This window comes from Aegilops tauschii, chromosome 7 (assembly GCF_002575655.3).
Source record: "Aegilops tauschii subsp. strangulata cultivar AL8/78 chromosome 7, Aet v6.0, whole genome shotgun sequence".
Lineage (NCBI taxonomy): Eukaryota > Viridiplantae > Streptophyta > Magnoliopsida > Poales > Poaceae > Aegilops > Aegilops tauschii.
In genome coordinates this window covers 648,923,926-648,996,014 of record NC_053041.3, presented here as the reverse complement: position 1 = coordinate 648,996,014, position 72,089 = coordinate 648,923,926, and the positions used below count along the sequence as shown (strand labels likewise).

Below are 72,089 nucleotides of genomic sequence, written 5' to 3'. Positions count from 1 at the left end.
GCATTATATTCAACATGCTTGTGCAAAGACGCCATCCATCCATAGAGCAGAATACTTCACTTGCTACCAGTTCGAACGGTTTTACACCCTAGTTCGACGTCTCTTTATTTTCCTGCTTCCTTTGCAAAATTGACCAAGACATAAGTCAAAACCACAACACGTTGATCGCAGTACATGGATAATCAATTTTCTATCATCAAAACAAGCACTATTTCTAATTCTCCAAATGGTCAAGAAAACATTAGCAATACCAACCATTACATGATATTTGACTTGCCTTGGCAATCAAGAAATCCAGGAACTGAACAGTTATTGGACTGAACCAGATATGTCTCTAAATGTAGAAGTCACACTTTATACTGTTCCACACTAATTTTGCAAGAGAACAATTAACGAACTGGTGGTCAACTGTTTCATCTAAACCACAAAATTGACATTTGATGTATTATTGCCAATTCCTCATGAGGATCAAAAATTAAGGGAAAAGGTGATAAACTTTTATTCCTCCCTCTGGCAGCTTTTTCGGGTGTCCCTCAGGTAACTCTCTGTAATATAAGATGAACATAAAGTAAAAAATTATGCAATGTTGACCAAATAATGAATGTATCAATGGTTAGTCATGGATGATTATTTCCATAGTAGCGACACCACGTATAATGCTTAATGCATACATGCAATGGTACAAGTGGTGATCCATCTTGTCCCTTGTAAACTAGCACGAACTGCAATGGAGAGCACAAGGCATGCTATGACCAGGCCATTATAGTCGTCAAACATGTATTACTCCCTCAGATCCATATAAATTTTCCATGATAGCTGTGCTAAAACAACTTAATATTAAATCAGTGACAATTAGTTGTGCTAAAACAATGACAATTAATATGGATCCGAGGCAGTAGTCAAATTCTATTTGAGATCAAGAGGCAGATAAATTTGAAGAAAGAATAGGAGTGTGACGTTAACACGCAAAAGCTATCTTCCTCGACCCTTCCTTTCTTAATTAATTTGGTCGTCTAGCTACTACTGCATCGCAATGGCCATTAGTATTAGATTAAGTTAATAACTATGTGAAACATACAACAACCTGCGTTGATTATATAGTCAGCCGTTGTGGGCATTGGATTCATCGGAGTCTTGCCACTGCTCTACCTTTAGCTAGGGCACTCAAACTCAGCCGGGCAAGGGACACTCTTGTCACCGAAATGCCAGCACAAACGCCACCTTGATCGCAAATGCAGGCTCTGACACCAAATGTCAGTTCATGCCTTATATCGCTGGTAATTCAATCGACAACTCCTTGGACTCTGATGTATGTCTCTCTTTCTGCTTATTCAATCGCCCAACAACAACCTTTTGCACGTATGGCTCGACAACACGAGGGAAAAAAAAACTTGACCGCAGCGTGAACCAGCACGCTTCTGGCATATACATGTAAACCAGCAATGGACACTAAGGACTCGACCGAACCGAGTTTAAAAATTAGATTATTGCAACATAACTAACCTACTTGACAGAAACATATACTTGGCTTCATCATGGCCGAAGACACCGGTTCGCCACGGGGCAGCTCTCACCCTTTTTGAGGCCTCTTAGGTCTGTGGCTTGTTCTTCTGACCAAGCAGCACCCCCTTCCCCTTCTTCTTAGGCTGCACAAATTTGAACTGTGTACTACTGCCTGACGCTGCATGGGCCTGTGGCACAGATTTGGACTGTGTACTGCCTGGCGTTGCATTTGCGGCTGTCACAGATTTCAACTGCGGACGGCCTGACGGTGTACTGCCTAACGACACAGGTGTTTTTTTGCTCATGGCGCGATCTGCTTCTCTTCTTCTTATTATCCTTCTTCTCCGGCGAAGTGGCAGAGGTGAGGAGGATGTGGTGCTCACTTGGCTACGGTTGGGTTGAGGAAGCATGTGCCAACGGCTGCATATGTATAGGAGGGACCGAGAAGGTCTTGGGAAAGCGCTCCGGCCAGACGACGAGCTTTCCCGGAGGAGCATGGTTTGGTGGCGTTGCAGGTGCTACTGGTAGTCAGTCTCTTTTTGTTTTGTTTTGCAGAGTAGATATGTATATTCGATGCACTTGCTATTGAGGGATGGGTATGCGGTTGGGTCAGTGGTGGTCGGCTCGTGGCTGCTGCCGCGTTGCTCTTCATATCATCTCCTCCTCCTTATACTACAACGTACATTAGAATTAGCGTTAGGTGAAGTTTAGGTAGCAGACGGCTGATATAGTATGCATGATGTCCTTGTCCTGTTTGTTAATATGCATCTCTGGCAGTCAGGCACATTCATACAAAGCTTGCCCCAGCACTGAATTACAATAAATCAGCTTAAGATATCATGCAATCACACCATAATCATACACACACATGTGACTTTTATGCAAATTCTTGTTTACCAAATTCTGAAAAAATACAAAGGGGGGGGGGGGGGGGGGTGTAAACGCGGTTACCAAGTTTACCGGAAAATACCGAGCGGTTACTGTGCAAAAAATTGAAATGAATTTCAAATTCAAATTTGTTTGAGCTACGTATACATATGTTTTGTAGTCCGTTCAGTCATTTATTAGCTTCTGTCGCGGTGGGCGTCTTCACGGACGTCATTCAAGGCTTGAGGTGCTGAGTTCGATCCATGCATTTGTCGCGGTGGGCGTCTTCACGGACGTCATTTAATACATGTATAGTACTCCCTCTGTTGCTAAATATAAGTCTTTGTAGAGATTTCATTATGCCTACATACGAAGCAAAATGAGTGAATATACACTCTAAAATGCATCTACATACATCCAAAATATGGTCCATAGTGAAAATCTCTACGAAGACTTATATTTAGAAACGGAGAGAGTATATGTTATGCCCAAATTTCAGTGCAAAAATATGCAACAGCGGGAGTCGAACTCGAGACCTTACTGGAGCGGGCTTAGTGGCAGCTGCGAAAAGACCACACCTACTTCCTTGGTATATAGCAGTTTCCACTTAGTTAACTGTACATGTAGCATCCAAATTCAAAATGTTCGAAACAATTTGATTTTTTTTGCTCGAAACGACCATTTACTGAGGGGCACAGAAATACTCGGTAACCGCTTGAAATCTCAAAATTTGGAGCGGTACCCAAAACCCTTGGCCACTTTACAGCATGGATCTAAGAAGAGAGTACATAACCAAGAACTGAGAATTGCATCTTAAAGAAAACAATTGCATCCTCTGTTCCAATATAAGTGTCTTGGTTTTTGTTCAAATTTGAACTAAAACTACGACACTTATTTTGGAACGGAGGGAGTACATGTCTCTAAGGAACAGAAGGAGAGATCAGGCAGAAAAGTAGAGAAATGAGTGAACGTGATGCCCCAATTGTGCAGCTGCTCTGGAGCATCGACTTGTGGCATATGCTGGCCCATAGCAGAATGTCATCTGCACAACTAGGAATAAGAACCGAGGAGTCTTCTCTCTACATTTTTGGTTAAATATTGGGGTTGTGGTGCTTTCAAATAGTGAAAAGAAAGCATATGCTCACGGAAGAGTACTCCTATTTGTTAGTAAACCGAGGCCGACGACAAGCAATCACAGCACAACATAGACATTTGTTAACGAGGTTTTCCAACCTCGAACCTCGCCTACTCTCCTAGGAAAAACCTTCAGTGCCAAGTATCCAAAATACTTGGCGAAGGCCCAAGCTAAATTGTAACAGGACACTTCATAGTCACACTAATTTTGTAAGAAAACAATTGAGGAAAAAGTAATCAACTATTTCATCTAAATCACATAACTGGCATTTAGTGTTGTCATTGCCAATCCCTCATCAGGATAAAATAAATTAAGGAAAAGATGATCCATATTTATTGCCCACTCTGGCAGCTTTTTCGTAAGTCTCTCCGGCGATTCTCTGCAATATAAGATGAACTTAAAGTAAAATGATGCAGAGATGATCAAATAAGCATCAAATCAGAGTACTTATCTTCTGAATTTGTGATGTAAAATACACGTATCATTGGTTAAACATGGATGATTGTTTCCATAGTAACGACACCAGGTATAATGCATGCATGCAATAGTACAAGGTGGTGTTCCACTTTGTCCCTTGTAGACCGGCACCAACTGAATCGGAGAGCACAAGGCATAACATATACTAGTGTATTAGTCAAATACAATAAGGCAGCTAACTTTCAAGAAAGAATAGGAGTCCGACGTTAACACGCACAAGCTACCTTCATCAGCGCTTCCTCTTAATTAATTTGGTCGTCCAACTACCAGTGCATCCCAGTGGCCACTAGTATTAGAGTGACTGAAGTATGTGAAACCTGCATCAACTAGCTAGCGTTGATTATATAGCCGGTCGTTGTCGGTATTGGATTCATGGGAGTCTTACCACTGCTCTACCTTTAGCTACGGTACTCAAACATGGCTGCCGAAATACTCTTCTAGTCGCTGAACCGCCATCAGGAACGCCACTGTGATCACAAATGCAGGCCCTTACACCAAATGTCGAATGCTGTTAAAAATATCCCAAGAACCCGGATGAACCTACGGAACATGTATGCCACTATTTCCTTTTATTCAGTTGCCCAACGACAACCTGCCCATGCACACTACATATTGCAACCTAAACTAGCGTACTTGACACAAACACACTTAACATCGTCATATCCGCCAAAAAAGAAAAAATCATCACCGTCGGACAACGCCGTAGAACAGCTGGACGGGAAGCTGCTCTCACCCTTTTGGAGGCTTCCTCTCACTTCTTATTCTTAGGCGGTGACTACTTCTTCTGAGTCAGCACCTGGTTCTTCCTGGACCGCACCATTGTTGATATTCTTGAGGACCCCTCACCTGGTGTCGGCGCCATCGACCGCATATGGCTTGAGGTCGCTGTTGCGTTAGTTGAGGCTATTGAGTCCCTGGACGGAATCACCATTGATGTCATTCTTGAGGAACAATTACTTGGCGTCGACGTCCTTGACCCTCTTGAGGCAGCCATTGCGCCAGTTGACTTTAGTGAGGCAACGGATGGAGCTACCATTGATGTCATTCTTGAGGACCCCGCACCTGGTGTCGGCGCCATCGACCGCATATGGCTTGAGGCAGTCGTTGCATTAATCGTGGCTATTGATTCTCTGGACGGAACCACCATTGATGTCATTCTTGAGGAACAATCAATTGGCGTCGACGTCCTCGACCCTCTTGAGGTAGCCATTGCGCCAGTTGACTTTACTGAGGCAACGGATGGAGTTACCATTGATGTCATTCTTGAGGACCCCTCACCTGGTGTCGGCGCCATCGACCGCATATGGCTTGAGGTCGCCATTGCGTTAGTCGAGGCTATTGAGTCCCTAGACGGAACCACCATTGATGTCATTCTTGAGGAACAATCACTTGGCGTCGACGTCCTCGACCCTCTTGAGGCAGCAATTGCGCCAGTTGACTTTATTGAGGTAGCGGATGGAGCTACCATTGATGTCATTCTTGAGGACCCCTCACCTGGTGTCGGCGCCATCGACCAGCTTGAGGCAGTCGTTGCATTAGTCGAGGCTATTGAGTCCCTGGACGGAACCACTGTTGATGTCATTCTTGAGGAACAATCACTTGGCGTCGACGTCCTCGACCCTCTTGAGGCAGCCATTGCGCCAGTTGACTTTACTAAGCCAGCGGATGGAGTTACCACTGATGTCATTCTTGAGGACCCCTCAGCTGGTGTCGGCGCCATCGACCGCATATGGCTTGAGGTCGCTGTTGCGTTAGTCGAGGCTATTGGGTCCCTGGACGGAACCACCATTGATGTCATTCTTGAGAAACAATCACTTGGCATCGACATCCTCGACCCTCTTGAGGCAGCCATTGCACCAGTTGACTTTACTGAGGCAGCAGATGGAGCTACCATTGATGTCATTCTTGAGGACCCCTCACCTGGTGTTGATGCCATCGACCGCATATGGCTTGAGGTCGCTGTTGCGTTAGTCGAGGCTATTGAGTCCCTGGACGGAACCACCATTGATGTCATTCTTGAGGAATAATCACTTGGCGTCGACGTTCTGGACCCTCTTGAGGCAGCCATTGCGCCAGTTGACTTTACCAAGGCAGCAGATGGAGTTACCATTGATGTCATTCTTGAAGACCCCTCACAAGGTGTCGGCGCCATCGACTGCATATGGCTTGAGGCAGTCGTTGCAATAGTCGATGCTATTGAGTCCCTGGACGGAACCACCGTTGATGTCATTCTTGAGGAACAATCACTTGGCGTCGACGTCCTCGACCCTCTTGAGGCAGCCATTGCGCCAATTGACTTTACCAAGGCAGCGGATGGAGTTACCATTGATGTCATTCTTGAGGACCCCTCACCTGGTGTCGGTGCCATCGACCGCATATGGCTTGAGGTCACTATTGTGTTAGTCGAGGCTATTGAGTCCCTGGACGGAACCACCATTGATGTCATTCTTGAGGAACAATCACTTGGCGTCAACGTCCTCGACCCTCTTGAGGCAGCAATTCCGCCAGTTGACTTTTATGAGGTAGCGGATGGAGCTACCATTGATGTCATTCTTGAGGACCCCTCACCTGGTGTCGGCGCCATCGACCGGCTTGAGGCAGTCGTTGCATTAGTCAAGGCTATTGAGTCCCTGGACGGAACCACCGTTGATGTCATTCTTGAGGAACAATCACTTGGTGTTGACGTCCTCGACCCTCTTGAGGCAGCCATTGCGCCAGTTGACTTTACTGAGGCAGCGGATGGAGTTACCATTGATGTCATTCTTGAGGACCCCTCACCTGGTGTCGGTGCCATCGACCGCATATGGCTTGAGGTCACTGTTGCGTTAGTTGAGGCTATTGAGTCCCTGGACGGAACCGCCATTGATGTCATTCTTGAGGAACAATCACTTGGCGTCGACGTCCTCGACCCTTTTGAGGCAGCCATTGCACCAGTTGACTTTACTGAGGCAGCAGATGGAGCTACCATTGATGTTGTTCTTTAGGACCCCTCACATGGTGACGATGCCATCGACCGCATATGGCTTGAGGTCGCTGTTGCGTTAGCCGAGGCTATTGAGTCCCTGGACGGAACCACCATTGATGTCATTCTTGAGGAATAATCACTTGGCGTCGATGTCCTCGACCCTCTTGAGGCAGCCGTTGCGCCGGTTGACTTTACTGAGGCAGCGGATGGAGTTACCATTGATGTCATTCTTGAGGACCCCTCACCAGGTGTCGGCGCCATCGACCGCATATGGCTTGAGGCAGTCGTTGCATTAGTCGATGCTATTGAGTCCCTAGACGAAACCACCGTTGATGTCATTCTTGAGGAACAATCACTTGGCGTCAACGTCCTCGACCCTCTTGAGGCAGCCATTGCGCCAGTTGACTTTACTGAGGCAGCGGATGGAGTTACCATTGATGTCATTCTTGAGGACCCCTCACCTGGTGTCGGCGCCATCGACCGCATATGGCTTGAGGTCGCTATTGCGTTAGTCGAGGCTATTGAGTCCCTGGACGGAACCACCATTGATGTCATTCTTGAGGAACAATCACTTGGCATCGACATCCTCGACCCTCTTGAGGCAGCCATTGCACCAGTTGACTTTACTGAGGCAGCAGATGGAGCTACCATTGATGTCATTCTTGAGGACCCCTCACCTGGTGTCGATGCCATCGACCGCATATGGCTTGAGGTCGCTTTTGCGTTAGTCGAGGCTATTGAGTCCCTGGACGGAACCACCATTGATGTCATTCTTGAGGAACAATCACTTGGCGTCGACGTCCTCGACCCTCTTGAGGCGGCCTTTGCACCAATTGACTTTACTGAGGCAGCGGATGGAGTTACCATTGATGTCATTCTTGAGGACCCCTCACACTAGTAGAAAAGGGGGCTTTGGTTCGGCCGGGTCAGCCCATTAGTCCCGGTTCAGTCCAGAACCGGGACCCATGGGTGCATTGGTCCCGGTTTGTGAGCCCAGGGGGCCGGCCGGGCCACGTGGGCCATTGGTCCTGGTTCGTCTGGACCTTTTGGTCCCGGTTGGTGGGACGAACCGGGACCAATGGGCCTGGCTCCTGGCCCACCACCATTGGTCCCGGTTGGTGGCTTGAGCCGGGACCAATGGCTGCCCTTTAGTCCCGGTTCATGCCTCGAACCAGGACCAATGGTGTGCCTATATATACCACTCGCCCGCGAGCAGAGCACTCCAGTGCTCTGTTTTTCTCTGGCCGGCGAGGGGAGGGCTTTGTGGTGCTCTAGCTCACCTCCTATGCACATGAGGTGTTCGATGAAATGCCCGAGCCACACTAGTTAAGCTTTCTCCTCTCGAAGCTCCATTTTCCTCGAGATTTGTCTAGGTTTAGCGGCCCGTCACGTCCCATTCCCGTCTTCACCGCCGTCGATTGCCCGCGCCGATCTCGTCGCCGGCACCACCGTGGTGAGCCTCTTGTTCTTATATTTTTTCTGAAAGAAAAAAATTCTTACTTTAGATAGATACTTGTCTAATTTTCTTACTATTTTATAATGCACGCAGATGAACCGGCAATGGATGTACGGTGACAGACACACCTCTGAGTACATTAAGGGCGTGCATGATTTTCTCGAAGTGGCTAAGGCAAACAAGCAGAATGGTTTTATGTGTTGTCCATGCCCTAAATGTGGGAATACGAAGTCTTACTCTGACCGGAAAATCCTTCACACCCACCTGCTTTACAAGGGTTTCATGCCACACTATAATGTTTGGACGAGGCATAGAGAAATAGGGGTTATGATGGAAGACGGCGAAGAAGAAGAGGACGATGACAACTATGTGCCCCCTGAATACGGTGATGCTGCAATGGGGGAAGCTGCTGAAGATCAAGAGGAACCAGACGATGTGCCCGATGATGATGATCTCCGCCGGGTCATTGTCGATGCAAGGACGCAATGCGAAAGTCAAAAGGAGAAGCTGAAGTTCGATCGCATGTTAGAGGATCACAAAAAAGGGTTGTACCCCAATTGCAAAGATGGCAACACAAAGCTCGGTACCATACTGGAATTGCTGCAGTGGAAGGCAGAGAATGCTGTGGCTGACAAAGGATTTGAGAAGCTACTGAAAATACTGAAGAAGAAGTTTCCAAAGGATAACGAATTGCCCGACAGTACATACGCATCAAAGAAGGTCGTATGCCCTCTAGGATTGGAGGTGCAGAAGATACATGCATGCCCTAATGACTGCATCCTCTACCGCGGTGCGTACAAGGATCTGAACGCATGCCCGGTATGCGGTGCATTGCGGTATAAGATCAGACGAGATGACCCTGGTGATGTTGACGGCGAGCCCCCCAGGAAGAGGGTTCCTGCGAAGGTGATGTGGTATGCTCCTATAATACCACGGTTGAAACGACTGTTCAGAAACAAAGAGCATGCGAAGTTGATGCGATGGCATAGTGAGGGCCGTAAGAAAGACGGGAAGTTGAGAGCACCTGCTGACGGGTCGCAGTGGAGAAAAATCGAGAGAAAGTACTGGGCTGAATTTGCAAGTGACCCAAGGAACGTGTGGTTTGCTTTAAGCGCGGATGACATTAATCCTTTCGGGGAGCAGAGCAGCAATCACAGCACCTGGCCCGTGACTCTATGTATGTATAACCTTCCTCCTTGGATGTGCATGAAGAGGAAGTTCATTATGATGCCAATTCTCATCCAAGGCCCTAAGCAACCCGGCAACGACATTGATGTGTACTTAAGGCCATTAGTTGAAGAACTTTTACAGCTGTGGAATGGAAACGGTGTACGTGCGTGGGATGAGCACAAACAGGAGGAATTTAACCTGCACGCGTTGCTGTTTGTAACCATCAACGATTGGCCCGCTCTCAGTAACCTGTCAGGACAGACAAACAAGGGATACCACGCATGCACACACTGTTTAGATGACACCGAAAGTATATACCTGTACAGATGCAGGAAGAATGTGTACCTGGGCCATCATCGATTTCTCCCGACCAACCATCAATGTCGAAAGAAAGGCAAGCATTTCAAAGGCGAGGCAGATCACCGGAAGAAGCCCGCCATGCGTACCGGTGATCACGTACTTGCTATGGTCAATGATTTACACATAATCTTTGGAAAGGGTCCCGGCGGACTAGCTGTTCCGAATGACGCTGACGGACGCGCACCCATGTGGAAGAAGAAATCTATATTCTTCGACCTACCGTATTGGAAAAACCTAGAGGTCCGCTCTTCAATTGACGTGATGCACGTGACGAAGAACCTTTGCGTGAACCTGATAGGCTTCTTGGGCGTGTATGGGAAGACAAAAGATACACCTGAGGCACGGGAGGACCTGCAACGTTTTCACGAAAAAGACGGCATGCCTCCGAAGCAGTATGAAGGTCCTGCCAGCTATGCTCTTACGAAAGAAGAGAAAGAAATTTTCTTTGAATGCCTGCTCAGTATGAAGGTCCCGACTGGCTTCTCGTCGAATATGAAGGGAATAATAAATATGCCAGAGAAAAAGTTCCAGAACCTAAAGTCTCATGACTGCCACGTGATTATGACGCAACTGCTTCCGGTTGCATTGAGGGGGCTTCTACCGGAAAACGTCCGATTAGCCATTGTGAAGCTATGTGCATTCCTCAATGCAATCTCTCAGAAGGTGATCGATCCAGAAATCATACCAAGGCTAAGGAGTGATGTGGCGCAATGTCTTGTTAGTTTCGAGCTGGTGTTCCCACCATCCTTCTTCAATATCATGACGCATGTCCTAGTTCAACTAGTCGACGAGATTGTCATTCTGGGGCCCGTATTTCTACACAATATGTTCCCCTTTGAGAGGTTCATGGGAGTCCTAAAGAAATATGTCCGTAACCGCGCTAGGCCAGAAGGAAGCATCTCCATGGGCCATCAAACAGAGGATGTTATTGGGTTTTGTGTTGACTTCATTCCTGGCCTTAAGAAGATGGGTCTCCCTAAATCGCGGTATGAGGGGAGACTGACTGGAAAAGGCACGCTTGGAGGGGACCCAGTAATATGCAGGGACGGATATTCTTGGTCTCAAGCACACTACACAGTTCTACAGAACTCTACCTTGGTGACCCCGTATGTCGATGAACACAAGAACAGTCTGCGCTCCAAACACCCGGAACAGTGCGACGACTGGATTACATGTGAACACATTAGGACTTTCAGCAGTTGGTTGGAAACACGTCTCAGAGGTGACAACACTGTTTGTGATGAGCTGTACTTGTTGTCCAGGGGACCATCTTTGACTGTATTGACTTACAAAGGATACGAGATAAATGGGAATACATTTTACACGATCTCCCAAGATCAAAAGAGCACCAACCAAAACAGCGGTGTCCATATTGATGCAGCAACCGAGAGGGGAAAGGACACATATTATGGTTACATAGTGGACATATGGGAACTTGACTACGGACATGATTTTAAGGTCCCTTTGTTTAAGTGCAAATGGGTCAATCTGTCAGGAGGCGGGGTACAGGTAGACCCACAGTACGGAATGACAATAGTGGATCTAAAAAATCTTGGGTACACCGACGAACCGTTCGTCCTAGCCAATGATGTGGCACAGGTTATCTATGTGAAGGACATGTCTACCAAACCGAGAAAAAGAAAAGATAAGGAAGCGAATACATCATACGATGAGCCAAAGCGCCACATAGTTCTTTCAGGAAAAAGGGACATCGTGGGAGTGGAGGGCAAGACAGACATGTCTGAAGATTATGAAAAGTTTCATGAAATTCCTCCCTTCAAAGTCAAGGCTGACCCAAGCATCCTGATAAAGGATGAAGATTATCCATGGTTACGGCGCAATAAGCAAATGACACAAGCGATGAAAAAGTGAAGACTTTCTCCCGCAACTATTATGATGATACCATGCCAACTTTGTAACAGACGAGTATGATACCATTGTCCGTTTTGTACATGCACATGGTATGTGGATGAAATTATGATACTTTGTAACAGACTTTCTCCACGCACGAACCGGGACCAATGCGCCTCGCCCCTGGACCATGACCATTAGTCCCGGTTTGTGCCACAAACCGGGACTAAAGGGTTGGTCCTCGTTGCGGTCAGAGTTTAGTCCTACCTTGCCAACCGAAGGGCGCTCACACCGGTTTATAAGCCCGTCCCTCTCTGCCTTGTTGAGCTCCTCTCAAAGTGAGAATAGATGCCCTTATACAGGGAATTTGACCTAAATTCATACTGAATTTCTCTGAAATTCATAGAAATTTATTATGAATTTAGGTTGAATTCTCTCTATAGGCGCATCTATGCTCATTTTTTTAGTAAAGTTAATCACAAACTTGTGATTCACACAAATTTCAAAGAATTCAAATTTTAACTATTTAAATTTGAAAACTAATGACACTAATAGAAAGTTTATATTTTTTCTAAAACTAATGGCACTAACAGAAAGTTTATAATTTTGCTGACTTAAAGCAAAAAGAATTAAAAAATAAAGCAAAAAACAAAAGAAAATAAATAATCCAAAAAACAAAACAAAAAAACTGAAAAAAACTATTTTTATACTAAAGTTAATCACAAACTTGTGATTCACACAAATTTCAAAGAATTCAAATTTTGACTATTCAAATTTGAAAACTAATGGCACTAATAGAAAGTTTATATTTTTTCTAAAACTAATGGCATTAACAGAAAGTTTATAATTTTGCTGACCTAAAAGCAAAAAGAATTAAAAAATAAAGCAAAAAACAAAAGAAAATAAATAATGCAAAAAACAAAACAAAAAAACTGAAAAAAACTATTTTTATAGTAAAGTTAATCACAAACTTGTGATTCACACAAATTTCATAGAATTCAAATTTTAACTATTCAAATTTGAAAACTAATGGCACTAACAGAAAGTTTATAAATTTTCAAACCTAAAAGCAAAAAGAATTAAAAAATAAAGCAAGAAACAAAAGAAAATAAATAATGCAAAAAACAAAACCAAAAAATGGATTTTTTTTATAAAAAAACTGCCACCTATTGGACCACCACGGCCTGAATACGACTAAAAACCCAACCTGGGCCAGGATTCAGGCCCGCAGAAGGCCCAATAGGCCCACAGACAGCACAGTGTGACATTAGGCCCGTAAGCCTGCATTTGAGAGGAGCTCGAGAGGGCAGCCGCAGTGGGGCTTATAAACCACTCCGAGCCCCTCTCAACTAGCGAGGTGGGACTAAACTTTTGGCCGCGGGCAGCGCAAGGCCTTTGGTCCCGGTTGGTGGCACCAACCGGGACTAAAGGGGGCATTGGTACCGGTTCGTGGCACCAACCGGGACCAATGCCCACCCTTTAGTCTCGGTTGGTGCCACCAACCGGGACCAAAGGCCGCCGCTTCCCGCCCTTTGGGCTGCTGAAAAGGGACTTTTGGTCCCGGTTGGTGGCACCAACCGGGACTAAAGGGTGGCATTGGTCCCGGTTGGTGCCACGAACCGGGACCAAAGCCTTTGCTATATAAGCAACACTTGTGAAATTTTCAGATTTCCCTCGCCAGTTGCCCCCGACGCCGCCAGGCTGCCCGTGCTCACCGTCGCCGCCCGCTCCTCGTCGCCGTCGCCCCGCGCCCTTGCCCCGACGGGTCGCCGCCCGGTGCTCGTCGCCCTGCCCCACGCGCCGCCCCGCCTCGTGCTCCCCTGCTCGCGCACGCCGCCCCGGCGCCCCGAGCCCCCTGCCCGGCCCGCGCGTGCTCGCCGGCGCCCTCGCCGCCCCCGCCCCGTCCCGCCCCCGCACGCCGGCGCCGTCGCCGCCCCCGCCGTCGCCATCGTCCTAGCCGCCCCCGCTGTGAGAGCCGCCGCCCCGGCTCTGTTTTTTTATTAGTTTAATTGTTTTGTTCATATATATATATAATGTATATGTGTATGTATGTGGCTATATGTTTTTGTTCATATGTGGCTATATGTTTTTTTATTTTTATTAGTTTAATTTTTTTGTTCATATGTGATGTATATGTGTATGTGGCTATAATGTATATGTGAACAAATTTTTTTTGTATGTATGTAGATGTTCAAAATGTATGAATATATATGTCAAAAATGTTTTTTGTTCATATATAGAAAGTTTTTATATATGACAATGGATATATATTCGATATATATGAGAAATGATGATCCATGGAAAAGTTTTATATATGCAAAAGTTACAATTTTAGAAAAGTTTTATAATCTAGCTAGGAAGGGAAGAAGAAGAAAAAGAAGGATAGGAAAGAAGAAAATAAGAAGAGGAAAGAAAGAAGAAGAGGAGAGGAAGAAGAGGAGAAATAAATAAGAAGAGGAAAAAAGAAGAAAAAGAAGAGGAGAAGAAGAAAGGAATAGAGGAGAATAGAAAATATTCTATTTTTCTTCTTCTCCTCTATTCCTTTCTTCTTGTCCTCTTTTTTTTTCTTCTTTTTTTTCTTCGATCCTCTCCTCTCTTACTTTCTTTTTCTCCTCTTTTTATTTCTTCTTCGTTTTCTTATGTTTTATCGGGTCTGTCGTCGTCGATATATACCCCTCCCGATAACTTCAACACGAGGGGGGGTCGATATACCCCCTCCCCGATAACATTATTTTCCCGTGTATGTATGTTGTCGTTGTCGATATAACCCCCTCCCGATAACTTCAACACGTGGGGGGGGGTCGATATACCCCCTCCCCGATAACATTATTTTCCCGTGTATGTATGTCGTCGTTGTCGATATTACCCCCTCTTGGATAACTTCGACATGAGGGGTGGTCGATATATATACCTCCTCTCGACTGTGATAACTTATACCACGGGAGCACCCCCCGACCCTCTCGCTCGACCAAAACTCTCGAGGACACCGAAACCCTAGAAAAAAACGATGTCGGTCTCCTATCCCCTCCCGCCGCGCCCCTACCCTTGAAGCGTTGCCGAGGCCACCCCAAACCCGGAATAAGCTAGGTCTACGTTTGCCACTAATATATCCACATGCTGTCATGTTTGTGTAATAATTGCCATGTTGTAATATTTGCAGAAACAATGGAGCACGGACGAGACGAGGAAGCAAAAGAGGTGTTGGGGGACATAATCTTAGCCGAAGGTGATGTCATGTCGTCGTATCTTAACGACAATGATGGTCTGGAAGAACAGGGTGAAGAAGCAGGTTACGATGATCGAAGAATGGAGGAGGAAAGACATGATTATGATGGTGCAAGAAGGAGCCCGTGTTGACGGCTTCGGTGACCGAACAGAGTCCGGCCAGGTAAATATATTAGTTAAGCCTGTGCTGACTAGCTAATTGATGCATTCATTGTTTTGGTATGTACACATATTAATTAACTCTCGTCTTTCTTCTTTTTTCTAGCCCTCCGGATCGAGCACAACTGCGGTAAAGATACGAGGCCCGAAGAAAAAGTTGCGCGCGGATGAAAGGTTTGAGATCACAGCAATCGCGCGCGACGGCCAGCCGATTGAACCCATCCGGACAAAGGAAGCCTTGTCTGCCCAGTGCGGGGTTCTTGTTAGGGTCAAGATCCCGATCAGCATCCACCAATGGTATAAGCCTAAGAACGAAGACCTGAGGTGTGTTATGTCAATGATATGCAGAAAGATGATCTTTGGACTGAGCTGAAGGCAAATTTCACCCTACCACCAGAGGAGGATCCGGAGAAGCCAGTTATAGAGCAATTAATCAAGTCTCATGCTCTTAAGAAGATGGCAGACCTATTCAGGAGGTGGAAGAATGAGCTAAAAAGGTTTGTCGACAAAGAAGAGACACCAGAATTCATCGGCAAATATGAGAAGATCAGAGATCAATGGCCCGCATTTGTGGCCCACAAGACATCTGAAAAGAGTAAGAAGATGTCGGCGACAAACAAGCAAAATGCTGCGAAGAAGAAGCTTCACCATCGCACGGGGTCAGGTGGCTACCTCAAAGCCCGGCCTAAGTGGGCCAAGGCTGAGAGGGATCTGCTTGATAAAGGGATCGAACCAGAGACAATGAACTGGCCAGACCGTTGCCGGACTTGGTTCTTCGGGGCTGGCGGAACCTTGGACCCTGTATCAGGGAAGTGTCGTTGGACGGACGAGCAACTTGCAATACCCGTCAAGAAGCTTAAGTACTATATCGATGCAGCGCAGCAAGAGACGTTCGTTCCAGACAGAAGAACGACGAGCTCACAATGGCCCTCGGGAATCCTGAGCACCCTGGACGGACACGGTGCACGCCAGGCTCCGTTCCATGGAAGGCTGGTTTTCCGGACGCAGGCGGTTACAAATGCCAGGAGAGGAGGAAAAAAGTGGAGCAGATCAAAATTCAGGCGCTGCACGCAAGGGTACAAGCGATTGAGGAACAAGAAGCAAATCGCAGCAAGCGACCTGCCGAAACTACCCCCGAAGCTACCCCGCCATCTCAGCGGAGAAGCAGCCAGGCTTCCACCGAGCTGGTTCAGCCTGTCTTCACGGCTCCTGCTAGCTACCCCGTAGATGCTATCACGGAGTCTCAGCATTGCCACCTTATGACGCAGTGGATGGAATGGAAAGTCAAGGCGGCTGTTGGCTCTGTTGCACCTCCTGAACCTGGCGCAACTTTTCACTGCCAGCCGATTCCAGAAGGATATGCTAGGGTGATGGTGGATGAAATCACCAAAGGATTTGAGGACCTCCAGCTTGACCACCCTATGGGTGAAGAGGAGACTCGGCTGGGTTCTTGTCTGAAGACTCCATGCCTATGGCAGAAGGAGCTCATCAACCTTCCGAACTGGATGCCTCCGCCTCCTCCTCCTCCTCCGGCGAGTCAGGGCACTCCGCCTCCTCCACCGCCTCCTCCTCCGGCGAGTGACGATCAGGGCACTCAGCCTCCTTCTCCGGCGCGTGGCGGCACTCCGCCTCCTTCTCCGCCTGCGCCGGCGCGCCCAAGCAGCCACCAGCCTCCTCCTTCTCCGCCTCGCCAGCAAGGGCGGAAGAGACCCGCCGCCGCCACGGCTGCTCCGGCGCGTCGTACTCCTTCTCCTCCGCCTCGTAAGCAAGCACGAAATAAGACAGCCGCAGCTGCCCCGTCTGCTCCGGCGTCTAGCAGTACAGCCAGAGGCGGGAGGCGATACAGATACGGTCCACCTCTCAATCCTCTAGAGAAGTTACCGTACGAGAGGACCCCGGAGGAAACCGCGAAGATCGTGCGGACCGAGGTGAAGGACTTCTTTGAATGGTTGAAAGCAAAGAGACATCCACCTCCGGAGGAGAAGGTAGATCCGGTGAAAGCAAAACGCACTATCGATGCCCTGAGGAAACCACCAAAGTCTCCGCCAAAAACCAACTATGAGCGCATTACTAAAAAGGCATATCTCGAAGTGGAGCGGTTGGGAAGTATTGTCAGTGATCAAAGGTTAAAAGAACGACGAGCTGGGAAAAAAATTGCCCAGCTCGGAGAACAAGCGAACCAATCGTTCCCCCCGCTCAAGGTGTCTAGCGATATCGTCGCTAATGATCCGAGGATTGTGCCCGGTTATACCAATCTTGGAGATTACCTGCCCGACGATGTACATTATAATTTGTTGGAGGTGGACGAATACAAATACGAGTACGGGAAGCCTCTTGTCAAAGATGAAAAATCTCTAACAACGATGATGCGAAGATTCCATAATTGGTACATGAAAACCTGCAGAGAGTCTGGGGGGACGAATACTTTGTATCTGAGAATTAAAGAGGAGCACGACCTCGTTGGAACTGATCTGTTGCCTGTTCCATTTGAGGAGTTCTTCGCGTTTTTCAATCAGAAGGCCCTCGATAAATTAATGGTCACTTGCTACTGTCTGTAAGTACTACTTCTGTCATTAAGTCTCTATATATAGCTCAGCTCTTTCATTGCATGTATTTATAATTATCCTCACTATTTATGCAGATTGAAGATCGTCGAGTGCAGAAAAGCAGAAAAGTATGATATTGGGTTCATTAACACAAATCTCATAGATCATTTTTAGGTTAAAAAGAACGCCGAAGAGGCCGAGGCCAACTTGCTCAAATCATTAGTAATAAATCAAAACAAAGATTTAATACTCTTTCCTTACAACTTCGAGTGAGTGTTACTGTCGTGTGCATATTCGGTTTCCCTTATTACTCGAGCGAGGTTATAGTAATGTAATTGATGAGTTATGCATGCGTGCACAGCTTCCACTACATTCTCCTGGAGATTAAGCTTGAGCGGGGAGTAGTAACCGTTTTAGACTCAAGACGAAAAGATCCCAAGACCTATGCGGACATGACTAAAATTCTCAACAAGTAAGTTCAATCGATCATTATCGCACCATATCGGCAACTTTTTGTTAATTTCCTGATATCTCAAGTAATAATTATTTTCTTTGTCTTGCAGGGTTTGAAAACAGTTCACCGCAGAAGCTCCGGGACTGCCGAAGGAGCTGCGATATACATACCCGAAAGTAAGTACTACTAGCTAGCTAGTTGCGCGCATCTCCCGTTGATTCTAGCTACTTTCATCAATGCCATTTATAATGCTTCATTATCAGTTTGATTGACCTCTATTTCTCGTAAAGTGCTTGTGGCAGGAACAAGGGAATGATTACTATGGATACTACGTGTGCGAGTTCATCTACAACGCGACTTGCAAAGATAAGCGGGGCTACTCTAAAAGACAATATGAAGTGCGTAAGCAATAATATTCACAATTTCATTTTATTACACCATCATTTCTGTTGAGTTTCATTCATATATATGTATTAACCCCCTTCTTCAAATTAGACGTGGGAGATGCGGAATGAACTCCTACCACAAGATAGCATGAAAGCAATTCAAGAGGAATTGGCGGGATTCTTTCTTGACCACGTCATCAATAAAGCCGGAGAATACCATGTGGAAGTTGAGTTCAAATGCTAGGGGATTGTAAGAGATCTTACATATTGTATATGTATGTAGCCAGTAGCGTCGGATAGATAATACGAAAACTTGTTGTTCGACCAATCTCTCGGAGAAGGAGAGGTCGATCACTTCTCTCGGTATGCACGACGAACTTCTATACTTAATGGTTTACTTCATTTTCTTACTAGCTAGCGTGTCGAGGGCCTCTCTATACGTATAGTACGTAGCGTCGACCAAGCACGGAGATAAGAGAGGACACTTTTCTCTCTATTAATTAATTAGCTACCTAACACAATATATAAAACACCTTAATTAACCATACAAAACCCCCAAATCCACCCCCCTTTCAGAAAAAAAACAAAAAACCCAGCCACTGAAATGCTGAGGCGTGGATGCCTATTGGTCCCGGTTGGTGCCACCAACCGGGACCAAAGGCCCTCCTGCCTGGACTCCCCGCACCGGCCACGTGGACGGCCTTTAGTCCCGGTTCGTGTAAGAACCGGGACTAAAGGGCTAGGGCATTAGTAACGACCCTCTAGTCCCGGTTCTGGAACCGGGACTAAAGGCCCTTATGAACCGGGACTAAAGGCCCTTTATCTACTAGTGTCACTAGGTGTCGGCGCCATCGACCGCATATGGCTTGAGGCAGTCGTTGCATTAGTTGATGCTATTGAGTCCCTGGACGGAACCACCGTTGATGTCATTCTTGAGGAACAATCATTTGGCGTCGACGTCCTCGACCCTCTTGAGGCAGCCATTGCGCCAGTTGACTTTACTGAGGCAGCGGATGGAGTTACCATTGATGTCATTCTTGAGGTCCCCTCACCTGGTGTCGGCGCCATCGACCGCATATGGCTTGAGGTCGCTGTTGCGTTAGTCGATGCTATTGAGTCCCTGGACGGTACCACCATTGATGTCATTCTTGAGGAACAATCACTTGGCATCGACATCCTCGACCCTCTTGAGGCAGCCATTGCACCAGTTGACTTTACTGAGGCAGCAAATGGAGCTATCATTGATGTCATTCTTGAGGACCCCTCACCTGGTGTCGACGCTATCGACCGCATATGGCTTGAGGTCGTTGTTGCGTTAGTTGAGGCTATTGAGTCCCTGGACGGAACCACCATTGATGTCATTCTTGAGGAACAATCATTTGGCGTCGACGTTCTCGACCCTCTTGAGGCAGGCTTTGCACCAATTGACTTTTCTGAAGCAGCGGATGGAGTTACCATTGATGTTATTCTTGAGGACCCCTCACCTGGTGTCGGCGCCATCGACCGCATATGGCTTGAGGCAGTCGTTGCGTTAGTCGAAGCTCTTGAATCCATGGACGGAACCACTATTGATGTCATGCTTGAGGAACAAACATTTGGCGTGGGCATCCTCGACTGAACATGGCTTGAGTCCGCCATTGCGTCAGTTGACGTTATAGAAGCCTCAGACGGAGCCACCACTGTCGTCATTCCCGTGGAACAGTCACAGTGTGTCGGCGTCCTCGACCGCACATGGCTTGAGGCCGCCACTGCACCAGTTGATGTTATTACAGTCGATGGTGGAGCCGCCGTTGTTGGCGTTCTTGAGGCTGCCGCCGTGGCCGCCCTTGTTGGCGTAGTTGAGGATGCGGGTGGAGCCTCCTGTGACCTCACCTTCTTACCAAGAAACTGTCTTGGCATGGCGTGATCTGCTTCTCTTCTTCGCCGTCGTCCTCCTCCTGCTCTTCCTCTTCTGCCTGGTGAGCTGAGCTGAGCTGGTGTGAGCTGGGTGAGATATTTGCTTTGTGTTGGTTGGGGTTGAGGAAGCGCTGCGGCAACTATATATATAACAGAGACAGAGGGATGTCATCTCTTTTGGTGTCCTTGCTTATTTCGCTCAAACTTACGTCTGTTCACACTCACAACGAAAGCCAGTTGTTCCTTATGTTTCCATGAACGTGTCCAGTATACACAATACACATATATTACTACTGACGGATGGATGCGATTGGGTCAAGTCAAAGGCCATGGTCGTCACGGCGTTCGTCTTCATTTTTCATACATTAGAATACGCGTTAGGTAAGTATAGGTAGCAAACGGCTAAGAATGAAATAAATAGCTGAAAGTACATTACTACACTCAGGAGCAAATGCTACTGGTGTGAACAGTAAAAACAAAATAATAGAAAATAAAATTCAAAACATTCTGAATTTTTTTGATGACATACTTTCACAAATGTTTGTTGTGCATGCAAAATTTCATCACGGAATCGTATTGGTGGAAGTCGTGCCAAAAAAACAAAATCAGAGCTCCAAAATGACCCTTGCTTGATCCCAAACACTGCTTGATGTGTCTTTGACAACCCCAGCTTCGCCATCATAGAATTCATCTTCGTGGGACAATACCTTACCATGACGCGGTATTCTTCGTTTTCTTCTTTGCCAAAGTGATGTGATGTGAGGTTTATACAGTGTTTGCTTTGCTCTGGATGGGTTGAGGAAACCTGAAGCACGGCAGCATAGCCTGAAGACGCGCTTCCACTGGGGAGAATGATTGGTGGCCGTTGCCGGTCAGTCTCTTCTGTTTTGGGTAGTATATATGTATATGCAATGCATTCTTATTGACGGATGGATGTGGTTGGGTCAGTGGTCGTGGTCGTCGCCGCGTTGGTCTTCATATCTCCTCCTCCTCCTTATACTACTAAGTACGTTAGAATTAGCATTCGGTAAAGTTTAGGTAGCAGACTGCTAATAGACAAGGATCATGTCCTTGTTTGTTAATTTGCAGTCAGGCCCATTCATACAAGGCTTGCACCAGCACTGAGTTAAAATAAATCAGCTTAAGATATCTTGCAACTACGACCATTTTTTATCATTCCAAAAAAAAAACGACCTATTGCACAACATGGAGATAAGATAATTACAAGGGGAAGAGATCTAAGAAGACAGTACAGAAGCAAGAACTGAAAATTACAGCTTACAGAAAACAATTACAAGCCACTAAGGAACAGAACGAGAGATCAGACAGAAAAGTAGAGAAATGAGTGAACAGCTTATGGCATATGCTTGCCCATAGCAGAAGGTTATGTGCACAACTAGGAATAAGAACCGAGGAGTCCTCTCAATTTTTTTTGTTAAATCCTCAGGTTGTGACACTTCAAAATTATCCAAACAAAGCAGATGGGCAACAAAGAGCGGACCTATTTGCTAGAAAATCGAGGCCGAGGACAAGCAATCACAAGCAAGACATTAACATTTGTTGACAAGGTTTTGCAAACTCACCTACTCACCAAGCCTGGTTACGAGCACTCCTCCATAGGTACACCCTCCATCCGAAAATACTTGTCATCAAAATGGACAAAAAAGGATGTATCTAACACTAATATACATCTAGATACATCTTCTTTTATTCATTTTGATGACAAGTATTTTTGGACGGAGGGAGTACTAAATTGAGACGACAAATTCCACTAGGGCAATCGACCAACATCTCTAGCCAATCACCACAACCGGTCAGGCCATCACTGCCACATCCCCCGCACCTTCCCTCAAGTGATCCATGTCTAGACTTCCAGTTTCGTCTAGTCTATTTTGGCGACCCCGTGCTGCCTTTATATGTTAGACCTTGGTCACACGTATTCGGTTCAAACACCTTACCTTTCGCTAATTACAAGTCCAACTATAGCACAACTCTAGCATGAAGAGCTCGTCGTAAAAGGTTACGTCGATGCTAGTTTTGACACTGATCCGGATGACTCTAAGTCACAAACCGGATACATATTTATATTGAATGGTGGAGCTGTCAGTTGGTGCAGTTAGAAGCAGAGCGTCGTGGCGGGATCTACGTGTCAAGCGGAGTATATAGCTGCTTCAGAAGCAGCACATGAAGAAGTCTGGATGAAGGAGTTCATATCCGATCTGGGTGTAATACCCAGTGCATCGGGTCCAATGAAAATCTTTTGTGACAACACTGGAGCAATTTCCTTAGTGAAGGAATCCAGATTACACAAGAGAACTAAACACCTCTTTCATGGACAAAACATGATCAGCACCAAGACTCCATGGGTGTTAGATTCTTTACTAAGTAATCTAGATGATTGACTTTGGTGCAAGTGGGAGACTGATGAAAATATGCCCTAGAGGCAATAATAAAGTTGTTATTATTATATTTCCTTATTCATATTAAAGGTTTATTATTCATTCTAGAATTATATTGATCGGAAACTTAAATACATATGTAGATACATAAACAAATACCGTGTCCCTAGTGAGCCTCTACTAGACTAGCTCATTGATCAAAGATGGAGCCGGCGATCCGTTTTTCTGGACATAGCCAAAAACTAGCCGCAGTCCAAAGTCCAAACCACCACTAGGCCTTGGGATTGATAGAGGACTAGATCGGGCCTGAATCCGCCATGTCTAGCCGAGCCGGAGGCCACCAGCCAGATCCAACCGAGCCGAAGGGCACCAACCGGATCCTCCACGCGGGTGAGCGCCGCATTACCAGGGCCGCGCATCGCAGCGCCAAGGGCCAGCATGCCGTGGACAAGCCACTACCAGGTCACCAGCCTCGGGAGTAGGCAGAGGACCCACCATCCAGCGTAGCCATGGCGTCCCCTACCGCCTCATACACACGCCAGATCCGGGCCAACCTCGGCTTCAAGTGCCAGCCGAAGAGTTTCAACACCCACCCACCCCCCCCCCCCCCCGAGTCGCCAGAGTTGATGGATCTAGCAGCTAGTAGTAGCTAGCTGACAGCCCCTGATGATTGAATCTTCGAATGTTTGATGTTTGGGTCGAATTTGCAATGATCAGGTTTAAGTTTGGTTGTTTTGGTGCCCTGTTTAGAGCATCTCCAACAGGCGTCGAACGCGTCGCGCCCAAAAAACAGCTTTAGCGCGCGCCCATCGCCTGGTTTGGCGCGGCGCGCCGCGCTGGCTCCAGCAGCGCGCGCAAAAAATGCAGCACGCGCACTCATTCTACAAACTAGATGTTTATACATCGGAAGTATAGATAGACAGATTGCATAGATTTTTTATACATCGGAAGAACGACTGCCCACCTGATCGGACTGCGCATTCGCCAATGCCTTCCGCTGACGCCTGTCCAACCGCTCCTCGCGGCGCCTTCGTGTGTCCTCCTCACGGCGCCTTGCCCAGTAGACTTGCTTGTAGGCGACGTCCTCCGGGTGGCGCCGGCGCCACTCCGCCATGACCCGCTGGTCCTCCTGGGCGACGAGGAGGCGGCGCTGCCGCTCAGCGTGCTCCGCACGGTCTTGTGCCGTGTTCAGACGAGGCGCCGGGGCGACGTCCAGCGCCTGCTAGAGCGTGTACACGTCTTGGAAATTCATCTGCCCGCGCGGCCGGCTTAGGCGCCACGTCGCCGCGTCGTACGCGCGGGCGGCCTCGCGCGCCGTCCTGTAGGTGCCGAGGCCGAGCCGGAGATCGCCGGAGCGTATCTCGGAGTAGTAGCCGCCGTTGGGGCGCAGGCAGACGCCGCGGTAGCCCGACGCTCCTCGGCGGCGCGGCGGCATGGTGGCGCGTCGGTGGTGGGGCGCTGGAGCGGTGGAGGGGCGCGTGGCAGAGAGGAAGAGGAAGAGGAGTCGTGGAAAAGGCGCATGGCGAGCGCCGCATTTTATAGGCGCGCCGTAAGCGGTGCGCCAAAAATGACGCGCGAGCTGGCGCCTTTTCGCGCGCGCGTAAACGGTTCCCGCGCGCGCGAGTTTCCCGCCACCGCTGGAGCGCGGCAAAGCATCCCCCGCGCGCCTTTTTGGCGCAGCCGTTGGAGTTGCTCTTAGGGCAGCTGTTGGAGCAATGGTGCCCTATTTTAGAATACAGTTCGACAAGAATTTTTTTCCCTCGCAATTTTTTTTCAATGACCTAAAAATTGTTTTCTGATGCCCTATTTTGATGGTCTAAGGCGGGATGCCTCCTCAAGTCCAAAAGCGTGTAATATCTAAAATCCTAAACTTATCAATCTTCATTGAAAAGGACAACGTAACCTCCATGGAAACAACGTAACCTCCATTGGAAATTAATTCATTCTTGCCGGGCTCCCTGTGTAACAAATCCATTAAAGAACCTAGGCTTGCATACGGAGGGTACCTAATCTAACCAGGACAGCTACGCCCCCGACTACAAGCAGGGTACCTAACCAGGGTAACTAATTTATTGTGTAGTCGTCTCTCGTCGGACGTCTTTACTTAATCTAGCCGGAGATGATTTAGAGGGTATAAGAAGAGGAAGAGAGGGAGAGAGTAGCATAAGAGGAGGGAGAGAGGGACAGAGTAACTGCTATCTAGCTTAGGTAGCAGATTCTTCGTCCATGGCGGAGACGGCAATAACTGCGGTGCTTTCCAAGCTTGGTGAGCTAGCGGTGAGCGAGGCCAAGATACTGCTTCAGGTCGGCGACGACATCATACTACTGCGCGACCGGCTGGAGTGGCTCCAAGCCTTCGTCCGTGACGCCGACCGGAAACGCCGGGCCGGCACCGACGGGTTAACCCGCGTGTGGGTGCGCCAGACTCGCGATGTTGCCTTCGACACCGAGGACGCGCTCGACGACTTCTTCCACGAGGAGGTGCGTCTGCCTTCCCCTGCTTATGTTTTTATTTTGTTCCCCTGCTTATTTTTGCGGCAAACTGTCGATCTATTCATCTTTAATCATGGCAGTACAATGAATACCAGAAATAATAAAAATTACATCCAGATTCATAGACCACCTAGCGACGACCACAAGCACTGAAGCGCGTCGAAGGCGCGCCGCCGTAATCGCCCCTCCCTCGCTGGAGCCGGGCACAACTTGTTGTGGTAGACAGTCGGGAAGTCGTCATGTTAAGATCCCATAAAACCAACGCCTCAGAACAACGACCGCCGCCGATGAAGAGAATTTTAGATCAGAAAGATCTTACGCTAACTAAGCAATTACTCCGTAGTTATTTTGTGTATATACACTGCACACTATCTTGTTGGCACTTTTTATGGACGCCAATAACTAGCGTACGTCGGCTTTAAGGAAGAGTTCCAACGAATGATATGTTCCTCTCGAGGGTATGGTCTGGCGAACGATTATGTTTTTTCTTTTTGGAGTGTGGCGAATGATTATGTTCACTGGAAGGAGCCCCAAGAGCGAACTCCCTCCTCTCTGTATGCTTAACGTTGCTCTCGTAATGCACCCTAGTTAGGCCAAAAAAAGTTCAAAAGTTGGTATAAACTACTACCAAAGTCAAAAAAACTCGTATTTGGACCTGACTTTAAATGGCAGAACAAAAATAAAAGAGGTTTGATACCGGTTCGCCGGATTGCAACAGATCAGAATGCCTCGATTGTTCTTTATATTTATTCCTTTGCTTTTAGTAGCATCTCCACTCGCCCCCCCACCCCCTCCCCAACAGGCTCCCCCACGGCCCTTTTTTATCACCGACGCTCAAAAACCGGCCTAGTCGCGTCACCAAAAGCCCAATTTTCGTCGGTTAGGCCCGAATTTGGCCGGCTGATCCAGGCCGGACCCGGTGTGTTGGGGGACGCCCGGGGGCACCGGGGGAAGCGTTTATGGTGTTTATAAGTTGTTAGTTTACTTAGCAACACGTAATTATCATGCATGGAGAAAAAATAGTAGTGGTGCCATTCTAAATCTTTTTAAAACTGAAAATTCATAATGTTTTGTTGCTCAAACCGTAGGCCCAAGTGACAAAATATTTTCACATACAAGACACGTCCTGACAAGACCTTTCAAACTTGATCCCATGTTGTTATCTTACAACGAATTTTTCGAATAAAAAATTACCATGTCTATGCTACGTAAGTTACCATGTAAGCAATATATAAGTTATCATGTTGTTTACACAAAAATTACCAGGGCATAAAAATTGATTCCTCCAAGTTTCTCCCCAATGCATTAGAGGATAAAAATCTTGATGCCATTCTAGATTCTCTTATTATGAAAGTTCAAAATATTTTGTAGCTCAAATTATTTGTGTGACCGAGAAATCATTTTAACATACAAATTTTGTCGCGACAACACCTTATAAACTATTCCTTGTGGGTATGGTCCGACGACTTTTTTTTGGCTCAAAAAGTTACCAAGCATGGGCTAATTATGTTACCAACTCAGTTGTGCGTATATTATTGTGTTATTTACACATGAGTTATCAATGATATTGTTTAGTAATTTTTTCATCCGGGTCAAAAAGTTATCACATATGGGCTAAGTAAGTTATTAGCTATGTCGTGTGTATATTACCATGCTATTTAAGCAGAAATTATCGCGGGTATATTTTTAATAACTTTTATCCGGCGGTTAAAAGTTACCACGATGTTTGTACGTGAGTTATCAACCTTTCTGTGCGTACATAACAATGTTATTTACAGATGAGTTATCCACGGTATATTTTTCAACATATTTTTATTCATGAGTCAAAATTTAACACTTTCGGGCTAAGTAAATTATTAGATCTGTTGTATATTGTCATGCTATTTATGTAGAAGACTATCGCGGGCATGTTTTTCAACAATATTTCTCTCCGGATTAAAAATCACCCGATGTTTGTACATAGGTTATGAACTCTGTTATGATTGTTTTACCATGCTATTTACACATAATTAACCGGGGTACATTTTCAACAATGTTCCCCGGGTTAAAAAGTTACCGCGATGTATGTACATAGGTTATCAGGTCTATAGTGCATATGTTACCCGAAAAGTGCTTGCAGCCACCGGGCTCCAGGGCGCTTGATATTTGAATTTTTTTTTAAATAAACTTCGGTTGCTAAAAAAAAATCTTAAATTAACTACGTGAATACATACACACATTCCTAAGGCCCGGTAAAAGTCTGAAAAAAGATACTTTGTATTTTGAGAACTACAAACAGGAGAAAGTTTTGACCAAAATGGCACCCCATTTCTCTTAATTTTTGTTTTCGAAAAGGGGAGTTACCTCAGCCTCTGCATCAGAAAGATGCATACGGCTCAAATTATTAAAAATGAAACCAGTATCAAAGTCTCTAGTACCTCAAAGTACGAAAAGAAAACAGAACGCTCATACGAGCCTAATCAAAAAGTCACAACCGGCAGGCAAACAAAATAGGAGCACTACATGCCTATCCTATTACATGACCGCCATCCAAACCGGTTGAAAATAACCCGAGCTACCATCTCTCATCGGGTAGACGCAGTAGCCAAACGCCCCCTGGCCTCCGTCGGAGTGAGTAGCGACCACATACGGATCAATGCTGTGGCCCTGAAGATAACCTGCAAAAAGTGAAAGTTCGTTGTTGTGTTAAAAACCAAATCATTTCTGCAGTTCCAGACTACCCATAACAAGGGACAAACTCCAACACGAATGTGCCTCGCTATATCCGAATTAACCCCATCAAGCCACGTTCCAAATAACATGTTGATAGAGGTAGGTGGAGTAATATTAAAAGCAATATGAATCGAACGCCAAAGAATCTTAGCCAGCGGACAATCTAGAAAGATGTGCCTGATAGTTTCATTATGATCACAAAAACTACACCTAGCAGAACCCATCCAATTGCGTTTTGCCAGATTATCCTTTGTCAAAATGACTTGTTTATGCACAAACCACATAAACACTTTGATTCGCAAAGGTACCTTAACTTTCCAGACGTGCTTCGAGCAAGGAATGACACTAGTGTTTATGACATCCAGATACATGGATTTGACCGAGAACACACCGTCCTTAGTCAGTTTCCAAAACAATCTATCTGGCTGCTGAGACAGCTGGACATCCATCAGCCTTCATACAAGATGAAGCCAGGCCTCCCAACGATCGCCTACCAGCGTCCTCCGAAAGCTAATATTGAGAGGCGTGGACTGTAAGACGGTTGCAACGTAAGCTTCTCGACGTTGAACAATGTTGTACAAAGTAGGATATTGAAGTGCCAGGGGCGTCTCCCCAAGCCACGTATCCTCCCAGAACCTCGTATTAGCCCCATCACCGACTAAGATCTTTGCCCTGTTAAAGAAGAGGGGCTTGACTCTCGTCAACCCTTTCCAAAACGGTGAGTCAGTCGGTCGCACAGTCACCTGAGCCAATGTTTTAGACTGAAGATACTTATTTCGCAAAATCTGAGCCCAAGTAGCCTCTGTCTCGGATGAAAGTTGAAATAGCCACTTGCTAAGGAGACATCTATTCTTGATCTCTAGATTTTCAATGCCTAGACCGCCTTGGTCCATCGGCCTACAGATGATGTCCCATTTTGCAAGCCTATACTTTCGTTTCAACTCATCATTCTGCCAAAAGAAACAAGATCGATAAAACTCTAACCTCTTCCTGACCCCCACCGGGACCTCAAAAAAGGATAAAAGAAACATAGGCATACTGGTGAGGACCGAATTAATCAGAATTAATCGCCCTCCATATGACATGAGCTTCCCTTTCCAACAGCTCAGTTTCTTTTCAAAACGATCCTCGATGCACTTCCACTCCTTGTTCGTCAGCTTACGATGATGAATGGGTATACCTAAGTACGTGAACGGTAGCGAACCCAACTCACATCCGAACAATTGCTTATACGCCTCCTGGTCATCATTAGCTCTTCCAAAGCAAAACAATTCGCTCTTATGGAAGTTAATCTTGAGCCCAGACAATTGTTCAAATAAGCACAACATAAGCTTCATGTTTCTCGCTTTCGCCAAGTCATGCTCCATAAAGATGATAGTATCATCAGCATACTGCAATATGGATATACCACCATCAACTAGGTGCGGAACCAAGCCAGTAACCTGCCCCGCATCCTTAGCCCGACCTATTAAAATAGATAGCATATCAACCACTATGTTGAATAGAATCGGTGACATGGGATCTCCTTGCCTTAGTCCTTTGTGTGTCTGGAAATAGTGACCTATATCATCATTCACTTTAATCCCTACACTCCCTTTTTGCGTAAAGGATTCAATCTGGTCTCGCCAGGCCTTGTCAAATCCTTTCATACGCAAAGCTTGTTGAAGGAATGGCGATTTAACTTTATCGTATGCTTTTTCAAAATCCACTTTAAAAACCACACCATCTAGTTTTTTTGAGTGGATCTCATGGAGCGTTTCATGCAAGACGACCACCCCTTCAAGGATATTTCTATCTGGCATGAAAGCGGTCTGGGACGGTTGCACAACTGAATGCGCAATCTGCGTGAGTCGGTTCGTCCCAACCTTGGTGAATATTTTGAAACTGACATTAAGCAAATAGATAGGCCTGAACTGCTCAATGCGAATAGCCTCTGTCTTCTTAGGAAGAAGAGTTATCGTTCCAAAATTGAGCTTGAACAAATGAAGCTGACCAATGAACAATTCATGAAACATCGGCAACAGGTCACCCTTAATGAAGTGCCAGCACTTTTTGTAAAACTCCGCCGGAAACCCATCCGGTCCTGGCGCTTTATTGTTTTTCATTTGTGCAATGGCCTCAAACACCTCCTTCTCCGTAAAAGGAGCAGTCAAAATCTCATTCTCTTCCGTCTCAAGTTGAGGAACATCCTCAACCCTTGACTCATCCAAGGACACAAAACTCTCTTCCGAAGGTCCAAACAACTGCTTATAATAGTATAATGTAAACTTTCAGGTTTTCCTGACCAACAATCATCCCTTCATCTTGCCAAAACTTGCTCTTATACATTGTCAGAAATTTGTTTTCCTTCTATAGCCCAAAACGAATCGAGATTTCTACCAAAACTTGCCACGGGTATTTGGAATGTGTATATGTATCCCTAGATAAAATATCATATGTTTTTAAACTTCCAAAACACAAATTTCAAAATGTTTAAATATAGAGAGCGGTGGAGCTCGGGTGCTGCAATCCCTGTCTCATATGTTACCATTCTATATACACATAATTTACCGGGGGTATTTTTTCAATCACTTTTTTCCTCTGTCAAAAGTGACCTGGTGTTTGTAAATACGTTATGAAGTCTACGATGCGTATACTGTCAAGCTATTTATGCATGAATTACTTGGGGGGGGGGGGGGTATGTTTTTTAATAACTTTCTTCTACCACTTAAATTTTACCACGGTATTTTACATAGGATATCAGGTCTTCAGTATGTATATTACCATGCTATACATATATATAAGTTGCCACGGTATATTTTTGAACAATCTTTACCCCTCAGGTAAAAAATATAGTGTGGTGTTTGTACATATGTTATCATGTATGTGGTACATATATTATCATTCTATTTGTACATAAATTATCAATGTGTCTTTTTCAACCCGAATAGTAGATATAGAAATAAAAAAATAGATGTGAAAAATAGCTATTCCAGAATTAGATCAGCATATGGTCTTCCGAAATTTCGGAAGGACAGAGTCACCCATGTATCCAACGTCCAACCCTAACAAGTCAATTGTTAACTCTCACCAAAAACACACCTACTCCTAAATCAGGTTAACTCCATTTTGTTGTTACTATGTTTAGATCATTGGTCAATGTGGGATATGAGGCTATAGATGTCGTCGAAACCGGCAATGTGAAGCAAAAGCATGGAAATGTATGAAATGCCTGACTCCACGAGCCCTAGGGTGAGCGGACACATGGGGGCAACAACCCACGCCCATCTCCTTGCTGATTTCATCGTCGGGCAGTGGCGGCGTATGGGTTCCATCGGATGGGGAACGTTGCATGGAAAACAAAAAAATCATACGAAACACCCAAGATCTATTCTATGAAGATGCTTGCAATGAGAGAGGAGTGTGTCTACACACCCTTGTAGACCAAAAACTTTAGCGATGTAAAGATCGTGGTTGGCGTAGTCGTACACCTTCGCGGTCCAATCCGATCCAAACACCGCACGAGTGGCACCTCCGAGATGTTCACACGTATGGCTCGGTGAAGTCTCTGCCTTCTTGATCCAGCAAGCGAGAGTGGAGAGGTAGATGAGTTATAAGCTAGCACGACATGGTGGTGGTGGTGGCGGCCGCAGAACTCCGGCAACGCTTCGCCAAGCGCTACACGGAGGAGGAGGAGATGCGAGAGAGGGGTGGCAGCCAGGCTTAGGGATAACTTCCCTTGTGCCTCCCCTCTCTTTATATAGGCTAGGGACAGGGGGCGGCCAAAATCTCCTAAGGACAACCACAAGGGAGAAATCCCTTTAAATTTAGAGATAACATCTTTTGTCTAGATTTAACCCTTTAAATTTAGAGATAATACCTTATATCTAGATCTGAACGACATGGGCCTTAGGGGATGGTACGGGTAGCCCATGTGGGCTGTTGGCCCACCCCTTGGTCCATGTGGTCCCTTCCCGAGTCATTGTATCCCATGGTGGAACCCCTGGAACCTTCTAGAACCTTCTGGGTAATCTACCGAAAATATCAGAACTTTTCCAGAACCCTAAAATAAAAATTCTCTTAAACAAATCTTTACCTCCAGACCGTTCGGGAGCTCCTCGTGATGTCCTAGATCTCATCTGAGACTCCGAACAATATTCGGCCTTGCCATTATGAATATCCCAATACTGCCCTAGCATTACTGAACGTTAAGTGGGTGACCCTACGGGTTTGAGAACACGCAAACATGACCGAGACACATCTCCAATCAATAATCAATGGTGGGACCTAGATGCCCATAGGGACAACCACATATTGAACTAAGATATTTATCAGTTTGAACCACGATGTCAAGGATCTAGTTAATTCTGTATACAATTAGCTTTGTCCGTGATATGTTACTTGGCCAAGATTAGATCGTCGGTATCGCCATATGTAGTTCAATCTCATTACCGACAAGTCTCTATAACTAAAATGGCTACATATGGCGACTAAAATCTCATTACCGTTTGGACACAATGCTTGTTTAGGTATCCGCACATGTATTTAGTTTCCGGTCAATACAATTTTAGCATGGATAATAAACATTTATTATGATCAAGGAAACATGGTAATAACAATTTTATTATTGCCTCTAGGGCATATTTCCAGTAGTCTCCCACTTGCACTAGAGTCAATAATCCAGTTTGCATCATAATGATTCTAACACCCATCGATTCTGGTGTTGATCATGTTTTGCACGTTGGAGATGTTTAGTCAACGTCCTGCCACATTTAGATTTGTATGTACTTTGTAAATCTCTATGTATCCTTCCTTGATGTAATCACATATGGAGTTGAAGATGTTTGATATGTATAGTTTTCTTGTGAAACCATGACTCATTGGCAATGAAAATGGTGCCAGTGTTGTGACAATAGATAGTCATGGGATCCGATCCACAAGGAACCACTCCCAGATCTGACATGACCTCCTTCATCCAGACTCCTTCCTGCATGGCTTGTTGGGGAACGTTGCATGGAAAACAAAAAAATTCTACGCGCACGTAACATCTATCCATGGAGATGCATAGCTACGAGAGGGGAAGAGCATCTACATACCCTTGTAGATCGGTAAGCTGAAGCATTTATCAATGCGGTTGATGTAGTTGTACACCTTCACGACCCGTCCCGATCAAGTACCGAAGGTACGACACCTCCGCGTTCACCACACGTTCAACTCGATAACGTCCTCACCTTCTTGATACAGCAAGAGTGACGAAGTAGTAAATGAGTTCCGGCAGCATGACGGCGTGGAGACATTGGTGGTGAAGAACAATCTCCGCAGGGCTTTGCCAAGCACAATAGAAGCTAGGACGGAGGATAAACTAGAGGGGGTGGGGTTGCTGGCACACGGCTTGGTGAATCTTGATGTCCCCCAGGGGCTAGCTCTGCTCCTCTATTTATATGTTGAGCCATGTGGTCGTTTCTTGGAGAAAGAGCCTCCTCAAAGTCGGTTTGGAACACAAGGAAGCGTGCTTCTCTGTTTCCAATACCAGATGCCACGGTCCTCGGTATCTAGCCCAGACGCCATGGGCCTCGGTGACTGGCCCAGGGCCAGATGCCAGGGTCCCTGGCGTCTGGTCCCTGAGCTCCGCAAAACTTCCTTTTGCACCGACCTATAGCCCCGTGGGCCTTGCCCATGGCCCAACCATATCATTCTATATATCAATCGTTACCTCTGGACCATTCCAGAGCTCCTTGTCATGTCCATGGTCTCATCCAAGAGTCTGTACAACATTCGGTCACCAACATACATAAGTCATATAATACTATATCATCAACGAATGTTAAGCGTACGGACCCTACGGGTTTGAGAATGATGTAGACATGACTGAGACGCTTCTCCGGTCAATAACTAATAGCAGGACCTGGATGCCCATATTGGTTCCTACATATTCTACAAAGATCTTTATCGGTCGAACCTTTATGAGAACATATGTAGTTCCCTTTTTACGTCGGTATGTTACTTGCCCGAGGTTCGATTGTCGTTATCTCCAAACCTAGTTCAATCTCATTAACAACAAGTATCTTTACTCGTTCCATAATACATCATTTCGTAACTAACTCCTTAGTCACTTTGCTTGCAATCTTCTTGTGATGCTATATTACCGAGAGGGCCCAGAGATACCTCTCCGTCATACGGAGTGACAAATCCCAATCTTGATTCACACCAACTCAATGGACACCTTCGGAGATACCTGTAGAGCATCTTTATGATCACCCAATTACATTGTGACATTTGATAGCACACAAGGTATTCCTCCAGTATCCGAGAGTTTCATGATCTCATGGTCGAAGGAATATGTATTTGACATTAAGAAAGCAGTAGAAATAAACTAAACAATAACCTAACGGATAGGTCTTGTACATCACATCATTCTTCTAATGATGTGATCCCATTATCAAATGACAACTCATGTCTATGGTCAGGAAACCTTAACCATCTTTTGATCAAGAAGCTAGTCTAGTAGAAGCTTACTGGGGACTTGGTATTTTCTTATGTATTCCCACATGTATTTAAGTTTTCGTTCAATACAATTCTAGCATGAATAATAATCCTTTATCATGATTAAGGAAATATAATAATAACCACTTTATTATTGCCTCTAGAGCATATTTCCAATAGTCTCCCACTTGCACTTGAGTCAATAATCTAGATTACAGAGTAATGAATCTAACACCCATAGAGTCTTGGTGCTGATCATGTTTTGCTGACGGAAGAGGTTTAGTCAACGGGTCTGCCACATTCAGATCCGTATGTATTTTGCAAATTTCTATGTCTCCGTCCTTGACCTTTTCACAAATGGAGTTCAAGCATCTCTTGATGTGTTTGGTTCTCTTGTGAAACCTGGATTCCTTCTCTAAGGCAATTGCTCCAGTGTTGTCACAAAAGATTGTCATTGGACCCGATGCACTGGGTATTACACCCAGATCAGATATGAACTCCTTCATCCAGACTCCTTCATGCGCTGCTTCCGGAGAACCTATGTACTCTGCTTCACACGTAGATCCTGCCACGACGCTCTGCTTGGAACTGCACCAATTGACAGGTCCACCATTCAATATAAATACATATCCGGTTTGTGACTTAGAGTCATCAAGATCTGTGTCAAAGCTAGCATCGACGTAACCCTTTACGACGAGCTCTTCGCCACCTCCATAAACGAGAAACATATCCTTGGGCCTTTTCAGGTACTTCAGGATATTCTTGACCGCTGTCAAGTGATCCACTCCAGGATTACTTTGGTATCTCCCTGCCAAACTTATGGAAAGGCACACATCAGGTCTGGTACACAACATTGCATACATAATAGAAACTATGGCTGAGGCATAGGGAATGACTTTCATTTTCTCTCTATCTTCTGCCGTGGTCGGACTTTAAGTCTGACTTAACTTCACACCTTGCAACACAGGCAAGAACCGTTTCTTTGGCTGGTCCATTTTGAAATTCTTCAGAACTTTTTCAAGGTATGTGCTTTGTGAAAGTCCTATTAAGCGTCTTGATCTATCCCTATAGATCTTGATGCCCAATATATAAGGAGCTTCACCGAGGCCTTTCATTGAAAAATTCTTATTCAAGTATCCTTTTATGCTACCCAGAAATTCTATGTCATTTCCAATCAGCAATATGTCATCCACATATAATATCAGAAATGCTACAGAGCTCCCACTCACTTTCTTGTAAATACATGCTTCACCGTAAGTCTGTATAAAACCAAATGCTTTAATCACATCATCAAAGCGTATATTCCAACTCCGAGATGCTTGCACCATTCCATAGATGGATCGCTGGAGCTTGCACACTTTGTTAGAACCTTTAGGATCGACAAAACCTTCTGGTTACATCATATACAACTCTTCTTTAAGAAACCCATTAAGGAATGCAGTTTTGATGTCCATTTGCCAAATTTCATAATCATAAAATGAAGAAATTGCTAACATGATTATGGAAGACTTAAGCATCGCTATGGGTGAGAAAGTCTCATCGTAGTCAACCCCTTGAACTTGTCGAAAACCTTTTGCAACAAGTCGAGCTTTGTAGATAGTGATATCACCATCAGTGTCCGTCTTTCTCTTGAAGATCCATTTATTCTCAATGGCATGCTGATCATCGGGCAAGTCCACCAAAGTCCATACTTTGTTCTCATACATGGATCCTATCTTATATTTCATGGCCTCAAGCCATTTGTCGGAATTTGGGCTTGTCATAGCTTCTTCATAGTTCATAGGTCCACCGTTGTCAAACAACATGACTTCCAGGACAGGATTACCGTACCACTCTGGTGTGAAACGTGTTCTGGTCGACCTACGAGGTTCAGTAGTAACTTGATGAAGTTTCATGATCAACATCATTGGCTTCCCCTCTAGTTGGTGTAGGCATCACGAGAATGTTTTCCTCTGATGTGCTACTTTCCAATTCAAGAGAAGGTACAACTACCTCATCAAGTTCTTCTTCCTTCCCACTCACTTCTTTCGAGAGAAACTCCTTATCTAGAAATGACCCATTCATACCAACAAAGATCTTGCCTTCGGATCTGTGGTAGAAGGTATACCCAGTAGTTTCTTTAGGGTATCCTATGAAGAGGCAATTCTCCACTTTGGGTTCGAGCTTATCAGGCTGAAGCGTTTTGGTTGCATCCTCAAACTTTAAGAAACGATAGCTTAGGTTTCTTGCCAAACCATAGTTCATGCGGTGTCGTCTCAACGGATTTAGATGGTGCCCTATTTAAGGTGAATGCAGTTGTCTCTAATGCATAACACCCAAATGATAAAGGCAAATCGGTAAGAGACATCATAGAACTCACCATATCTAATAAAGTCCGGTTACGACGTTCGGACACACCATAATGCAGTGGTGTTCTAGGTGGCGTGAGTTGTGAAACAATTCCACATTGTCTTAAATGAATGCCAAACTCGGAACTCAAATATTCGCCTTCGCGATCAGATCATAGAAACTTTATTTCTTGTTACGATGATTCTCCACTTCACTCTTAAATTCTTTCAACTTTTCAAATGTTTCAGACTTGTGTTTCATTAAATAGGTATACCCATACATACTTAAATCATCTGTGAAGGTTAGAAAATATCGATACCCGCCATGTGCTTCAACACTCATTGGACCGCATACATCGGTATGTATTATTTTCAGTAAGTGATTAGCTCGCTCCATTGTTCCGAAGAACGGAGTTGTAGTCATCTTACCCATGAGGCATGGTTCGCAAGTATCAAATGATTCATAATAAAGTGATTCCAAAAGTCCATTCGCATGGAGTTTCTTCATGCGCTTTACACCAATATGACCTAAACGACAGTGCCACAAGTATGTTACACTATCATTATCAACTTTGCATCTTTTGGCATCAATATTGTGAATATGTGTATCACTATGATCGAGATTCAACAAGAATAGACTATTCATTAAAGGTGCATGACCATAAAATATATTACTCATATAAGTAGAACAACCATTATTATTTGACTTAAATGAATAACCATCTCGCAACAAACAAGATCCAGATATAATGTTCATGCTCAACGCTGTCACCAAATAACAATTATTGAGGTCTAAAACTAATCCCGAAGGTAGATGTAGAGGTAGCGTGCCGACCACGATCAAATCGACCTTGGAACCATTCCCGACGCGCATCGTCACCTCTTCCTTAGCCAATCTTCGTTTATTCCCTAGCTCATTTTTTGAGTTACAAATATGAGCAGCCAAACTAGTATCAAATACACAGGCGCTACTATGAGCATTAGTAAGGTACACATCAATAACATGTATATCGAATATACCTTTGTTCACTTTGCCATCCTTCTTATCTGCCAGGTATTTGGGGCAGTTCCGCTTCCATTGACCATTTCCTTTGCAGTAGAATCACTCAATTTTAGGCTTGGGTCCAGCTTTGGCCTTCTTCATGGGAGCGGCAACTTGCTTGCCATTCTTCTGGAAGTTCCCTTTCTTTTCCTTGCCCTTTTTCTTGAAACTAGTGGTCTTGTTAACCATCAACACTTGAATCTCCTTCTTGATTTCTACCTCCTCCGACTTCAGCCTCGCGAAGAGCTCGGGAATCGTTTTTGTCATCCCTTGCATATTATAGTTCATCACGAAGTATTTGTAGCTCGATGGAAGTGACTGAAGAACTCTGTCTATAACACTTTCAACTGGAAGATTAATTCCCAGCTGAGCCAAGTGGTTATGATACCCAGACATTTTGAGTATGTGTTCACTGACATAATTGTTCTCCTCCATCTTATATCTATAGAACTTGTTGAAGACTTCATATCTCTCAACCCGAGCATTAGGTTGAAATATCAACTTCAGCTCTTGGAACATCTCATATGCTCATTGGTGTTCAAAACACTTCTAGAGTCCCGGTTCCAAGCCGTAAAGCATAGCACACTGAACTATCGAGTAGTCATCCGATCGAGCCTGTCAGGCGTTCATAACGTCTGCATTAGCTCCTGCTTCAGGTCTGTCACCTAGCTGTGCATCAAGGTCATAATTCTTCTGTGCAGCAATGAGGATAATCCTCAAGTTACGGACTGTCACCTAGCTGTGCATCAAGGTCATAATTCTTCTGTGCAGCAATGAGGATAATCCTCAAGTTACGGACCAATCCGTGTAGTTGCTACCATCATCTTTCAACTTAGCTTTTTCTAGGAACACATTAAAACTAAACAGAATAGTAGCACCGGCCATTTATCTACAACATAGATTTGGAAATACTATCAGGACTAAGTTCATGATAAATTAATTTGAATTAATCAAATTACTTATAAACTCCAACTTAAATTAACATCCCTCAAGTTATCTAAGTGATACATGATCCAGATCAACTAACCCATATCCGATCATCATGTGAGATGGGGTAGTCATCAATGGTGAATATCTCCATGTTGATCACATCTACTATATGACTCATGTTCAACCTTTCGGTCTCTAGTGTTTTGAGACCATGTACTAGGCTCATCAAGTTTAACCCAAGTATTCTGCTTGTGCAAAACTGGCTTACACCCATTGTATGTGAACGTAGAGTCTATGACACCCTATCATCATGAGGTGCTTCGAAACGACGAACTTTAGCAACGGTGCAAACTCGGGTAGAACACTTTTATCTTGAAATTATGTGAAGGGATCATCTTATAATGCTACCGTCGTTCTAAGCAAAATAATATGCATAAAGGATAAACATCACATGCAATCAAAAATATGTGACATGATATGGCCATCATCATCTTCTTCTTAAGGATCCATTTGTTCTCAATGGCCTCTCGGTCATCGGGTAGGTCTTCCAAAGTCCATACTTGTTTTAGTACATGGATCCTATCATGGATTTCATGGCCTCTAAACATTTGTCAGAATCTGGGCCCATCATTGCTTCCTCATAGTGCATAGGTTCATTGTTTTTTTGACTATATATTGTAAGGCAACAGCCTCACAGTCTTTTATTAAAACAATGAACCAGATAGTTTACAAAGTTACAAGTTAAAGGCATGGAAAGAGAGGAGAGATTACTTACAAAGAGAGTTTAAGGTAAGGCGGCTATCCAAGAAGTTAGGCTATTCCTATATTTACAATTGATTCTATGAGCTAAAAGAGAAATGTCACGAAGAAAATTTCTCCTCCAGGATCTGAAAGAAGGCAACTCATTTCTGAAAATCTTCCCATTTCTTTGTGTCCAAATATTCCAAGTAGAAGTGAAGACAACCTCTGAGAAGAAAGGGAAACCAAAATCATTCCTAGTAGTTGAAGCCATCTCATAAGTAGTCTGGTTAGGTTGAACAATCCATGAAATGCCCAGGTAATTCCAGACCCGTTGACTGAAGTTGCAAGTGAAGAAAAGATGGGCTCTGTCCTCATGAGAGGCAGAGTGACACAGAACACACGTGTCATCCTGGATAATCCAATGCCGCCGCTGCATCATGTCCCTAGTGTTAAGGCGATCCATCAAGAGGATCCAGCCAAACACCTTAAACTTGAGGGTGCAATAACTTTTCCAGATCCACCTGAAAATGGGATCAACCACAATGTCCGAAAAGCAAGACATGTAATAAATCCTTGAATGGTAATCTCCAGACTTTGATGGCCATTTCCAGACATCCTTTTCCCCCTCCTGAAGGATAACCAAAGGCAGCAAAGCTTGAAGCTGATTAAATTCCTCAAAGGCCTCAGCAGATAATGGCAGATGAAAATTGTCGGTTGGGTCTGACAGTTCCATCATATCCTTCATGGTGAGAGTGTCATCAATCACAAAAGAGTGAAGCCTCGGAAACCGGTGTTGCATGAAAACCGCATTGTTACCAAGCTACCATCGATCCAGCCAGAAAATCACCATATCCCCCGCCCGCACGTGAGGGACCTCAAACTTGCAAAACCTATCATTCAGCTTCAGCACATCCCTCCACCAGAAAGATCTGCAGCTTTGAGTGACTTGGGGTGGTGCTGCGGCATAATATGTGTCCCAAATGAGAGATACCCAGGGCACATCCATCTTATTAAAGAACTTGAAGAGATGCTTGATCAACAAGGCATCGTTCTGTATACTCAGGTCAAGAACGCCAAGGCCTCCCAGTTTCTTAGGCTGACAGACCAAATCCCAAGCTGCCAATGATTGTCGTGGCGTATCCGTGTTCCCTCTCCACAAACACTGCCGCATGATTCGTTCAATCTTCTTCAAAATGCCCTGTGGCAGCGAAAGAGTGCACAAGAAGTATATTGGCATAGAACTAAGAACAGATTGCAAGAGTTGTAGTCGGCTCCCTTGATTCAACAGGCAAGAAGACGCAGATAATCGTCTCTCAATGCGATCCACCAAAGGCAACAAATCATAAATTGTTGGCCGAGAGGTACCCATGGGCAATCCAAGGTAAGTGAATGGCATGGAACCAACACCACACCCAAGCAAAGTAGCAACACGCTTTCCCTCATCATCGCTCATAGTGATAGGTATCAAAGAGGACTTACTGAAATTGACCCTCAGTCCGGTTGATTTAGCAAAGACCTCAAGCATTTCCTTGAAAGCAATGAGCTGGCTGTCAATAGCAGGAAGAACAATAAGATTATCGTCCGCGTACTGAACAATCGGATAATCCATCAAAGATGTTGGGATAGGTAAGGTGAGAATGTTCCTTGAGCACATTTCATTAACGACCGATTGAAGTAAATCAACAGCAATCACAAAGAGTAAAGGAGATAATGGATCTCCTTGACGAACACCCGATCGACAGACGAAATGATTACCAGGCACTCCATTTAATAGGACCGAAGAGGAGCCCGTGGACAAAATGCTCTCAATCCAACTTGTCCAACGATTGTCAAAACCCTTACATTTCAAGAACCTGAGAATCAGTTCATGCTCGATGGTGTCAAACGCCTCCGTGAAATCAAGCTTAAGAAGGCTGATAGGCCTCTTGGAAGCTTTGCATTGGTGAATGTATTCAAAACACTACGCCAGGCAATCCTGAATGGATCGACACCGAAGAAAGCCATATTGGTTGCGGTGAATACATTTCAAAATCACACCCTGGAGACGATTAGCCAAAAGTTCAGTTAAAAACTTCAAGCAAGTATTTGTCAATGATATGGGCCGGAAATCACCAACATATTCAGGGCTCAACTTCTTGGGAATGAGGGTGATAAGAGATGTATTCAGACACTCCAAATTGCACTTCCCATCATAAAGCTCTTGGACAAGCTTCATAAAATCCTCCTTTAAAATAGACCAACAATTCTTTTAAAAAAAGGCCAGTAAACCCGTCTGGTCCCGGAGCACGATCAGAAGGCATGTTCTTAATTACCGCATCCACCTCGGAGTCCGTGAACGGTACAGATAACTCCTCTAGACCATCAACCCGAGAAATTAATGTGTCTAGATCAAAACCCATTTGAATGCCTTTCGATTGGCCCATGCGTTGATTGAAGTCAGTCCAAAACATCCCAGCCAACTGCTGATGGTCAGTGACCACATCACCGTCAACTGACTTGATCGAGGAAATGGTGTTCCTCCGATATCTTTCCATTGCCATAGCATGGAATTTTTTTGAATTTTCCTTGCCAACTTCGATGTTTCTGATCGTGCAACGTTGTTTCCAATAGATAAACTATAACAATTCTACGGAAATTGAACTCCGGCCAACTCAAATGCCTAATTTTCTCAAGATCATCAAGAAAAATAACCACTTTATTGCAATCAGCAATGAGAGCTTTGACTGTGGACAGGTTGAGATGCCATTTCTTTAGAGCATATTAGAGGGATTTAAACTTAGCAGAAATGGTTAAGGCAATAGACGATTTGCCCACTGGCCTGTTCCGCATAGTGCATAGGTTCATTGTTGTCTACAACATGATGCCCAAGACATTATTATCGTAGAACTCATGTACAGTACGTGTCCTTGTCGACCTGCGAAGTTCGGTAGAAGCCTGATTCGAAGTTTGTTGATCATCATTAGTAGCTTCCTCTTTAGCTAGTGTAGTCACCACGGGACCATCTTTCTGTGTTGCACTACTGTCCAATTCAAGAGAAGGTTCAATAACCTCATCAAGACCTACCTTCCTCCCACTCACTTCTTTCGAGAGAAACTCTTTCTGTAGAAAGGATCCATTCTTGGTAACAAAGATCTTGTCTTCGAATCTGTGATAGAAGTTATAATGAGTCTTTACAGTATCCTATGAATACACACTTCTCCACTTTGGGTTTGAGCTTATCAGGCTGAAGCCTTTTGAGTTAATCATCGCACCCCCAAACTTTATGCAATGATAGCTTATGTTTCTTGCCATACCATAATTTATACGATGTCGTTTCAATAGATTTAGATGGTGCCTAATTTACAGTGAATGAAGTTGTCTCTAATGCATAAATCCAAAATGATAGTGGCACATTGGTAATAGACATCATAGAATGCATCATACCCAATAGAGTATGATTACGGCATTCGGACACACCATACACATTGTCTTAAATGTATACCAAACTTGTAACTTAGATACTCACCTCCACGATCAGATCACAAAAAAATTATCTTCTTGTTACGATGATCCTCGACTTCATTTTGAAACTCCTTGAACTTTTCAAATGTTTAAGACTTGTGTTTCATTAAGGAAATTTACCCCTATCTACTCAAATAATCTGTGAAAGTCGGGAAATGATATCCACCTTGTGCTGAAATAGTCATTGGACCGCATACATCGGTATGTATTATTTCCAACAAGTCGATTGCCCGATCCATTATACCGGAAAACGGGGTTTTACTCATCTTGCTTGTGGGGCCTGGTTCACATGTTTCAAATGATTCAAAGTCAACTGATTCTAGAAGTCCGTCAATTTGGAGTTCCTTCATGCGCTTTACACCAATATGACATAAGCGGGAGTGCCACAAGTATGCGGTGAAGGCGGCTTGAACTACATTGGTATTTCCCCAAAGAGGAAGGGATGATGCAGCATAGCTACGGTAGGTATTTCCCTCAGTGATGAGACCAAGGTTATCGAACCAGTAGGAGAACCACGCAACACTATGTAAACGGTACCTGCACACAAAAACAAATAATTGCAACCCGACGTGTAAGAGGGGTTCTCAATCCCTCCCGTGTAAAAAGATAGATAAATTTGTGGTAGATTGGATAAATAGAGCTCGCGGAAATGCGAAATAAAATAAATAACAAAAATTTGCAGCAAGGTATTTTTGGGTTTTTAGATTAATAAATCTGACAATAAAAGTGAATAAAATTGATCTCAAAGCAAATATGATAAAGAATAGACCCGGGGGCCGTATATTTCACTAGTGGCTTCTCTCGAGAAAAATAGCATACGGTGGGCAACAAATTACTGTTGGGCAATTGATAGAGCTTCAAATAATTATGACAATATCCAGGCAATGATCATTATATAGGCATCACGTCCAAGATTAGTAGACCGAATCCTTCCTGCATCTACTACTATTACTCCACAATCGACTGCTATCCAGCATGCATCTAGTGTATTAAGTTCATGGAGAAACAGAGTAATGCAATAAGAACGATGACATGATGTAGACAAGATCTATTCATGTAGGAATAGACACCATATTGTTATCTTTAATAGCAACGATACATATGTGTCATGTCCCCTTCTGTCACTGGGATTGAGCACCGTAAGATCGAACTCATCACAAAGCACCTCTTCCCATGGCAAGAAAAATTGATCTAGTTAGCATAACTAAACCAAAGATTCGAAGAAGAAATACGAGGCTATAAGAAATCACGCATATAAGAGATCAAAACTCAAATAACTTTCATGGATAATATAGAACTGATCACAAACTCAAAGTTCAGCGGATCCCAACAAACACACCACAAAAAGAGTTACATCAAATAGATCTCCAAGAGACCATTGTATTGAGAATCAAAAGAGAGAGAGGAAGCTATCTAGCTACTAACTACGGACCCGAAGGTCTACAATGAACTACTCATGCATCATTAGAGAGGCACCAATGAGGATGATGAACCACTCCGTGATGGTGTCTAGATTGGATCTGTGGTTTTTTGGAACTTGCGGCGGCTCGAATTGTGTTTCATCGACTCCCCTAGGGTTTTTTGATTTTTGGGGTATTTATAGAGCAAACGGGCGGTGCGGGAGCCGCTAAGGTGGGCACAACCCACCAGGGCGCGCCTGGGCCCCCAGGCGCGCCCAGGTGGGTTGTGCTCCCCTCGAAGCCCCCTCTAGTACTTCTTTGGCGCGCAACGTGTGTCTTCTGGTCCAGAAAAAATCTCCAAATAGTTTCGCTGTGTTTGGACTCCGTTTGGTATTGATTTTCTGCGAAGTAAAAAACAAGCAACTGGCACTGGGCACTATGTCAATAGGTTAGTCCAAAAAAATGATATAAAGTTGCTACAAAATGATTGTGAAACATCCAAGAATGATAGTATAACAGCATGGAACAATAGAAAATTATAGATACGTTGGAGATGTATCTGTGGTACTATCATCATTTACTTTCCATCTTTTGGCATTAATAATATGAACATATGTATCATTGCTATCGAGATTCAACAAGAATAAACCATTCACATTGGGTGCATGATCATAAAAGATAGTGTCTATTCATATAAATAGAACAACTATTATTCTCGGATTAAATGAATAACTATATCACAATAAACAAGATCCTGATATGATGTTCGTGCTCAACGCAGGCACCAAATAATAAATATTGAGTTTTAAATCTAATGCCTAACGTAGACATAGAGGGAGTGTGCCGACGATGATCACATCAACATGGGAGCCATTTGAACATGCATCGTCACCTCGTCCTTAAATACTCTCCACTTATTTCGCAGCTCCAGTTTAGAGTTATAAATATTTGCAACTGAATACCCAGGCGCTACGACGAGCACAGTAAGGTACACATCAATAACATGTATATCAAATATACCTTTGTTGACGTTGCCAGCTTTCTTATCTACCTTTCCATCTTTCTTAGGGAAGTTTTGCTTCCAATTGCCATTCCCCTTGTAGTAGAAACACTCGGTCTCAGGATTTGGTCCAGCCTTGGGTTTCTTGACGGGAGCGACAACTGGCTTGCCTTTTTTTCTTGAAGTTTTCTTTTTTCCCTTACCCTTCTTGAAACTGGGGGTGTTTTTAACCATCAACACTTGATGTTGTTTCTGGATTTTTACTTCCGCGGTTTTAAGCATCGCGAAAAGTTCAGAGAGCGTCTTCTCCATCTCTTGCATATTATAGTTCATCACAAAGCCCTTGTAGCTTGGTGGCAGTGACTGAAAAAACCATGTCAATTGCTACTTCCTCGGGAATAGTAACCCCAATGTAATTGAGGCGATTCGCGTACCCAGACATTTGAATACATGCTCGCTAACGAAGTTGTTCTTGTCCATCTTACAGCTAAAAAACTTCTAAGGCTTCATTCCTCTCCACGCTGGCGATCTTGAAACACCATTTTCAGCTCCTGAATCATCTCATTAATTTTCCCCGTGGTGCTCAAAACATTTTTGGAGCCTAGGTTCTAAGCCATAAAGCATGGGTATCGAGTACTCATCAACTCAAGTCTACCAAATGTTCATAGCATTTATAGTTGAGGGAGCAGGTGGCACACCTAGCAATGCATCAAGAACATCAACCTTCTGTGTAGTACTGAAGATAACCCTCAGATTACGGACCCAGTCCGTATAGTTATATGACTCATGTTATATGACTCATGTTTAACCTTCTATTTTTTTTCTTACGGACCTCAGATTACAAGTTTCCATAAAAAAATTGATGATCATTCCCATAAAGTTTCAGATTTTTTTAAATCTTTTGCTATGTTTTTATTCGTGGGTGCACCGAGCCGGGGTGTATAAAAACCAATCTCTATCATCTATATGACTCATGTTTAACCTTTTGGTTCTCCGTGTTCCGAGTTCATGTTTGTACATATTAGGCTCCTCAATTTAACAAAGTATTTCTTCATGTGTAAAACTGGATTACACCCATTATATGTGAAAAAAGAGTCTATCACACCCGATCATCACGAGGTGCTTCAAAACGATGAACTTTCTCAACGGTGCATACAAAGGGAAAACACTTTTATCTTGATATTCAGTGGATCGATCATCTTATAATGCCACCGTTGTTCTAAGCAAAATAAGATGCATAAAAGACAAACATCACATGCAATCAAATATGTGACATGATATGGCATTTGCCTTCCTTCGCTTTTGATCTCCATCTTTAAAGAGCCAAATGATCACTATCAACTCCGGCATAGCACCATGAACTTCATCATCTCCGAGGTGTCGTCATGTAGTTTTCTTCGCCAACTATTCTTTTACAACCATTGCTAACTCATATCGATAAAGTAAACAATTACATGGTCATTAATGATTGACACATAGGTAATACAACAATATTATGACAACCCTATGGCTCCTGGCGGTTGTCGTACTCATCGACATACAAGTCATGAACTATTAAAAAACATGATCATCTCATACATCACATATATCAAATCACATCTTGATCATACCACATCACAACATGCCCTGCAAAAACAAGTTAGACGTCCTCTACTTTGTTCTTGCAAATTTTACGTGGCTTCTATGGGCAACATAATAGAACCGTTCTACAACAACCGCCGTTGTCAAATCAGTTTATTAACATAGTACAGACGCAAACGCTCATACATACGCGCATACACTCACCCCTATGAACACACAGACGCACACCCTACCCCTATGAGCACCTTCTAGAGACTGAGCCGGCATATCATCTTGAGTTTTACGAAGTCACCGTAGGCGTCTCGTCGTCGACGGGAACGTCTCCTCCCACTGAAAACGCATAGCCGAAAATCCTAAAATAAACCCAGGAATAATGCGGGCACCAGGATTTGAACCCTGGTGGGCTGAGAATATCACTGTCCCTCTAACCATCCAACCACAGTAACTAAAGTGGGAGATTGTTCCCACGCTGTGGCTTCCGTTGTCTATGCACACGTAACTTCCTAGGTCATTTTCATTCTTTCTTACTTGCTGCTTCGTGTTACAGCCAAGTAGCCAACCTTTTTAGCCAACTTGACAGACTGAACTTAATTGCAGAAAGATAATACACAACATTCTAATTATTTCGATAATTAGATTTCTAATTTACGTCTAGAATTGAACTAGAAAACAGAACTCATATGAAGGAAATCCAGTTTGATAAGGTACGTATTTATGCACTCCATTTATGTGGAAATAGGATATGCCCATCCGATTGATAAAGATTGTTTCCATCTGAGACATGCATGTCAAGACTAACGACGACGGCTAACTGTGTACTGGACTTAGTCAAGGAAACACGTGGGTACGATATATAATCTGATTTATACATGTACATGAATATGTATTCTAAAGACACCTATATTTCTAATTAGAATGCAAAACAAAATATAGGTAACATTTTGGAAGTTTTTTAATGCTTCCATTGTGTCTTCATTTTGAAAGTCTATAGGCCTGCAAGATTTCACGTTTTTAATCATTTGTGTTTATTCAGCTCCTTTTGTAAGTGATACATGATTTTTCTGGTTAAAAACAGGTCGTTGGTCTAAAAGGTCATGGTTGTCGCCGACGGTGGAAAACATTGCGCAGATACTTTACTGGTTTCTTTACAAATATCGTGGTCCGACATGGGTTGTCCGATCGAATGAAAATTATCAGCAATAGACTGGAGAATATCTCACTGAACCAAAAGGAATACCAGATTGTGCATACACCGTCGGTGGTATTGTCATCTTCCACCACGGCCATTGCAGCTTGGTAAGCTAGACTCATACAATTTCAAATTTACTGTGACTGCATGTACTCATGTGTTGAAGAATATCTTATATCTTAAGAATATCTTATATCTTATATCTTATATATTTACTAATTGGACGCACCATACGAGCCTCCACATTAATCCACATCAGCAAGATTAAATTAGCCATTATATTTAAAATTTAATGGTCTAGATCTATTAATAGAAGATACCTTAATTGTTTTTAGAAAAGAAACACCACGTACAAAAAGTATATAGAAAGGAAGTCCTCGCACTAACAAAAAGGAAGAAAAGAAGTCCTGACCACCCACGATATACCCTTCGTGAAAGTGTGAAGATAAAAAAAAATTAAGCCCACATGTACAGTATGAAAAAAGAAGTCCACATCCTCAAAAAAAAAAGTCTCAAAAAACACCTATGTACGCACACCCTAAAAAACACCTATGTACGCACTGTCTCAAAAAGATCACCCATCCCAAAAGCATGCACGTAAAAAAATCACCGTGTCTTTCTTCTCTCTTTTTTTTAGTTGGCCGTGACTTCTATCATCTTTGGCAAAAAATGACACGTAAAAAGAAGTGTGCGAGCCCCATTGAAAGAAAGTCCACATCGCATATTCTAAAAATAAATAAAAAACACTCGCATGTTTCCTTGAAAAAAATAAAGACACATAGAAATAAAGAATTGTACCCAATAAAGAATCTTCAAGCCTCACGTTAAAAAAACAGAGTCCATATATAACTTTTTTCTGTACATTACAAATGCAGAATGTATAAGTCAAAAGTTCTGTAATGGTCATCATAAAAGATGATCAATTAAGATAAAATAAACAAGAGACAAACAAACAAATATCTGTATAATGGATCAGGAATATCTTTATTATTTAGATAAGTGCTACCATGTGGATCCAATTCACAAATATTATTTTCTATATCAGAAAGATGTGTATCTGGCCATAAAGGATCAAATTAATACATACTTTCTCCTTACATGCCAAATAGATGTACTTGACACAATGATAGGAAGGATTCATTCATAAAAATAATGGCTATGCAACATAAAGGAAAAATGGATGCACTATTTATAATCTTAAATCTTATAAATATGTGTATATCTTTATTATTATGATTATTTGAATAATAAAGCATTTGTCAATTTGTATGATACGAAGAATGTTCACTCCAGCATTTTAAATGCTAAAATAATTGTGAAGGTAATTATACATCCCTATAATATCTAGACCATGCGAACGCATAGGATGATGACTAGTATATCATAGTTTTAAATAGCGGGCTATGTCTAGTGGCGGACCTTTCTAAACACTATATCACACTATTTAAAACTTTAATTCATGTAGCACAGGACCTCTCTAAACACTAGAGTGCGCTATTTAAAACAATGATATATATATATAATATATATATATATATATATATATATATATAACTCCAATTATTCTAAATTGGATTACACAGCGATATATGTAAAGTTTTTTAGTTACAAATGTGTCACACAACCTAAATTTTCTCTTCATAGAAAAAAAGGAAAAACTGACAGTGCCGACCAGGCAATTACACAGCGATAAAATGTTTGGGGCACCTAGGTGCCTGGGCACCTAGCTGGTTTTCATTAATGCCTCGTGGATTCAAACCCATTAAATTTTGCATGCAAGATTTTCCATATGTGATACTAGCACGCATGCATTTGTTTCCAAACAATGCATACATCCATAACTTCCCTTCCATGCACGATCATCCTTTATTCTTTCCAAAATAAAAATATATACCTTAGTACGGACGACATGCTTGATGTATCGAAGGTACGGTAGATGGAAATGATATATCAAAGAAATATACAAAATCAAAGGACATACGTATGGAGAACTGATGAAGATATATGCATGGTACCTTGGGGTCAAAGGATATACGTAGGTATCACATACTCTCCACTATGTATGAAGAACTGATGGAGATACACGATGTTGCGCTGGATGAAAAAAATATACACACCTACATATGGTCTCATACTGTGGGTATATAGCACCTTGTAAAAAAATACCTTGTAATTTTCTTAAACGTCTTAAACATGTGTGGGTATATGATACCTTCCATTCTTAAAATATTTACATTGAGTCGCAAGTTTTTGCATGGACGTTATATTCTATTCCTGCAAAAAAATGGACGTTATATCCTAATTACTGGATAGCCATTTTTTTATGATATATTCATCATACGTATCACATACTCTCTACTGTGTATAAAGAACGGATGGTTATATCATTTTTTATTTATTGTGTTGTTTAATAATTCCTAGGCATGTCGACAGTTTTGCTAGTTTTCTTGTTATATCAACTTTTATATATTTTAAATATGGCAACTGTTTATTTTTTTGTGGTATAATAGCTAGCTATGTCACATATCATGGGTATATTTTTTTTTCTGAATATGGTTTATGGGTATGTCAGACTTATTTACTTTTGTAATGTAAAATGCATTGGATATGACATACCCACAATATTTAAAAATATTTGTGGGTATTCGATTCCTTGGAATGCTTTTCTAAAGTGACAAAAGAACGCGTTGAATTTTTGTACAATAGTTTTCTAATAGGTATCTGATAATAAAAGCGGAAATGTTTCTGCCACGAGACAACTGTGGGTATGTGAAATTTATGGATATGCATGAGATATTTGGTCTAATATGTGAACTATGAATTATTCTTCTTCAACACATTACTACCATTTGTTTAAATTAAACAATATTGAAAAAATACGTCCCACATAACAGTACCATATACCTCCTTTTAATACACGCATGAAAAAATATCTCCATATACCTAAGAACATGAATTTATACAAATCATGAGGCATTTATTTCTGATTTCTCTCTCCTATTTCTATTAATGACTCCAAACATGCAACATGGCCATGCATGTTATTCTCCTTCCTTTTTTCTACTACTCCCTCTGTCACGGTTTAGAAGGCGTACATGAGAAATCTCTGGGACCAAGGTGTTCCACGATTGGCTCTAGTTTCCCTTGCATGCGACTGAAAAATAGCAGGGTAGTTAATAGCACAGCGCCTAATTCCTTGAAAAATCAATGCGCAGTAACCCCCACGTCCTCTAAACGAGCAGCCCTCACGCATGCATTGGTGGAGACCGCATGCGTGAGGGCTGCTTGTTTAGAGGACGTGGGGGTTACTGCGCATTGATTTTTCAAGGAATTAGGCGCTGTGCTATTAACTACCCTGCTATTTTTCAGTCGCATGCAAAGGAAACTAGAGCCAATCGTGGAACACCTTGGTCCCAGAGATTTCTCATGTACGCCTTCTAAACCGTGACGGAGGGAGTAGGAGTAATTGCATTGGCGCTTTAAATCTTGTCTATTTTGGAAACGCACGTAAATCTAACTGTGCCTTCTAAACCGTGACCGAGGGAGTTCAGAAATTGTTCCCATGCATGATGTGCATGAGCCTTATTTATGGTATGCAATTAGCAATTAATGCATTAATACACATAACCGTTGCAATAGCACACATCTAAATGCAATCGAACGGTGGAAAGGCAACGAGCCTGAGCACCTAGGTGTCCCAAACTGCCGTCCTATATATAAATTATATATATATATATACTGCAATTATTCTAAATTGGATTACACAGCGATATATGTAAAGTTTTTTAGTTACAAATGTGTCGCGCAACCTAAATTTTCTCTTTATGGAAAAAAAGGAAAAACTGACAGTGCCGACCAGGCAATTGCAGATATATGCCAATCCTATCTATAGTTTGCAACAAATTTGTTGCTGTTACTGCATATTTGTGTGAGAAAATGACAAAACTTCCAAGGGAGTATTAATTCCTTTTGGAAATATTAACAATTATATACATATTGGTTGACCAGGCGGGATGATCTGGAGAATACTAAGGGGTTTGACTCTGACGCGAAGATTCTTTTGGCCATGTTGCACAAAGGAGGGACACCCAAGCCAATGTTTTTCTCCATAGTCGGCGAGAGTGGTGCCGGAAAGAGCACACTCGCTAGGGTCATTCGTCGGATGATTCATGAGACAACTGATGTAAAAGTTGTATGGTACAACATGGAGCCCGGTTGCAGCGTGGAGAATCTCCTTAAGGAGGTGCACCGACTTGCAAAACTGAAGCTCACAGCCCATGAGCAAGCGGATGCCCGTTCTGATGAAAATGGTGGCAAGCTATATCACGTCCTAAATGGACGGAGTTTCCTGTTGATTCTGGGCGGCATAACCTCGAAAACCATCCTGAATAGCATGAGGGCGAGCCTGCCAGTCAATGGCTGCCAGGTGATGCTCCTATTGGACACTGAAAATGAAGACATCGCTTGGCATGCTGATTCCATTAATGGTGTTGGCTCCTACGGTGTATATATGCTGACCCGGCATCTATTCTTTTGGAGGGTGTTGAGAAAACAAGCAGAAGAAAGCAACGACGACAAAGACGATGAAGACGAAGACGACGAAGACGAAGAACAAGCTGAAAAACGATATTACGGAGGACTGGTACACGAAATTACTGGGGGCTATCCTATGGCTATAGTGCTTCTGGCCGGACTCCTCCGATTCAAGGAGAAGCCACTCCAGTGGAATGCGGTCTTGCAGCAGCTCATGTATGGAAATAATGGAACACATCAAGTCCAGCGGGGTGCGGTGTTGCAGCAGCTCAGGTCTGAAAACAATGGAACACAGGACGCCAGTGAATGCTTGCCTAACACACAGATAACTAACCTGAGCGGGGACACAAGAAGGGCGATGGAGGTGGTCTTCTGGGCGAGCTTTGAAGACCTCCACAACGACCTCAGGTCGTGCTACCTCTACTTTGCCTCCTATCCTACCAATTCCTCTCACCCAGCCGACCAGCTCGTGCGGATGTGGATTGGGGAGGGTTTCATCAAGGCGCGCAGAGGCAAGACCATGGAGGAAGTGGGACATGACTACCTCAAGGAACTAGTTTTGAGATGCCTTGTTGAGGTGGAAGAGATGAAAGCCAACGGTGGCATCCAGCTCGTCAGAGTTCACAAGAGCCTCATGGGTTTCTTGGAGTCGGAGGCGCGCGAGACTGGCTTCATGGAGATGCATGATATACATGACGTCGTTGTTCCACCATCTGTGCGTCGTCTCTCCGTTCAGAGTGACAATGGCAAAAGATACAACATCACCTTTGCCAGCAAAAAGTTCCCCAAGCTGCGTTCCTTCATTTGCCGCATCAACATCATCGATGATGATATTCGCAAAAAAGAAAAAACATCATCGATGATGTCGATCAGAATAAACAGCAGCATGATCTCGAGTTCCTCCTCTCATCTAGGTTCCTTCGGATAATATCTGTAGAGGGGTTGAGTCTCTCTAAGCTGCCTGAAAAGATCGGCGACATGATTCAGCTGAAGTACTTGCGCATTGACTGCAGATCCCTTGACACCCTCCCGTTGAGCATTGCAAGACTCCTCAACTTGCAGACGCTCGACATAAGCAACACAGGTGTCCTAAAGATCACCAATGACTTCTGGAAGATCAGGACACTGAGGCATGTGCTCGCAAGCAACCTCACACTTCCAGCAAAAATACCAATCGTAGAAGCAGGTCATGATGAGAGTGGGCTGCAAACGCTACATGGTGTGAAGCCCGTCGCCTCCGAAAAGTGGAGCATAGGGAACTGTCCGTTGGACAAGATGGGAGGCCTACTATCACTGGAGATGCATGGTTTCCAGTATGCGGAACACGGAGGGAGTGCATTCAAGGAAGCTCTCACGAAGATGCATCTCCTCGGCCACTTGAAGTTGCAAGGTGACGAGATCCCATTATGTGTCTTCACCGACCCAAGCTTGCAAAGTCTCGAGACCATGGAGCTAAATGGAGAAGTGAAGTGGAAGGACATCCTCCCAAAATCAGAAAACATCAATGTGGTGCGTGACATCATTCCAGAAAACACCAATGAGGTGGGTGAAATTGTCCCAGAAAACAACAGTGTCGTGGGTGACATCATCCCCAAGGAAAACATCAATGTACCAGTTGATACCGTCCCAGAGGGTAACATCAGTGTGGCAAGTGATGTCTCGATGAACAACGTTGCTCCGGTCAGTAGTCTTATTCTCAAACTCCGACCAAACCTTGTTCAAATCAAACTGAATGATATCAATCCAGTGTCAAAAATCATGGAAGATCAACTGTGGGAGATAATTGTTGGAGAAAAAAGAGCAACAGGAGGAGAAGCAGAAGGAGGAAAAGGAGGGGAAGGAGGAGGACAACAACGAGAGGGAGGAGGAGCAATGGGAGGAGAAGGTGGAGGACGAAACGGAGGGGAAGGAGGAGGACAACAACGAGAGGGAGGAGCAGCAGCAGAAGATGTAGGAGGAAACGGAGAAGGAGGGGAGGGACGAGTGGAAGGAGGAGGAGGAGGAGGAAAATGGGAAGTAGAAGCAAGAAGAGAAGGAGCCGTCGGAGGGAAAGGAGGAGCCGAAGAAGTAGTAGGAGGAGGAGGACAAGGAGAAAGAGTAGAACCACGAAGAGGAGGACCACAAGAAGTAGGAGGAGGAAAAGGATGTGGACAAGAAGCAGGAGGAGCAGAAAAAGCAGAAGAAGAAGAAGCAAGAGGAGGAGCAAAAGGAGGAGGAAAAGGATATGGACAAGAAGCAGGAGGAGCACAAAAAGCCGAAGAAGAAGCAAGAGGAGGAGCAAAAGGAGGAGGAAGACCAGAGCAGAGGCAGTGGCTGAGCCAGCCCGCTCAGGAAGCCTGGGCAAAGCCTTTGCACGATGACCTCGTCCAGCGTTTGCCTCAGCAATTAGCAATACTAATCACGGTGTCTTTGTATTATTTAACGAAGTATGGCCAGAGCAGCCCAGCCGAGAGCAGCACAGGGTCGCCGGGAGTTAGCTCTGCCCCTGGACGAGAGGGAAAAGGAGAGGAAGCAATAGGAGGAGGAGAAGAGGAAGTAGCTGAGAAGGCGAAGGCAACGTCAAGTAATATCCATTTCATGCAACCAGTGTCGTTACCTGACAGGTACGAAAGACTGATCGCTAGGAAGGGCAAGATGAAGCATAGGAAGACCGGGGAAAGACTTCTGAAGAAGGGCAAGTTGGTGCCAGGAACCAAACGTCCGAGTCCAAGGTGACTGTGTCCACGACTCCAAAGAAGACGACGCAGGGGCATCCTACGGCGAGTAAGTTGGAGCGTACAAAAGGGTGAGAGCAGCAGCACGGTGATCGACGTCGTCTGGCCATGATGAAGTCAAGTGGCCAGAAGCTTGTTGGTCCACATTGCAGCAAAGTTGTTTTTTCGTTGTGTTGTCGACTCGTGTTCCAGGTTGTTTTTGTTGTTGAGTGAGGAACAAGATGATCCTGCACACCTTGTTGTGGACATAATTTACAATTATTATGGTATAAAACATTTATATTTGGAATAATTATATGATAAAGAAAACTGAACATATGATATATTTGGTTTGATTACTGTATAGTTGCAAAATATTTTATTAAATATAAATAGCATAATACAGTGAGAAATATCATCGATGTTTGCATGTTGAGGTGGACTTTTTCGTATGCATGTTTGCATGTTGAGGGGTGCCTTTTTCCATGCAAAATATGCATGATGAGGTGGCATGCCTGCATATTGAGAGAAATAGGTTGGTGAGATATATAAGATTATTGTATGGTTGCAAAAAAAATTGTTTAATCCAAATGGCACAATTGATTGAAATTATGATGCATATTGGCATGTTGAGGTGGACTTTTTTCTATTCATCGCTGCATGTTGAGGTGGGCCTTTCCAATGCATTTTACATGAGGGCTTTGCTGGACTCACATCAGATTACTTAAAACTTTTATGTAAAAGGAAACATGGAGAGCTAGGGTTGGAGGGATTGGGGAAGGAAGGGGCCCACACCGTGAAAACAAGGAGGGGGGAGCAGAGGTTTAGTTAGGAAGTTTATGTAAGCTTTTGTTAGGCTCTTCGTAGATGTAGTATTGTCGTTTACATGATGAGATGATATGCTTGCATTTTGAAACGAATAGATTGGTGGGGATTTGCAATTTAGATATACTAGCAAACACGAGCGGGCGTTGCTATGGGTGAAAAACAATATCACATATCCTCTGGCCCTCCAAAACACACACACACACACACACACACACTTCCTCTATTTCAACTCGATGATCCCACTTGTTTTGCAGCTTATCCTCTTCCTACTAGTAGGAAACGGGTCATCAGTCTCGGTTTCAGAGGGCCTTTAGTCCCGGTTCTGCAACCGGGACTAAGAGCATCTCCACTCCCCCCCCCCCCCACACAACAGCCCCGCCCCCAGGGCCTTTTTTTACCGCCGACGTCTAAAATTGGCCCAGTCGCACCCCCAGTAGCCCAAATTTCGTCGGTTAGGGCCAAAATTGGCGCTGGCGGACCCAGGACGAACCCGACGCGCTGGGGGCGCCGGGGGAAGCGTTTTTCGCGGGAAAGCCCCACGGGCCCGCTGAATCAGTGACCAGTCGCTTCTCGTCTTCCTCATCGCCTCGTTTCCCGTAGGGAATCAATGCCAACGCTGCCGCCAGTCAGCCATCCATTGATTCCCCACGGGTGGTGCACCGAAGGCCCGGCGACGCGCCATTCCCCTCCCACCATGCGTACACACATGTCTGCCGCCCCCCGGTGGCTAACAAAAGCCACCCCTCCTCGCCGGTGGTCGCAATCACTTTCCCTCACAGTTCCTCTCTCCTCGCCGCCACCCCATCCCGTCTCTCTCCCCCCGAGACCAGCCACCGAGTCATCCTCCAAATGGGCGAGCGCTTCCCCGGCAACGGTGTGTCGACCAACGGCTTCGGCCGCCGCACCCTGCATGAGTGGGAGGCGCACCTCCTCCACCAGGCCAACTACCCGACGCTGCCTGACATGCGCGCGCCGGGGCGGTGAAGGCTCAGCGCTGGAGGCGTCCAAATACACCCCGCAGCCCGACACCGAGCACCCCTCCTACTACCACGATGAGATCGAGAGCGTCTGGGCCTCCCTGCTGGAGGAGGTGCGTGACCGCCCCAAGTACGCTGCCGACAACCACGTCAAGTGGGCGGCATACTTCAAACGCTGCCACGAGGAGCAGCTCACCTCCACCAACAACGCGGCCCGGTGAGGGGGCGTCACAACGCCGACGGCCACCGCCTGTGGTGGGGCGTCCCCGGGCGGACGCTGCATTTCGTCCTCGAGCACCTTAAGGGAGGCAACCAACCACCGATCCAGTATAAGTGTTGGTGGTTCAGTTTTGGTAGCACACGCCATACACACCACACGGCTTGTTAGTTGTTAGTAAGTACACACGATGATGCCGTTGCAAGAGATGTTTTGGTAGAGCTTGAGTTTAGATTAGCTAAACCATAATAACTTTGTACATTAGTTAGGGGTCGAGTTGAGAAATGGGAGACAAGAGAGTTATTTACCCAGGTTCAGACCTTGTGAGGGAGAAGTTTTCTCTATTCTTTTCAACGGAATTCTTTAGTTATTATGGCTTGTTGACTATTTGGTTTTTGGGTGTTCGCCTAAATTCGAAACTTTCGATGGCAGGCCAAAAATATGTCAATCTTCTCCCCTCAAAATGGTGGGACCAATACTGAGGTGCGGGAGACAAGAGGTCGTACTATGTGCCAGCGTATGTCAAGTGTTTGGAACAAACGCATGGCATTACACATTAGTCATATAGATGTTCATCATACATTTAAAATATTAAGATGCTTTTGAAAAATCCCTCTATCTGACTAGTAGAAAACAAGGCTTTGGTCGAAGCTCAATCTACTCACTAGTCCCGGTTGCATTACGATCGGGACTAACGTGAGCATTAGTCCTGGTTCGAGCGGCTAGTGCGTCGGGCAGACATTAGTCCCGGTTCAAATGGGACCTTTAGTCCCGGCTTGAAACACCAACCGGGACTAAAGGGTGCGATGCCCTTTAGTCCCGGTTGGTGTCTCCAACCGGGACTACAGATTAGACCTTTAGTCCCGGTTCGAGCCACAAACCGGGACAAAAGGGGTTGAGGCTTTAGTCCCGGTGTGTGGCTCCAACCGAGACTAAAGGGGTTCTGAATTTTGTTTTTGTTTTTAGTTTCTGTTTTGAATTATATGTTTTAGGATATTTGATGTTTATGAGTGATCCTTTTTACATTAGATTCAAAATTTTGTCCATTTTCCGTTTGTGCCATTAATTTTCAAATTTGACTGATTTAAATATGAATTTGTTCAAATTTGCTTCAAACCCCAGATTGTGAATAATTTGACTTTAAAAATAGTTTTTAATTTAATTCTTTTTGCTCCTAGTCGCATGTTAGATTGTTGTCACAGTAAAGTTTGTTTTCTTATTTTTCGTTTAATTTAAATTAGGATTTTAATTAAAAGAGTGTTGTTTTTCTTATATAGTTGTTTTAGTCCTTTAACTATTGTTTTCAATTATTTTTTGTTATTTCTTTCTGTAGATTTTAACATGTTGTAGTATGCTTCTGTTAGACAACCGTAGATAAATTTTTATAATTAATTAATATTAATTTTGCTACTGTTTTGTATTAATAGTTGTTTAGCCTTTAATAATAGTTGGTAGAATTAGTTTTGCTATATTTAAAAGTCATTCTTTTTGTCACTTTAATAGAACGTGACTCTGGCTGGGACGGTGCTAGCAGATGTAGTCGACGGTAGGATTGGATGGACACCATCCCGGACTAAAGGGGTTCTACAATTTTCAAACTCTACCCCCCCCCCCCCCCTATCGGCATTTGAGTTTTGAAAAAAACAAAAGAAAATGATCGGAACTTCGAAAATTAAAATCCTTCGAGATGTACTTATGTTACTACATCTACTAGTTAAGAAAATTGAAAAACATAAATTTGGACATGTTTTGCAAAAAACTATTATGAAAAAGTAAAGCGGCTACAACTTTTGCATACAATGTCAAAAAAAAGTATAATATATCAAAATGTTCAGCACGAAAAAACGGTTCCGATTTTCATAGCCGTATGCTGTTTTGCAAATTTTTAGAATCATCATATTCTTAAAAGAGAAAAAGTTATCCTCAAATTTAAGTTTTTATGAAATTTTTGGTCAAACTGTGGTGAAACAATGGTCAAACTACTTATTCAAGAAATATTAGTGTTACTAAATAATTATTGTTTTTTAGAATAATAGTTTCAAACTCAAACGGTGCTTCATGCTCAAGTTCAACTCATAAGGGTTAATAGGATTGACAGCTTACTATTGTCAGGAAAACAACAAGTGCAGTGATGAGGAGTGACTAGAGATGGGTGACCAGCCAGGAAGTTAGATGATTTGGAATGAGTGGTCCATACTTGAGCAGTGATGAGGAGTGACTAGAGATTAAATTATCAAATAATTCAGAAAATTTGAAAATAGGAAAAAAATCAAAAAATATATTTTTTAAAAAAATCAAAAAAACAAAATTTCAAAAAAATCCCTTCAGTCCCAGTACTAAAGGTGGAGCTCCAGACAGCGGCCATGTGGAGCTCCTTTAGTCCCGGTTCGTAAGCCAACCAGGACTAAAGGTTTTGAGCTTTAGTCCCGACCCTTTTGTCCCGGTTCCAAAACCAGGTCTAAAGGCCCCCTGAAACCGGGACTAGTTCCCTGTTTTCTACTAGTGTGAAATCCTAACTGGCAGGCTCGATTATGCAGGGATTCTTGAAAGCATACTAACTACCTAATACGAAGTAGCCATACCAAATAACTATTGATCATACTAATCTATCTATATATACCTAGTGTTGATTCAGTCGGAAAGCACGAGGCATGCCACGCCGCTAAAGCCGTCAAACATTAGTCAAATTATATTTCATGAGCTGGCCAGTAGGCGAAGATTATGTCAAGGTTCAAAACTGAATAGGAGTCGGCCGGCCTTCACATGGCACGCACAAGCTGCCTAGCTTCGTCGACCTTCTCTTCTTTATTTAATTTACTCCTCCTGCTACCACTGCATCTCGTTAACCACTAATATTGGAGCGAGCTAAGTAAGTTAATACCGCTACGTAAGAACACCACTCAACCGCTCGCTAGAGTCTTGCCGCTGCTCAATTGCTAGCTCCCTATATTGAGCCGTTCTGCTTATTTTCCATGACAGTGAGACAACTCAGAAATCCACCACCGGACTTCTACAGTGAGACCTCAAGAAACTGGGATGAACACACACAAGACAGAGGCAGTTCAGAAACGTGTTAATTAATCATGTGTACGTCTTTTCTGAATTGATTCTTTTATTTGGTCACCCAACAACATGACTCGATAACGCCAGGAAAAACAGAAATAACTGCAACGATGAACTGGCGCATTTAACTTTTTTGCGGAAAAACTTGCGTTCTATTAATTAATGTCTGCGTTCTATTAATTAATGTCATCAGAGTACAAAGAACAACACAAGTAACCTAAATTACATCCAAGTTCGTAGACCATCTATTCATCAATTGCCACACTTCTAGCTTACATGTCATGGGCTCGAACCAATGGAGTTTACAAATTTATTAACTTACTATAATATAACTAGAGTGAATTCTGATTTTTACCCACTAATTTAGTATTTTTGACATTAGTTACCCCATTTAACAAATTTTAATCTAGATTACCCCATTTAGTGACAATCTTGACTGTTTTTACCCCTTCTAATTTTTAAGAGCCTTCTTACAAAGATCGTGTTTTACTCGAGAGTCGAGACTAAGTGCCCAAGCATATATTTCTATTAAAACAAAAAAATCCCATCCTATTACGTTAATAACTGAATTTTAAATGGACACACATCATTGGAGCCCAACTAAAAAACACATCTTCGACAATAGCACTGCAATTCTGTAAAGCAGAATGTGATGTTTTTATTTGATGATTTCCCGAAGTGTGAAATAAATGCTTCCTCCGATGTTTTTTGCATCAAGGAAGAAAACTAAAATATCATCATCCTAAACCTATGAACCACCCACATTGCAAAATTAAACGTACTTGACCGCTCAAGATAACTGTTCGTCTTTCCTGCGATGTGGTGTGTTATGATTAATCTCGTTGTTTTGTTGTTTCCTGGTTTTTCTCTCACGTTGGATATGTTGGGTCTGTAGGAGTGCCCGTTGCAGGGTGTTGCATGTGCCTTAGATTTCCAACTTATAGTTTGCTTGTTGCAAATAAAATAGGGCCTGTCACGTGTGTATGTGCACACACAGGATTAGTTTGAGTCGTAGTTGTCCTGGTCAGCTTCCGAGTGATCTTCCGTGGGATGGCACGGGCGAATAGGATCGAGCGGAAACTTAGCGATGGAATAGGCCACGATCTGTTGTATGTGCTGCCTAAGAGAATAAGGAAAGAGGAAACCGAAAAGACGCAAAGCGCGTGTCGCCAAAAGCTGTGTGTTGTCTCCTGTGTGTTTGTGTGCGTTCGTGTTCCTCATGTCCACGAGGTCGCGTGTGTTTGATTGATCCAGGGGCTAAATTCCCTGACATGGTGCACACGTACACCTGACAGCCATGTGAAAAAAAAAACTGGGTGCAGCTAAACCAAATGACCAGTTCAGGCATTGCAAAAAGCACCAAGATAAATCTGATGGCAGGGAGTTAGATGACAGATCGCTCTCAAAAGAATTACTGGGGTAAAAACTGGCAAAACTTTTGCTAAATGGGGTAACATGGATGAAAAATTATTAATGGGGTAATCAATGTCAAAAATGTTAAAGTAAGGGGTAAAAATTGGAATTCACTCTATAACTAAACTGGTCTCTCAACGAAGTTAACTTCATCGAAGATGGACGACATACATGGATGCAGATCATCAGTGTGCTGGAAGCGGTTGGACGTGTGGGAGCGGCACGACTTCGACTTGTCGCAGACAAGGGTGGGGCTGTCGTCCTAGCCGTTCTTGACAATATGTCTTCTGCAAAAGAGTGTACATCTTCTCTGTCTGTTACATGACTGATGATTGTTTCCAAATACAAAGACTGATGTTGATATGAAGTGCAAATTAATTTCTGACAGTAAGACTGCCACTACCTCCCTACTGCAAAACCGCAGCTTGTGGTCTGCACATATCTCCTGTCATGCCCATGAAAACATGTGGCAATATCCGAGTCAATTGCACAAAACTACCACATTTGCGGCTAGGTTTGCAGAAAACCACCAAGTCGCTAATCCGTTGCAAAAAAACACCGCTTTTTCACTAAACCTTCTGTAGAAAGCACTGATCATCCACTTTGCCTCGTTTAAGCGTGTTTATGACAGATGGGACCAGATTGTCAGAGCTGACTTGGCATAAAAAAGATTCTTCTCCAATCTCTTTACATAGACACCCCTTGACCAAAAAAGAAAAACACAATCAGATCCTCCCGTCTCTCTGTCTCTCTCTCTGGATGGAATGCACGGGGAGCCGGAGGCGGCCGCCGGGAGCTCGGCCTTGAAGCCACGACTGCGCCCTTTGCCTGTCGTCCGCCGTGGATGGGGCTGCCATCTAGCTTCGCGCCGCTCCGTCTAGGCTTCCCCGCAGCTCGCTATTGCCAGTTCACCGGTGCACTGGGCATCACCGCCGCCCCCTCTCCCTCCCCAACTCTGCTGTCTCTCTCCTTTCTCCAACCCTGCCGCCTCCCGCCGCACCAGGGCCTCACCGGGCGGCGACGAGACCTCCCCGTCTGTGCCCGCGCCGGGCGAGACGCTGCCTACCCAGGGGACACCCTCCCTGCGAGTAGAGCCGGCGACTGGACGATGCCAGAGGAGGTCCAAAAATCGACGGGGGCCGGAGCAGGGCCACCATGGCGTCATCCTTGGTCAGGGTGAAGGGGAGCCCGGCCAGAGGAGGAGTCGTGGCTGCAGCACCTCCCCTCGGTGGATCCCGTCGCAACCGCGACGAATCTGAGCGGGCGGACGAGGCCGATGGCTATGGATCTGAGCGGGCGGACGAGGCCATCATCGGAAGGAGCTCATTGCGTTTTTCTTTCAGATTTGAGGGGGGTGTGTGTCAATTTTTTGCCAACTCAGCTCAGACGATCTGGTCCCATCTGTCATAAACACGCTTAAACGAGGCAAAGTGGATGATCAGTGCTTTCTGCAAAAGGTTTAGTGAAAAAGCGGTGTTTTTTGCAACGGATTAGCGACTTCGTGGTTTTCTGCAAACCTAGCCGCAAATGTGGTAGTTTTGTGCAATTGACTCGCAATATCCAGGTGCTCGATCGGCACCAGCTTCATCTTGTTTCCTCCCGGTGTCGTCTCCGTCTTGACCTCGACGGCGGTGACGCTCACCTCGTGAACATGGCCATGCTAGAGGCATCGTCCTTCCCTGACCTAATTTAGGCACATCGCCAACTTGAGTCGAATGATCAACTGATGCGAGTATTGAATTCACCGGAGTCCTCTCCGTGCTCTACTTTCAGCTATGGCGCTTGAACTCTGCCGGCCCCATGACTCCTCCGGTCATCAAGCTCCTACCACAAGGGCCACAGTGATCACCGACGGATGCTTTGATACCAAATGTCAGATCATGGCTTTTTTTTTCTTTAGAACCATGCATACTAATCATGCAATGGTAGGAGTACATTCATCAACCATGATGTGCCTAGCATTTTCATGCACGCTAACAATCATTAGGTGATCCCTGGAGCTTCTGGCCATTGCAGCAATCTCATGAGCTAGCTTGTTGCCTGAGCGCTTGCAATCATGATTTCAGTGCTGTCAAAAGCGTTCATAGCTCTCTTTACATCCTCCAGTCAAAGTTCTAAATAGCCGGCTATAGCCCAGCTATAGCTTGGTTATAGCGGTTTGAGCAGGTGCCGTTATATGGCATAGCCCGCTAAACTTACGAAATAGCCGGCTAGGCCGCCGCTATTTGGCATAGCCCACAATTCAAAACATTGCCTCCAGTACTCCGAAATAGGCCGACCTGCTTATCTTGCGACTCTGTAGTTCCTTGCCAACTGTAGCGCAGTCCACCTCCTCAATCATGCTTCATCCATAGAATTTTGACAGTTCAGTCTGCCCCATTAGAGCCGCCAAGGCCTCGGCTTCCTCAACTGTGTTGCAGAGATTTAGCTGACGACCCACTGATATGAAGACACGCCCATGGTTATCCCTGGCAACAACGCCTCCCCAAGTTTCTCCGGACTCTTCTCACTATGCAGCATCACAATTCAGTTTCGCTACACCAGGAGGAACAGACCAATGAATGGTTGGAGGGTCCAGTTTGTATGCATCAACGCAGTTCAGAGATGTAACTTTCTTAGTGCCCGCACCATCTGCTGCATGATTAGCCGAGGCCATGTCAGTTGGATCTCATTGTTTCTCAGATCCCATGCTTTCCACAGAACCAGTAGCATTTTATCTATAACTGCTTTGGGAACTGGGGTAAGGAGCATCTGCAGCCAATCATTTTTATTTATTTTTCTTTGGGGAGTTCCCAATTTGCCCTCATGGCAGATCTCAATGTTTTACCGTGTGAATGAAATTACTCCGTGGAACTCATCCTCGCTTTCTAAGCCGCACATCTCACACACATCATCCTTTCCAATGGTTCTTCGAAAAGCATTATGTTTTGTTGACAGAGACTTTGTGGCTACTCTCCAGCCTAGGATTTTGACCTTTCCCGGAACATTTGCTTTCCGAATCAAACCCCATATGCTTCTATCTCCCGGTTCATTTGCAGAGCTTGAGGGTTGGCCAGTACCATTTCTTTTCAGCGAATCAGCTAATTTGTATGCACTCTTAATGGTGAACTCCCCATTTTTCTCACAGAGCCGACCCACGCAGTCATCCACCTTATTATTGGGCACTCTAATCTTACAAATCTCATCTGCATCGTATGGGTCAAAGATTTGTTTTATGAGGTCATTGTTCCACTCATTGGTATCCCGGACTAGAAGTTGGTTGACCCATCTCAGCCTAGTTTTCTTGATATATTTTGCTGTTTTTAGCCCTTCTTTCGAGGAATCCATTGGCCTCTTGTGATCTGAATCCTTTTCCCATTGCCAGAACTCGCCAGATCAAACCTTCCTTCAGCAGCTCCAATCCGAACTTGATGCCTTTCCACACGGGGGAAGCATCCGAGGGGAAAACTGTGAAGATCTCCATTAGGATATTATTTTTATTTGAGGACTCTTGGCGCATAGGCTGTTCGGATTTTGTACCAATCTCCATCCTTGCCTTGCTAGGAGTCCTTGGTTGAAACGGTGCATATCTCGGAATTCAATGCCACCGTTTCTTTTTGTTGATCATGGCTTTTTTATGATATTGCAAGAAACTGGTTGAACATCGCGACTATGGTACATCATCTCCAACCATTTCCTTTTATTCAGTCGTCAAACAACAATCTGCGATACACAACTCGACAGCGCAAGGAAGAAAGAAGGAAAGATTTTACTTTTCACCACAATGATGAACATACAGTCATGCACACTTCTCACCTGCATACAAACTAGCTATAGACTCCAAAGGGCTCGATGTAACCGGGTTTACAAACTGACATACTGCAACAAAAACTCACATGACAGAAACACACTTAATTAACTTCATCGTGGCCGGACGACATCGATCGCAGTGCGGCTGGACAGGTTGCTGCTCTGATCCTTTTTGAGGCTACCTCTTAAACAACCTTTGGTTCATCTTAGACGCTGCAGGCGCCGGCTGATTCGTCTTGGACGACTGCTGCTTCGTCTTAGATGGCCCAAACACCACCTGCTGCTTTGGCAATGCCCGATTCGCCATCTTAGAAGTCATCTTTGTGGGACTACTGCGTACCATGGCGGGATATTCTTCCTCTTCTTCTTTTCTTGCCAAGCGATGTGAGGTGAGCTGGATGCAGTGTTTGCTTTGTGCCAGTTGGGTTGAGGTAACCTGCAGCAACGGCAGCATATATATAGGAAGAACGCTCTGGCAGGACGACGCGCTTCTTCCGCGGAGAATGGTTTGGTGGCGTTGCCGGTCAGTCCTTTCTGTTTTGGGGAGTATATATGTCTATCCAATGCGTTCTTATTGATGGATGTATGTGGTTGGGTCAGTGGTCGTGGTCGTCGCCCCGTTGCTCTTCATATAATCTCCTCTTCCTCGTTTTACTACTACGTACATTAAAATTAGCGTTAGGTGAAGTTTAGGTAGCAGACGGCTATTAGAGTATGGTTGATGTCCTTGTCCGGTTTGTTAATATGCATGTCACGCAGTCAGGCCCATTCATACAAAGCTTGCCCCAGCACTGAGTTACAATAAATCAGCTTAAGATATCTTGCAATCACACCATAATCATACACGCATGTTATTTTAATGCAACTTCTTTCTTTGACATACTACAACCAGCAATTACCGGCCTGAACCATTTTTCATCATTCCGAATCAAACGAGCTATTGTGGAGATAATTACAAAGGGGAAGAGATCTAAGAAGACAGAGTATACAGAACCAAGAACTGAGAATAGTGTGATGCCCCAATCGTGCAACTGCTCTTTGAGCGTCGGCTTGTGGCATATGCTTGCCCATAGCAGAAGGTCATCTGCAAAACTAGGAATAAGAACTGAGGAGTCCTCTCTTTCTAATTTTTTTTAAAGAAATCTTCTGGTAGGGGCGCTTTCAAATATTCCACAAAAAGCAGATGCGCACCAAAGAGCAGACATATTTGTTAGAAAATCAAGGCCGAGCACAAGCAATCACAAGCACGACATCAATATTTGTTGAAAAGGTTTGCCAAACTTGCCTACTCATCAAGCATGATTATGAGCGCTCTTCCATCGGTACTAAATTGAGATGACAAATCGCACCAAGGTAATCGGACAACACCAGTAGCCACGCACCACGACCAGTCAGGGCGTCACTGCCACGTCCCCCAGACCATCCCTCACGTGATCCATGTCTAGACTACCATCTTAGTTTATTGTAGCAACCCCACGATGCTTTTATATATTAGGCTTTTGTTACACATATTCAATTTAAACACCTTACTTTGCGCTAATTACAAGAATATGTCTTCATCATCTTGAAGCCGATAAGCATGGACCTCAATGTAGTTTATTTGAATTTGCACCATACAAGGCATGATACAACATGATGAACATAATAGACATGATAATTGGACCAATATAAGTATTAAACAATCTAGACATGCAATCGAATAGATACGAAAACACAGGATGTCCATCTCGATTTCTAGTACTAATACACCAATAGAAATCCTTAACTAACACAAGAGATAAGAATGCATACGAGACGTGCGAGTACTAGCGGTACTGTTGTCAGAAAAACCTTAACGTCTCTCTCTTGTACATGATTGCAAGAGGTCTGGAGGCCTGCCCCCTCCCCTTTCACAGTGCATGTCGAGAAGAAGGATAGTGAAAACTCAGATGCGGCACAGTGCACATAGACATCAATCAAAATTAAGAACCGTTATCAAATTGAAAAGGAGCTCCACATGATGCTTCTTCATCCCATGAACTGATTCTTCATCCAACATTCAACATGCTTCTGCGAGGACGCCATCCATATTCCCTAGTTCAACACCTCGTTGTTTTCAAGATTCCTCTGCAAAGTTGACAAGGACATAAGTCAAAACCCCAACATGTTGATCAGAGTACATGGATAATCAATTTTCTATCATCAACACAAGCACTATTTCTAATTCCAAAGGGTCAAGAAATCATAAGCAATACCAACCATTACATGCTATTTGACTTGCCTTGGAAATCGAGAAATTTAGGAACTAAATAGTTATTGGACTTAATCAAACATGTCCCTAAATGTAGAAGACACACTCCATATTGTTCCACACTAATTTTGCAAGAGAACAATTAAGGAAAAGACGATCAAGTGTTTCATCTAAGCCACAAAATTGACATTTGATGTATTATTGCAAATTCCTCATGAGGATCAACCATTAAGGAAAAAAGGTGATCAACTTTTATTCCTCCCTCTGGCAGCTTTTTCAAAAGTGCCTTAGGTAATTCTCTGCAAAATAAAATGAATTTAAAATAAAAATCATGCAATGGTGATCCAATAAACATCAAATTAGAGTATTTATCATATGAAATCATGCTAGAAAATGAATTTGAATGGTTAATCATGGATGATTGTTTCCATAGTAGTGGCACCACTTATAATGCTTAATGCATGGATGCAATAGTACAAATGGTGATTCATCTTGTCCCTTGTATATGAGCACAAATTGCATCGGAGAGCACAAGGCATGCTATGACCATGCCATTATAATCGTCAAACAAATATTATTCTCTCTGATCCATATTAAATTTTCATGATAGATGTGCTAAAACGAGTGTGGTTTTCTCTAGGTCAAGCTACATGGTGCTCCTTATCTTAGCCATCCATTTCTGTGTCACGATCCATGCAAGCATATTTGTTTTTTTTGTTTCTCTCAAACAAAACAACATATAAACTTCAAACTTCGGAGGACAACAAAACATTGTAACTACATTATGGGAAAAATATTTGGATTTTTTATGCATATTTAGAAATGTATAAAATAGTATTTTAGTCAAAATAATCTCATTTTTTATATTTAAGTCGGACCAAAAAATCTGAAAGTTTTTTCATGCATTGAAGTTCTGATGCATGTTTGACCTGCAAAGTTTGAAGTCCATATGTTGTTCATTTGAGAGAAACAAAAAAGAGAAATTTTCGAGTTGTAAGCTAGTTGTAGAGCACATATCTCAAAGCAATGTTGGAGCGGTGAGGATAAGGGGTTCCATGTAGCTCGAGCTCCACAAGACCTTTCTGTGCTAAAACAAGTATGTACTAAATCAGCAACAATTAGTTGTGCTAAAACATCGACAAATAATATGGATCAGAGGCAGTGGTCAAATTCTATTTGATATCAAGAGGCATGTAAATTTCAAGTAAGAATCACTACCGGAATCGCACCCTATGCCGACGGCCAGGGCCGTCGGCATAGCCATGACTAGCCGTCGGGTCAGGCCTATGCCGACGGCCCCCGTCGGCATAGGGCCGTCGGCAAAATATCCGTCGGCGTAGCCAGGATGACCGTCAGGATAGAAAAGCCGTCGGCATAGACCCTATCCCGACGGTGGCCGTACATCTATGCCGACGGCCCTGGCCGTCGGCAACGTCATCGCGTAACGGCGGCCGCCGTCAAGTGCTGCCCAATGGCTTCTCGCCACGTGGCGAGACGCCGTTCAGCATGGGCGTGTCTATGCCGACGGCCTAGCCGTCGGCTTAGTTTGAAATTATGCCGACGGCTAGGCCGTCGGCATAGACACGCCACGTGTCAGAAACTGGGCGCTCCTGGGGCAGGTCTATGCCGACGGTCTAGCCGTCGGCATAGTTTCAAACTAAGCCGACGGCTAGGCCATCGGCATAGACGTGCCACGTGTCGGCCACTGGGAGCTCACGCCAGGCCTATGCCGACGGCCAAACTAAGCCGACGGCTAGGCCGTCGGCATAGACGTGCCACGTGTCGGCCACTGGGAGCTCACGCCAGGCCTATGCCGACAGCCAGGCCGTCGGCATAGATTCTGTCCATTTTTTTTTCTTTTTTCTTTTTTATGTACACAGTATCACACAACAAATTGGCATCGCAAAGCATCACACATATAAGTATCATCACCACAAAGCATATAAGAATCTCACAAACAACAATAAGATAAGAAACATCACAAGCATACAAGTATCATAGCATCGAGAACAAGCATACAAGTATCATAGCATCGAGAAAGGCTTAAGCGCCAGGACGTCGAGCACCGCGGAGGTCGTCACCGCCAAGACCGCCGAAGCCCAGGTCGTCACTGCTAGCGGCAGCGCTACCGCCAAGACCGCCTCCACGTCCGCCTCCGCCTCCGTCTCCGTGGATCGGAGTGGTCGGGCTCCGTGTCTCGGGAGTGTTGCGAAGACCACCGCCAACGGTAGATGCACCTGTTCCCTGGATGTTGAAAGATATATTAACGGGATATAAGACTGTGTTGAAAGGCATGATATATTAACGGTAGATGCACCTGTTCTCCAAGAAGGCCTTTGCGGTTGCCTCCGGCTCCTCCGGTTCATTCTCTGAAGGTGTCGCATTTCCCGTTTCTGCAACAATGACATCATCTAGCATGTCCCTGACCCCGTCGTCCTCATATCCATCGATGCGTTGTCGCATCACCTCCTCTCTACCACGGTCCTGCTCGGCTATGTTTATCGGCGGCATGTCAAAGTTTGGCATATATCCGTGCGTGCGAAGGTGCTCACTCATGTCCGTCTGATTTCTACGGTGATGTCTGGCACATCTCGCACAGGGGCATGGTGGGATAATTCTCATTGGACGACGGAATATCTCCTTCAAATAGACATCGGTTTTCGCGATCCACTCCGATGTTACTCGATTCCGACGGATAAAACCACTGTACATCCACTGATTATCTGCCATTCTCTGCTTTTTTGCAAGCCACACAACATAATTAAGGATTCATTTAAACTAATCTCATCAAATTTTCAGTTTCTACCGCGTTTAATCCACCTACATCTCTAATAGGTAAAGATGGGTCCTAATCCCACCAGAGGATGTGTAGATTGAGTACGTTCTCCATTCTACCCCGTTCCGAGACAAAATTTCGGCAGCACCTCCCCGCTGTTCTCCAGATACACGTCTCGGCAAATAGCCGAGAGAATGTGCTCCGGAGAACAATGGGGAGGCGCCGCCGAAATCCTGTCTCGGAACGGGGTAGAACATGGAGAACATACCCAATCTACACATCCTCGGGCTGTCCGTGGAAAACGCTGGACAATCCAAAAGAGCTGCGGTGATAAATATGCAATTGAATGCATATTTATCGATGCAACCCTTTCGGACAGGAGACGCCTAGGTTACACCAGTTGACTTGAGAATGAAATCTAGTCACATGATTCGTAGCTCACCCTCGGCTGTAGAGGAAGTATTCGAATAGCAGACGGACGACCGGGGACCAACAGCTCCTACGCCGATCACTTCACCGAGATGGAACACCACAGAACCTGCACCGTGACAATAATTAAGTACATCACAATATATTCATCATCTATCATCATGTAACAATCATCGAAGCATAAAAAAATCATCATCATCATCGTCATTTACCATGATCCAACAATCATCATCATTTATCATCTCTTCCGCAAAAAAAATGGAAATCTATCATCATCATCATCTAAAAATTATCAAGGCATAAAAAAAGCATTATCATCTATCATCAACATCATCATCTATCATCATTAACATCATAATCTAACATCATCAACATCATCAACATCATCATCTATCATCTAATTTTTTTGCATTTCTCACATTTCTAACTATCATCAAATCATCTACCATCTAACTATCATCATACATAATGCATCCATCCATCTAACCATCCATCTAATTACATAACTATGAACAAAAACTTAATTCACAAAAAAAATTGCTATAGAGAGGGAGGGAGGGAGGGAGCTCACCATGGGGGAGGGCCGGCTCGGGTGGGGGGGGGGGGGAGGGCAGGCACGGGCGATGGAGGACCCGCGGCCGGAGTCGAGCCCTTGCGTGCCGGTGCGGGCGCGGACAGCGGCGACACAGGGCGGGTGCGGACGGGGCGGCGTGGGGCGGGGAGGCGCGGGGCGGGGAGGACGTCGGGGCGGGCGCGGACGGGGCGGCACGGGGCGGGGCGGGACGTCGGGGCGGCACGGGGGCGGGGAGGACGACGGGGAGGCGCGGGGCGGGCAGGACGGCGGTGCGGGTCGGGAGGACGGCGGCGCGGCGCGGGTCAAGGCGGGGACGACGGCGGCGCGGCACGGGGAGAGG

The 72,089-nt window shown here is 44.4% G+C and overlaps 2 protein-coding genes across 2 annotated transcripts; both read left to right on the top strand.

The window, feature by feature from the left end:
• The first annotated feature begins 24,911 nt into the window (after window positions 1-24,911).
• On the top strand, window positions 24,912-49,645 carry LOC120969231 (putative disease resistance protein At1g50180). Its single transcript, XM_073503208.1, has 2 exons — window positions 24,912-25,330; window positions 48,114-49,645. Exons 1-2 carry the CDS (start codon window positions 25,076-25,078, stop codon window positions 48,336-48,338), a joined length of 480 nt encoding a protein of 159 aa, XP_073359309.1. The 5' UTR covers window positions 24,912-25,075; the 3' UTR covers window positions 48,339-49,645.
• A 2,786-nt stretch (window positions 49,646-52,431) lies between these two features.
• Window positions 52,432-53,688, top strand: LOC109736519 (disease resistance protein Pik-2-like). Its single transcript, XM_020295733.2, has one exon. The coding sequence runs from the start codon at window positions 52,432-52,434 to the stop codon at window positions 53,686-53,688; it is 1,257 nt and encodes a 418-aa protein (XP_020151322.2).
• Window positions 53,689-72,089: the final 18,401 nt, after the last annotated feature.

Coding starts and splice junctions, on each gene's coding strand:
- LOC120969231 (XM_073503208.1), top strand. CDS start 25,076: ATGGCGGAGACGGCAATAACTGCGGTGCTTTCCAAGCTTGGTGAGCTA. Junction 25,331..48,113: donor ACGACTTCTTCCACGAGGAG/GTGCGTCTGCCT, acceptor GGTTAAAAACAG/GTCGTTGGTCTAAAAGGTCA.
- LOC109736519 (XM_020295733.2), top strand. CDS start 52,432: ATGGAGCCCGGTTGCAGCGTGGAGAATCTCCTTAAGGAGGTGCACCGA.